This window comes from Marmota marmota, unplaced genomic scaffold, assembly GCF_001458135.2.
Source record: "Marmota marmota marmota unplaced genomic scaffold, marMar, whole genome shotgun sequence".
Taxonomy (NCBI): Eukaryota; Metazoa; Chordata; class Mammalia; order Rodentia; family Sciuridae; genus Marmota; species Marmota marmota.
In genome coordinates this window covers 8205150-8257530 of record NW_025999900.1, presented here as the reverse complement: position 1 = coordinate 8257530, position 52381 = coordinate 8205150, and the positions used below count along the sequence as shown (strand labels likewise).

Genomic DNA, 52381 nt, shown 5'->3' with positions numbered 1-52381 from the left:
ACTAACAAAAGAAGTTGTTGATCGTCCAAACTGAAAATACAAATAAATAAATTCTCTCTCTCTCTCTCTCTCTCTCTCTCTCTCTCTCTCTCTCTCCCTCTCCCTCTCCTCTCTCTTAAAAAAAAAAAATTGATGTAGCCAATATGGAAAGCAGTATGGAGATTCCTTGGAGAGCTGGGAATGGAACCACCATTTGACTCAGCTATCCTGCTCCTTGGTCTATACCCAAAAGACTTAAAAACAGCAAACTACAGGGACACAGCCACATCAATGTTTATAGCAGCACAATTCACAATAGCTAAACTGTGGAGCCAACCTAGATGCCCTTTAGTGGATGAATGGATTAAAAAAAATGTGGCATATATACACAATAGAAGCACTGTACACGAAGCACTGTGGTGATCAGCAATAAAAGAGAATAAAATCATGGCATTTGCAGGTAAATGGATGGAGTTGGAGAAGATAATGCTAAGTGAAGTTAGCCAATCCCCAAAAAAAAACAAATGCCAAATGTTTTTTCTGATATAAGGAGGCTGATTCATAGTGGGTAGGGAGGGGGAGCATGGGAGGAATAGATGAATTCTAGATAGGGAAGAGGGGTGAGAGGGAAAGGAAGGGGGCAGGGGGTTAGCAAGGATGGTGGAATGAGATGAACATCATTATCCAAAGTACATGTATGAAGACACAAATTGGTGTGAATATACTTTGTATACAACCAGAGATATGAAAAAATGTGCTCTATATGTGTAATATGAATTGTAATGCATTCTGCTGTCATATATAACAAATTAGAATAAAATTTTTTTTTTAAAAAATGCACTGAGCTCTTTGGTGTATACCAAGTGCAGTACTAGGTGCTTAGATAATGTCTTTGTCTTCGTGCAGTTTTCAATCCAATGGGAGTACAGGCAATTAGGGACTTCCCAAGAAAGTCCTCACCCATTGGCTAGGAATGGGGATGGAGGCGCTCGAAGAAGCACCTGGCACAAGAATTACATCACTTGTCCATATCTAGGCTCCATCACTGCCAGGATTTCTCTGTCTGCAAAGTTAACAAGCTGAGCACACTCGGGGGTTCCACAAAGCATCCTCCAGCCCCCACCTTGGATGTGAGATAGGAATTGGGGATACAGAAGAAGAAAGACTGTATCTCAGAAGTGCTCACAAACTTTTAGAATGCAGGAAGCATCAGTGAACTTTTAAAAAGCAAAACAAGGGGCTGGGATTGTGGCTTAGTGGTGCAGCGCTTGCCTAGCACATGTGAGGCACTGATTTCGATCCTTAGCACCACATAAAAGTAAATAAATAAAGGTTAAAAAAAAAAAAAAAAAAATGCTTTACCTTTAAAAAAAAACAAAAAAAAAAAAACAAGCTTTAGTGAGATCCCAGCTCAGGTCCCCAGCCTGCACCCTTGGCCCACGCCCTTGACTGCAAAACAGTAACATGAGGACAATGCGCAGGCTCAGGGAAACTGGCACGAAATTGTGTAACTCCACCCGATTCCTCCTCTAGCCCAGCCACTAGTAACCATGCCACTATAAATATCAACACCCACACCCGGGGGCTGCTGTCTCCCCCCCACCCCAGATGGCCTGTGTGCGCCCTTGAATGTGTCTCTGCTTTCCTAAATGAACCTTTTGTCTCTGACTGGTAGGTACTGTCACACAAGCCAAGAACTCCACTTGTCCTGAGTCAAAGTCCCCTCTCTGGGAACTTCTTGGGCCTCCATTGACAGACAAAACCACAAATCTGAACAAACAGGTTCTGAGAACAGAAAACCTCAATCCCAAAAGGCTCTTTGGAAAAAACCAGCTCTGGCCAGGATGCAGGCCATACGGACAAACAGCCCCCAGGGTCAGGCTGTTCCAGGGTCCCAACGTCCTGAGCCCCAGAGAAGATGCACAACGCCTGATACACCAGCAGCAATCGCCTCTGCCCCTGTGTCTTGGAACATGGTGTCCTTGGGCCTGCTGTCCTCTGTGTCCCAATTTCCTGCCCTGTGACTCTGGGCCTCTTTCTACCTGACAATGGTACAGCCAGCACTGGCTCACCCTACCTTCCAGGCTTCTGAGAATCAGCCGGGCAAGATGTTAGGATGTAGTGGGTGTGCAAAGGGGCTTTGCAGTGAGACTGAGAGGTCCTGGGGGGCCGGGTGTTCTCAGTTGCACATGGATATAACAGAACAAAAGTTTCAGAGTTGGTAGGAACTCAGGAGGCCTCAAACTCAGAACCAAGATATCAAATGCAACAAAGGGTAGGAAAGTGTGATCTCTGGGTAGACTTCACAATTTTAAATCCTGGCTCTATCTCCTAATAGCTGTGTGATCTTGAACAAGTCCATTAACCTCTCTGGGCTTCAAATTCCTAGTTTGTCAAGGGGGATGATATTGAAAACACCTATCAGATAGAGTTGCAGTAAGGATTAAAGTTAAAATGTGTAAGTCTCAGTGACTGGTTAATAAGTGACAGAGCTGGCTCTGAATCAGGTCACTGGATGAAAGATCCACAGAAGGACTTTGCCATGTAACTTAGGGCAAATGTACACCTCTCCTGCAGGCTGGGTGGTACGGCACTGATTCCTTGATTAATGGATCTTCTGGGGCAGAAACTCTTCTAGAATGAACTCAGCCATACGTAGCTGATGTTAGGAAAGAGACTCATAAATCACACAAAGCAAGGTTGGCATGTGGCAGCTGGCTCAGCAGCAGCCCTCGGCCCAGCCTTATGCCCACCCGCCCTCTGCCCCAAGGGACCCATTGCTGCCCAGAGCTCTGCAGCAGGCAGCCTACTTAGCAAGGCAGCAGGACATGGCTCCTGTACCTGCGTTGACTCATGGCACTCACTCAGGGCACCAGAGCCCATCACAGTGACCAAACCAGTGGCTCTCAAACCTGAGCATGCATCAGAATCCCTTGGGTGCTTGCTAAACACGGACACTGGGCCCTGGTCCCAGACCTTCTGAGTCAGTAGGTCTGTGTGAGGCCTGAGTTTGCATTTCTAGTTGGTTCTCAGGTGATGCTCAAGAGGCTGGTCCACAGAACCACATTGAGAACTACTGACACACTTCTAAGGGGTGACGGGTGAGGAGTTGCATCTGAGCTGTTTATCCTTGGGCAAATTTCTTTCTCCTGACTGAGCCCCCCCACTCCCTCCTCTGTGAGGTGTGTGAGTCTGAGCCTCCCTCAGGGGCGTGTAGCAGGACTAGGCATCTTCACAGCCCCCAGCATCACCAGCACATTATTATTGAGGACTCGGAGACCACCACTAAGAAGGAAGGGGGGACACTGTGAAAACACCAAACTAAGAGAAGAAGGGAAAAAATGGAACAAATATCCATGGAGGGCTTTCTCTAGGCAATGTTGTTTTTTTGTTTTGTTTTGTTGCTGTGCTGGGAATAGAACCCAGGGCCTCATGCATGCCAGGCAATCACCCTGATCACTGAGCTACACCTCCAGAACCAAAATGAATGCAGCTTGAACGCTTTATCTTTACATTCACTTATGTGGCACTGGGGAGGTACAAAGTTGGAGCAGGCCTGGTTCCTGGCAGCAAGGAGCCGAGACTGACAGAGAAGCGAAGCCAGGAGCGCACCAGGAAAGGGGTGACAGAGGCCGGAGAGGGATAATCAGAACACTCAAGAAACAAGCTGGGGAGATTCTTTTAAGGCAGGGGGCGTTTCTTTACAGAAGCAGCCTTTGGAAAAAATGGGCAACATTTGACCCATGGAGATAACAAGGCAGAGGGCAGAGGGACAACACAAAGAAACAGAAGCAGAAAACAGGGTGCAGGTGATGTGGCTGAGTGAGGAAGAGGGTGGGAGCCGAGTCTCAGATGCAGGACACCTTGACCGTGTCCGTGATGTGCCTCTACAGGTGGGGGAGTCTGTATGGCCTGGGTGGCCCACTCTGCTTCCCAGGGCCTACCCACCTTCCCTGCACCCATCAGGATGGAGGTCAGCCCAAGCTCCTACCTGACAGCCCCAGGGCCTAGGCCACCCAGCACACCCAGGAGAAAGCCCCAGTGCCACTCTACTGTCCCCACTGCTTACTGTGATCTGATTAACCTGAACAACTCTCTACTAGTCCCCTTCCCTGGAGACCAAGGCTCTGGAAAGCAGAGTCAGCCTGGGACAAGGGCAGCCCCTGCCCTGGTGAGCAGTGAAACCCATACCCTGCAGCTGCGGGAGACGTCCACCCACACATGGAGAGCAGCTCGCCTCCTGCCGGCTGGGAGCTACCCCGACCCTCACAGCCAGGAGAGGGAGAGGCCAGACCAAGGCTCTTTTGGGGTGTCCCCGTAGCACCCACCTCCAGAGCCTCTTCCTTCCTGGTTCTGGGCCCAGAACTCACACATGCTGCCAGCGCTGATTTCCCGTCTGCTGAGGATTCCCCAGAAGTGGGGACTTCTCCACCACTGCTTGGCTTGAGCCTTTGACTTCTGGCCCTGGTCCCTACGCTCTTCCAGCGCCTGGGGAAGCACAGCGAGTACAGAGGCAGCCTTCCTTCCCCTTGTGGCTTCTCTGCAGGAGGCTCCCTCCAGAACCCCACCCACCCAGCCCAACTCTGCCCTGTATGGCTGCCCCTCCAGATGCAGAAGGTTGAAGACCTAAATGTGCGTACGCATCACCTGGGCCACTTGTTCCAATTACAGGAATACAGAGCATCAGGCTGGGTCGAGCCCAGGGACATACCTGTTCACTAGCCCCTCAGAGGACTCTGAGCAGGTTGCCTCCACAGTAACCTGCAAGAGATTTATTGGAAAGACCTATTGTCACAAGACAGCCTTGGTTTTCAGGTGGCTTAAGGAGGATCAGAGACAATCTAAGAGCAAGGAGAAAACTAGTCTTTCCCAGGCCCTTCCTGATCGTTTGTATTAATTTTCTCCAGACAAGGATCACTGAATTTCCCAGGACTTCTGGGCTCACCCACCCCTCCCCACAGGAAGAAAACTGAGCCCTGGAAAAATAGTCAGTAGCTCAAGCAGCATGTCTGTTTGGCTTCTATAACTTCCTTCCAGAATTCTTCTGTTTACAGACTGGTCTACATCACCACAGTGCTTCGTGTACAGGGTGGAAAGCTCAGGACACCCAGCAAGCTGCCTGCTGAACTGTCAGCCTGGCGAGGGTGACCAGTTGACTTTATCTGACCTTACCCAGCCCAAGGCAAAAGTCTCCTGGGATGTCATTGCGAGCTGTCCTGGAAACATCATCTTCTGAGGGACCCCCAGGCCCCTTCTGGGGGTCCCCTAGATCCTGCCTTATCTTGTTGCTTTTACCATGTGGGATTACAGTTGCCTAATTTCTAGGTTCTAAATGAGTATTTGTCCACCTCCCTGCTCGAAATCAGCTCTTGAGGGCTGGGCCCATTTCTGTCCGGTTATATATGTGTCATCACCCCAGCAACGGCTGGTATGGAGCAGGCATTTAGCAGGCTTGTTAATAATAGTAATAGCATGCATTTAGTAAGCATTTAGATGGGGTCAGATGCTTCCCAGTCATTAAATAAATCAGTCTTCACAAAAATCCTCTAGTGCTAGGAGTAGCCCCATTTTACAGGTCAGGAAATCAAGGATGAGAGATCAAATTATTGCAGATCACACAGCTACTGAGTTGCAGAGCAGGGATGGAACCAGATGATGGGGTCTGTAGAGTCCACACCCCTAGTCCACTCTTCCCCCCACTTCCCAAGTTAAAAGAGCAGGCGAGGGCTGTCCTCCAGATGGCTCTGGAGCCTCCGTCAACCTCTGCTGCTCAGGCAGCCTGGCCAGGAGAAAGCAGGCCTTTCCTCTGCTCATCTCCAGTTTTCTGCTACGTGCCTGGCAGTGAGGACCTCTTACCACAAGAGACACTGCCTGGGTCCCCTCCCTTCTTCTGGAGGAACACTGACTCAGACCAGCACCGGGGACAAATACCAGACACACTGAGAACATTCTCAGAATGAGCATGTGGACATTATGAACTTCAGTCTTTCCAGCTTTCCTTCCCCATTCCCTAGTGGGAGAGGACCACACCCCATCCAGTGCAGCAAAAGACCTTCCTCACAAGCCTTGGGGTGCCAGACCCCCTGGAGGACAGGGATGTTGGCTGGGTTATTTCTACCAACTGCAAACCAGGAAAGCCCTACTGAGAGGCTGGGGGAAGAGTCTTTGTGAAAACCTAAGCCCAGGGGCCAAGAGTGCAGCTCAATGGAGGAGCACTTGCCTAGTATATGTGAGGCCCTGGGTTCCATCCCCAGAACTACAAAAACAAAACCAAACCAAAGCCAAGACCCAAAGGCCCAGAACCCAGGAACTGCTCCCTACTGGACAAGCTGGAGTTTGGGCCTGGGACAGACATCCCTCCTGCCGCCCCAGCCCTCCTGTTCTGGGAAGACTCTTAACCAGTTATTATTAATGGCCAGCCGGAGGGCTTTCATGGATTCCTCTAGAGGCTGGCTAAAGGTTGACAGCCTCCATTTCCAGGAAGAAAAAGAGGTGGGAGGGAAAAGTGGGTCTCTGGAGAGGCAGACCGACTCAGGAGAAGCCAGCACCAGAGCCCCTCAAGGCTGGGAGCGACAATGGATGAGAGTAGAGAGCTGACCCACCCTGCCAGGAGGTGACCTAAGAGGGTGCTGGGCAACCAGTGGAACAAATAGAAGGAAGGATGGATGGAGATCGCAGCCAGGAGCTTCTGCTGTGACATGTCTCCTAAGTCCAGACCAAACTGGATGCTGTAGCCAAGTTGCACACACTGCGGCCAGCCGGAGCTTTGCTCCAGGCCCCTCGGGTCCATGGGTCAGAAGTTCTGGGGACTCCTCATCAGCAGTCCTGAGGTAAGTGGGGGCAGGGGAGGAAATGGCCAGGTCCAGGGGAGTTAGTGGTGCCTGGTCTGCCCACAGCAGTTCACATGTGCACTGAAGCAGCGTTTATTTTTACCTAGGTCGACTCAGCTTCTGATCAGACATGGTGGGGGTTTCCAATTGGTTTCCATGGAGACGTTATGCAGAACATCTGCTACCTGATCAAGCAAGCCTAGGCTGGCATGACTCTTTCTAGAATCATTGTACCATTTTTTACCCAGGAATAATGTCCTGCCTGAGTGACTTCTTGTGTGGTAGAGGAGGGGAAGGGCAGCTCGGAGGGGCCATAGCTGGCTCCCAAGAAAGCAGAGAAGGTCTGCTAAAGTGAGCGTGGTGGTAGGGCCACTTACATTTGGAGAAGCCCTTGGCTTTCCATTTCCAAGTCCCATAGTGTCCCACAGTGAAGTAATAGAAGCCTGGGCTGAGCCAGTCCCTGGGATCGGGTCCCAGGCCTGCCCCAGGAGCAGGGCACCTGTTGGCTCTCCTGAGAGAGGCTGGCTTAGCTGCAGGAGAGGGTTAGACTGGAGCATGTTTGGTTTCACTCTGGCCCCGACGTTCCCCGAGCAGGGGAAGGGGGCGCTGCGTCAGAGAGGAAGGCACAAGCGCACATGAACATGTAAGAAGTGGTTTTATTCCAGGTGTGTGTTTCATAAAGACAATGTCCTCAAGGACAGCTAGTGGCACATGCTTTGGTCAAGAAGAGGAAAAGCAAAAACAGAATGGGCCAAGTCCCCACCCAGGACAGCTGAGAAGTCCAGAGCCTGACTGACCATGGAAACGAGGGCGAGACCCTCTCAAAGGCTCTCTGAGCAGCAGTCCTTACATTCAAGAGCTCATGCTCCCGGTCCCCAAGGGCCACGCCTGAACATGGCCTAGGCTCTAGGGAGAGGACCCCACCCCAACCCTGGTTCTATCCTAGCCCACAGCAGGAGCTTCCTGGATGAACAGGGGATCTGAAGCCAGGCTCACAAATGGCGGTGGATGAAACTCCACATCAGAGAATGGGAGAAGTGTGGCCAAAGGACCCGCACACTGTGAGTCCAGGGGTGCACTTATACCTGCTGAGAGTGCTGGCGAGAGCCAGGAGGCAAGAGGACACTGCTGGAGAACCCTCCAGAGTGGGTGCTGGCGACCATGAACACTTGGCTTCCAACCCCAAGGGCCACGTGGAGGGAACAGGGTGATGGCAGTTTGGGTGCAGCAGGGAGGGAGGTTGGGAGAGGAGGGCTGCAGGTCAAATAGCTCCAATCCAGAGCAGAGGCCTAGACCCTTTGAGATCAGGGACCTCTTTAAGAAGCCAGGGAAATCCTCTTTTCCTGGGTCATTCTCCCCAGGAAGATGCGCACACACACACATACACACACACACATACACACACACACACACACACACACAAACACACACCATTTGGGGGACAATTTCTGGAAATTCCTAGACCTTCTGTAATGCATGAACTCTCTAGAGTGTGGCTCTCTTCTATGAAAGACTGGGTGCTCCTGAGGTAGGAGCTGTTTGCTTTGGGAGGGAGACCCCAGGGGTCCTGGTACCAACAGATTATACTGCCCAAGCCAGTGGTTGGGGTCAGGTGCTTGAGGGAACAACAGGAAGAATCCCAAGACAAGGCCACAGGGGAACTGGGAATTCTCCACAGCCAGCCTCCTGGCCGAGTGCAATGGCTGACCTTTCAAGGGAATCCCTCCTGTAAGTAGAAGGAACTGAGAGTGCAGTTTAGCCAGGTGACTAGCCCCTCGGGACCCAGGGGGTGTTCATACTCCGAAAGGAAGTCACATTCTTATCGGCCACCCTGACCCATGACGCAGTATTTACAGAGACAAAGACCTTGAGAAAGCAGGGTTCAAAACCACAAACGAGGGTGGGGTTGCTCAAGGGTGCATGACATCTGCCCATTTCCCCACTGGGCCCAGGCGGGGGTACAGGGCACCAGCTGGTCATGATGGCCCAAGAGAGAGGTCTCAGCCTGACACGTGGCCAAACAGAAGTGGAGTCTGTTTAATAAGCTGCACCCCAAGTCTGCCCTTAAAGATCCCTCTGCAGCCTCCTGCTAGATCAGCATTAAGGCTGGAGGCACGTGTGCGGCTCAGGCCTGGGGACTGGTGAAGGTGGGCAGGACGGCACCTGGGAAAGAGACGTTGGTCTTTTGTCGTTTTGCTGCTCCTCCATCCATGTTCTCCTGCGAAGTCTCCGCCCTTTGCTCCCAGGATCCCATGTCTCCCACACCCAACCCCTGGGTCTGGCATTTCTCAGGGCCCCGAACTTCTCAGCTCCTTCCAGTTCTCTACCTGCCCCTACAGGTGGCCTCTCCTCTCTGTCCCTCTCTGCCCAGCCTTAAGCCTCTCTATAGGCTGCCCACTTTCTCCTCTCAGGCTGTCCCCACTAGCAGGCCCCATGTCCCCATTGGGTCCCTCTGAGGGCCTCTGTCCTTCGCACCCCCAGGCAACAGGGGGATCTTCCACACACCACTGTTTGAGCCCCATGTAGGGCCAAAGGAGAGGACGAAAGGCCAGGGACACTTGCCAAGTCCCTAGCCAGCAACAGTCTGGCACCCTGACCATCTCCTCTCCCAGGGCAAGGCCAGGGAGGCATAAAGGACACTGGGTGTGCCCCTGTGCGCCCTCCCTGGAACAAGCTTTGGAGTAATGTGTGTCATGGCAGGGTGTTTGCTGATGACTCCGGCAGAGATGTGAGGAGATGGAAACGGCCCGCTTGACACTCCCACCCCAACCCCCTTCCAGTCCCAAAGTCTCATGCAAAAGGTACAAGAGGCCCTGGGGCTACTGTCATGTGTGTGGCAGCAGCTGCCACTGCTGGGCCTGGGCATCAGCCTGGCACTTGCTGGTCACCAACTGGGCAGGCTTCGTCTCCAGGCAGAGGCCGCTGACTGAATGCTGGATGAAAGATCCTTTTCTCCTCCATTTCTGGGAGAGAGAGAGAGACGAGAAGGAGGGACACAAGAAAGCAATGATTAGAAATAATAATAATGTACCTTCACCTCCCTCATCCCCCCATTTAAAACAGACTGCATGTCCCTTGTGTCAGTGGCTGCCCATCCTGCCAAGCTCACAGTCCTGGCGGCAGGGCTGTCCTCTGGCTGCACGGACCCTACTTAGTGCCACCTCAGCATCCAGTCCTCCCTGTTGTAGCTGCTGCCTCTCCCTCTTTCTCCCCCTCTAGACTGTGTGTGCCTTGGGAGTCAAGTCCTTAACTACTGAGCCACATCCCCAGCTGCTGTCTGGACCAGGGAGACAGTGCAGATGCCCACGGGCTGAGTCCAGCTCAGAGATGTATTTTGTTTGGACAGTACAGCGTTCATTTGAAATTTTGTACTACATACAAATCTGCACGTTGAGCTTCTATCTGGACACTGGGCCCAGTTTCTTAAATGGCATCAGTTGGCGGGCTGAGGACTTGCCTTCTCTCTGCTCCCAATGGGGCTTTTGTTCTCCAGTTTGTCATAGTCTCTGCCTGGTCCTCTAGGGACCTGGGCTTCCTCAGGATTCAAGTTTGTGAGTCTTGGCCTAGGTGAATTTCCTATTTCTGTGAATAAGATTTCTTCTTCCTGCAGCCTGAATTCTGACCCAGCCTATAACCATGAGGCTGATGACTGGACGCCATCTTTACAGGCATGGCACATTGAGCAGGACGACAGGGGTACTTGAGGTCCCCTATTGCACTTATTGGTGACTTCCTCTCCAAGCTGTGATAAGCAGGGAAGAATTTTTGCTGAAGAGCATTTTAGAAAGGCCTAGATAAAGCATGGAGTGTTGTCTGGAACATGGAGAAGAGGGGGTGAGAGACCCAGATTTCAAGGATCAGGGAAGACAGAATAGTGAGACAGGTATATTTTTGGTTTCTCTCCTGTTTCCCTCCCATGCAACTATCTCTCCTCTTCTTTTTTTTTTTTTTTTTTTTTTTTTTTTTTTTNTGCTAAGTCGCTGAAGCTGGCTTTGAACTCATGATCCTCCTGCCCCAGTCTCCAAGCCACTGGGATTACAAGCATGGGCCACTGCACCCAGCTCTCCCCTCTTATATCCACCTAGTCCTTGAGAAGAGGTGGGAAGGCTCAAGACCACAGTTCTGAGGGAGTGGGTCCATGTTTTCACAGAGCAGCTAGGAGGAGAAGGATCCTCTGCACCCAGCCATGGAGCCAGAGCTGGAGCTGGAAGGGGACGTGGGGTGAGTAAGGTGAAAGGCGGGGGCTGCAGAGCCTGGGTTTCCCTTGGGAACGTCAGGCTGTGAGGGGCCAGATTGAGAGCCAACCTCTCTGGGTCTAAGTGGCCCCAGCTTCAAGCCTAAAGGTCAAAGGCCGGTGGAAGCAGCCTGTGGCCCCCTGCGGTTCACAGCATGCTATTGCTTCAGAGTCTCTGAGTTCCTCACATTCAACTCACAGCAGCCAGACCTCTCTCAATGTCCATCTGGGGGCAGTGTGGCCATCCTCTCCCCAGGAGGTCTCACTGGCCATACCTCGGGGTGGCAGGGCTGTCCTCTGGCTGCACGGACCCTACTTAGTGCCACCTCAGCATCCAGACCTCCCTATTGTAGCTGCTGCCTCCTCCTCTTTCTCCCCCTCCAGACTGTGTGTGCCTTGGGAGTCAAGTCCACGCCCCTTCCATCCCCGTGGCCGGCATGATCTGTACATTCCCTGGCGCAAATTAAGCACCCAGTGCAGCTTTGTGATAAATGAATGAATCACCCAGTCATCAGGAGGGGCTCCCCAACTGGCAGGACTCTTCACTTCCCACCTGCTACCAGGTAGTTTCAGGACCTCCTGGCCACTCAATTCTGGGACTGGCCAGAGAAACAGTATCAAGTCACAGCATTTAATCTGCATAGTCTCTGTGCAGTTCCTTCCAGGGCAGGCAGAGAAGGTAGCCCCTCATTCTGTAAGTGAGGAGCCAGTCTCAGGGAGATATGAGGAGTGTGGAAGCTGGGACTGCTGACGCCATCGACCCCGTCTAATGCATAGGAACATGGCTGGTATCTTATAGCCATCCAACTGGCCAAAAGGGGACAAAGGAGAAAAGGCCAGATTCCAGAGGCTTTGGCAGTGGGAGAGCTGCTTATGCTGTCCTCCTGGAAGGGGTGGGGCATAGGCATCCAGAGTGCTTGGATACCTGGCAGGACTCACAGGAGCAGAATGAATGGGCCCAGGAGAATCCTCTAAGCCCTGCCGGCTGGGTCAGCACAAAGGAGAAAACAATGCCTCAGCCCCAGAGAAGTATCTGAGTGCAGGCTGCCAGACACTTATCAGGTCTGTCCTCAACAATGAGAGGGTGGGCGTGGCTCAGGCTTTCCCTTCATGGAGGTCCCGACTCCAGGTGAAGGGCAGACTGTGCACCAGCTCTGCTGCTGGGCTGGGCAGAGGATGAGCAGCTCAGGATAGAAAGGATAAGCTGCATCCCTCAGTCAGAAAGCATTCAGAAGCCTGGCCCCGTAGGTTAGTGCGCATCTAAGATCATAGCCACTTGGGAGGCTGAGATATCACAAGTTGGAGGCCAGCCTCAGCATTTTAGTGAGGTTCTAAGCAACTTAGTGAGACCCAGTCTCAAAAATAAATAAAAAGAGCTGGCCATGTAGCTCGATGATAAACTGTCCCTGGGCTCGATTCCCAGGACCAAAAGGGGAAAAAAGTAGTTCAGCATTAGGGCTGGGGTTGGGGCTCAGTGGTTACGCGCTTGCCTAGCATGCAGGAGGCACTGGGTTCCATTCTCAGCACCACATACAAATAAATAAAATAAAGGTCCATCACCAACTAAAAAAAAATATATATATATATATATGTATATATATATAAACTGTTTAGCAGGTCACAGAGCTGAGACCACCCCCCCCACACACACACACACCCAGACTGGAGGGAGAGGACCCAGCTGCTTTTCCAGAATGGAATAGCAGACTCCCAGTCGTCCCTGACCAGCTGACCCTGGTAAGAAGAAGAGGGGTGGGTGGAGAAGCCTGCAGGCAGAAGGAGAAAGCCAGCCCTCCACCCTCGCCTGTACTCAGGTGGCCAGCCCAGGGAGCATGCCAGGAGGGTGGCGGGAAGCACTGCAGTAGCCTCAGGTCTTGAGTCCCCTCCCCGGGGAGGAGGCAGCACCTCCAGGCAGGAAGAGAACAGCATAGTAGGGAGCTCGGCTGGCTCGAGAAACCTGGCCTCCACTTCTCCTCAGTCACTGCTCTGTGCCCTGAGCAAGTGACTTCAGCACTCCAAGCTATCAGTTTCTCCCTGGATAGGTAGGCCAGCCTCCTCTCAGGACTCAAGGAGATAGTATGGGTGAGAGTGGACCATGGGAGGCTGGTCAGGTCTCAGTTTCCCCAGTCAGCAATCAAGAAATACTTACTGGGCACCTACTATGTGCTGGCTTAAGACTATTGGCTTAGGAGTCACACTGGCCAAGGTTTAAGTCCTAGGCTTCTCAGATGTGGGATCTGACTGCCTGTAATCAGCAAGCCTTGCTTTACTACCTATCAAATGAGGCAGTACTGGAAGCACCTCACTAGATAGCTTGGAAGATCAGATGTGGTGATCTATGTAAAACTCCTAACACAGGCTGGCAGTGAGAGCTGACATCTGTGCTGTGTGGTTGTCAGGGACCAGGGATACAGTATGAACAAGACAAACTTCCTGCCCTCAGACCTGCAGGACTAACATTAACCAAATACCTAAAGAAGCATTTCCTCAAGGAACCACCATTCGACCCAGCTATCCCACTCCTTGGTTTATACTCAAAGGACTTAAAATCAGCAGATTACAGCTACCTCAGGTTTATAGCAGCTCAACTCATGATTGGAACCAACCTAGGTGCCCTTCAATAGATGAATGGACAAGAAAAACGTGGTATATATACACAATGGAATATTACTCAGCCATAAATAAGAATGAAATTATGGCATTTCCTGGTAAATGAATGGAGCCAGAGAATGTCATGCTAAGTGAAATAAGCCAATCCCAAAGAACCAAAGGCCCAAAGTTTTCTCTGATATGTGAATGCTAACTCACAATAAGGGTGAGGGAGCCAGGAGCTAGGGAAGAATAGAGTTACTTTAGGTAGAGGGGAGTGAAGGGAGGGGAGGGGTATGGGAATAGGAAGAATAGTAGAATGAATCAGACATTATAACCCTATGTGCATGATCAATGTGATTCTATATCATGTACAACCAGAAAAATGACAAGTCACACTCCATTTATATATGATGCATCATAATGCATTCTACTGTCATTTATAATTAATTAAAAGAAATAAAATATTTTTTTAAAAAAGGAAGCTTTTTGGGGGGCTGGGATTGTGGCTCAGAAGAAGAGCCCTTGCCTCGCATGCATGAGGCACTGGGTTCGATCCTCAGCACCACATAAAAATAAAATAAAGATATTGTGTCCACTATAACTAAAAAATAAATATTAAAAAAAGAAGCTTTTCCTCATAGGCAACCAGTTGACTTGGTTCCTACGGATCCTCACTCTGGAGGCGTCTCTGAGACTACAGACTTCTGCCAAGGTCTGCCACACACAATGCACATCCCCCTGGGGCTGCTGGCCATCTGTGCCCAGGAGTGGAGACTTACCTGCTTGCTTTCTCTTGAATTGCACACCTGCAGTATGACTGGGGACCCAGGAGAGGACATTAAGGTGGAGGTGGCAGCCAGACACTTCCCCTGCTGCTGGATGAGATGGTCACTGAATAGCCATGCCTGTAAGACAAGGGAAGGACAGTTCTAGATGGCCATATGGGCAGACAGGTGATAAAGCAAATATTTTTGTGGAATATTTTTACAAATGATTGTAGAAGCTGGAAGTGGGTGTATGGGTATTTATGGTACAATTCTTGGCATTTTTCTGTATGTTTGAAATTTTTCATAATCAAATACTGAGGTGAGGAAGCTCAGCTGGAGCTGGCCAGAGAGAAACCAAGGAAATACCAAGGGACCCTGGGGATGGGGGATAGTAGGACATGGAGCCAGGCAACCAGGGAGCTGGTCCACGCTGGGGTCTCCATGACCTGCTCTAGTGTTGATGTGGATGTGACACTCATGTTCACTCGTGTGCTCAGTTCTGGGGCCTGCTGCTCATCACATAGCTGTGACCCAGGAGAGAAGGGGCCTCTCATAGCCTTTCTCCCCCTGCAAGTGTGTGGTACACAGAGGGCTGAGAAGACGCATCAGGAGCACCATGAAGTCCCTGGGAAGGAGGGTATGTGGAGGGTGTAGCTAGACAGGATGAGAATGGGTTCAGGGAAGTTGACCCTACTGATGGTCAATGCCCCTGGCTCCTGTCCCACTCCCAGATGTGACCCCGAGGCCCTTCCCAGCTTACCTGGGCTGGTGGGGGATTCTTGGCAGACCCTCTGCAGATCCCCATTCCAAGCAAGAAGTCCCCAGCTGTGTTCTGGCCCTGGGATTCTAAGCAATTAACCCCCTGCTTAATAATGCCAGGAAGTACTTCCTTCACCGGGACACTGAGGAAAAAGACAGCGGTCAGCCTGGTCCTCTGCCCTCCCCAGCCTACCTATGCCCTCTGGCAGAGGGCAGTGCCCAGGCACAAGGCCACTGTGACCTTCAGTCCTGGCCAGCAGTGGGGGGGAGGGAGAGGGTGAGCATCAGTCCCAGTGTTTCCCAGGATTCCCTGAAGGACAGGTCTGAGAAGAGGACCCTGGCAGGAGAGAACTCAGACTGGAACACAGGACCTGGAAAGAGGGAGAGGCTGGGGCCTAAATGTGGGACTAACAACCATCTCAAAATGATAAGGAAAGGGTGATTTTGAAGAGGCAAACTTAAAACACACAGATATGAAAGTGTGTTTAATCTCACTAAGGATTAAAGAAATACATAATAGATGGTCACCATTATGTTCTCCATATAGACTTATAAATGCACATTCAGGCATATATATTTAATGACAATGCCCAATGTTGGCAAGAGGATGTGAGATTGACTCTTCTCATACCCCACCAGTGAGCGCATGTTGGGAGGGTAGTGAGGTATTATGATTCAAAGCCCTTAAAAATGTGCACACCTCTGACCTAACAATGTCACTTCAAGGAATTTATCCTAGGGAAATAATCAAAGATGTGTTAAAAGATATTCATCTCAGAATGATTGATGCTGAGAACACTGGAAATTCCTAGTTGTCCAACAATAGGGGCTGGGCTAAATAAATTCTGATTTATCCACAGGTTAGAAAATCCTGCAGCCATTATAAATGACTTTGTGAAAGACTACCTGGTAATCTGCAAAAAATATTCATAGCATACTGTCAAGTTAAACAAGCATATTGCAAAATATTACATTATTAAAACTTTTTAAACATTTTTTTTAGTTGTAGATAGACAACACAATGCCTTTAATTAATTAATTTATTTTTATGTGGTGCTGAGGATCGAACCCAGGGCCTCACAAGTGCTAGGCAAGCGCTCTACCACTGAGCCACAACCCCAGCCCCTATTAAAACATTTTATATGCCCAGGAAATGCTTAAACACACACACTGACACTCTTTGGGTAATGAACTAGAAGGCTGCTGGCCCCAGCTGGCGTGGTCTTATACATTTAAGTTTAGAAGTTTCTTGGATTATGGACCCTCCAGGGGGTGATAAGGAACTGGGAGGTTAGAATCTGACCTTTGTCTACTCTTATCTGTCTCCTGGTATCTTTGTCATAGAAAACATGTGCCTGGGGTGGGGATAGCCTAACATTTCCAGCATTCTTTGATGTGGACACCTTCCAGGATCTTGACCAAACCAGGGCTTTCTCAGGCTGGCCAGAAGCCTATGGAACCACAGGACCTGGCTCCCAAGGGGTCCCTGACACGTCCTCTCCCTCCCGCTGCAGCAGCAAGCCTGCCTCCAGACCCTCCTTGAGAGGCTGGGCAGCTCTAGAGCAGCCGTGGCAAACTGCTGGCCTCCAAGCAGAATCTGGCTCTTAGGAATGTTTGTCTGACCTGTTCAGGGTGGTTGTTATTTGGTTTTCATTAGTTGGCAATAATTTTTTAACTTAACATAACAGAAAAATCTGAATTTGTGCTCTCTTGAAAAAAAAAACAGAAAGATCAAGCCTCAACACGCTCACATTCCAACATGACACTAATCCACCGTCTGTGTAGTAGCTGTCCCTGCTGGGCCGGGCCTTTGCATCCCAGTCTGCCACAGTCCTCACCATTCCCCATTCCTCATCCCACCCACCTGACTTAGTTACATCACCTGTCTGACCATCGTAAGCATCTGAGTTGGTAACCCTCGCTAGGTACAAGGGCTTGGGGGACAAGAGATCCACCCTCTCTGCCTTGTCCAGTGACAATGTGTTAGATTTCCCTCTCTCCAGAGACCAGAGGCCTGCTGAAGCCTCTGTGAGAACTGTGTGGAGGACGGGGTCTGGAAAGGCTGTGAAGGCTCCAGGGCTTGCTCCTGACCCTCCTGTGCTCTGCTTCTCCCCACGTGCTGCTGCTGAGGGAGGTGTGACGGCTCATCAGCATGTAGGGGGCGGCGGGGTGGGGCAGGAAGAGTGGCTTCCCATTCACACTAGCGAAGAAACCCTGAGCTGGACAGCAAGCTCAAGAGCAGATGCAGCTCCTGATGTCACTCTGTGGCAGTGGTCCTGGGGCAGAGGGGATGGCAGTGATCACCACCTCCCCAGCTGCCTTCCAGAGGACTGAGCTGCCGGGTTTGTTGGTGGCCCTCTTAAGTCTACACCCGATTCCCTTCTACGGATCTGCTCCAAGCAGGACTGCCATTAGACCTTAAGATGCCTTAGAAGTAAGACATCTGTCCCCACTATGTTTTCCATATAGACTTGCATATATATATATATATATATATATATATATATATATATATATACACTTAATGACAATGTCCAATAGAAGAAGATATCTCTTTATAGAAGTAAGATATCTGCTTCTCAAGATGCTACACTTCTACCCAAAAGAAAATTGTCATAAGGGCTGAGGTTGTGGCTCAGGGGTAGAGTGCTCGTCCAGTATGTGTGGGCCCTGGGTTCAATCCTCAGCACCACATAAAAAATAAATGAATAAAAGTATTATGTCCAACTACAACTAAAAAATATTTTAAAAAAAGAAAATTGTCATAATACACTGGTTTGATTAGAAGAATATTTTCTGCCATCTGCTTGGAATTATAATGAGCACTCAATGTCTACTCTGTGACCAGCACTCTCACAAATGCATAGCTCAGCCGGGTACAATGGCACACATCTGCAATCACAGAGACTTGGGAGGCTGAGGCAGGAGGATCTCGAGTTCAAGGACTGCCTCAGAAACTTAGTGAGGCCCTGAGCAACTCAGTGAGACCCTGTCTCTAATAAAATATCAAAAAGGCTGTGGCTCAGTGGTAGAGTGCTTGCCTAACATGTGTGAAGCACTGGGTTCGATTTTCAGCACCGCATATAAATAAATAAATAAATAAACAAACAAATAAATAAATAAATCAAGGTCCATCAACAACTGAAAAATATATATTTAAAAAATATATATTAAATATATAAAAAGGGCTGGGGATGTGGCTCAGTAGTTAAGCACCCAAAAAAATAAAAATGAAAATCAAACAAACAAATGCGAGGCTCACACAATCATTCTTGACAGTCCTGATAAAGGCAATAAATTATTGGCTGTGGCTTCCGAGGCCAACTGCAGAGGTCGGGACTGGATGGGGACGGAGCTGTGGCGGAAGTGCTGCAGGCTTAGGAGAATGAAAGCCTTCTCCTCCAGCCTCCTCAGTCTTCCTGTGACTATCTGAGCAACTTGGCCAGCTATTAGCCTCTTGGTTTTGGAGGGAAGCTGGCATTGCTGGGGCTGATACATCTCCTTTCAAACCGACAACTGATCCACTCCTGGCCTCTCCCTTGGAACTGGGGGTGAGCAACCCAGATAGCAATGAATGACAAAAGCAGCGGAGGCCCTCATGCTCCTCAGTCAACACAGCTGGTGTACTCTCCGCTCTCGACTTGGGATCCACCCAGGATCTGATAGGGCGCTGCTTCCTCGGGGGGCCTTGGGGATGCCACTGTGGGTGGGTGTGAGGTGTGGAGAGGGAGGACACTTCCAGTTCTCCCGCGCCCTCCCACAGGCTTCCCAGTCCTGCCCCTGGGGCTGGGGTCTGTGGGCTCCCTCCACCTGCTGTACAAACCCTGACAGGATGTAAAGAAATGTGTCACAGAAGAGACACATTCCATGTGAATGAGCATAGTCCCCTTAAAAGGAGTCACTTCAGGAAGTTGTTCACTTCTTATATTTTTATAAATTAATATTCTTTCCTACACAGCAATTGTCCAGGGAGCTGGGATTATCCAAGCCACCAACTTTCTTTCAAGGGTGCTGCTGTTGCTCAAACTGCTGGAATTTCTTGGAAATTGTCTGAAGAATCACTTTAGTCTTATTACTTTTGAGGCACGCTGTATTTGGGACCTGGGATTGTGTTATCTGGGTTAATCATCTAGCTTATTCCCTGGGTGTGGCTATGGCCTAACTGTGCCTACTTTCTAGGCATCAACTGTACCCTCCAAGGACAAAGATTTGCCTCTTTCGAGGACACTCAGGCTCTGAGAGGTGGAGTGTTCCAGAGAGCCACGGCAGCATCCTTGGGAGAGAGCTGGCAGTAGAGGGACAAGCTGTGGAGGGAGACTGTAACTTAGACATTATGGAGGCACACTGATCCTGCGATTTATTTAGTAAAAAATGGTTATCAAGCGCCTATGTTGTGACAGGCACTATTCTAGGTGCTGGAGGCAGAGCAGTGGCCCAAACAGATCCAAACCTCTGCCCTCCTGGAGTGTACAGCAAGTTGACAACAGAATTAACTGGCCAGATATACTCTAGATGCCAATAAGGGCTATGGAGGGAAATCCAGCAGAGAATGCGAGAGGGCAGGCTGCTGCCAGTTTACAACATTCAGAGAAAATGTCCCGGAGAAGGGGACATTCGAGTCAAGAGCTGAAAAAGGTGAGAAAATGAGTCACTCAGATGGACCAAGACACTGAGAAGGATTTGGAAATAGGAAAAAGGGGGTCCCCAGCGGTCACAGCTGCAATCCTGTTGAGAGTGCACATAGGTTCCCAGGTGAGCACAACCCCAGGACATTCACATTTTGCTATCTCATATGCTGGAAGAAACATTTGTCTACTTTTTTTTCCCCACAGTCTTGGTGATCAGATTCTTGGATGCATAATATTTGTTTAAATCAACGGGATTCACTGAGCCCAGCTCCTCCTGAGAATTGTTTCTCCTTGTGCCACAGCAGCAGAGAAGCCTGCAGAGTGACCGTCAACAGCCTTCTGCTGTGGCTGTTGTATTTCCTCAGGATAAATTCCCACAAGGAGGAGGATAGGGTCAAAGGTGCCGAGGGTTTCTGCAGCCTTGACTGCATAATGCAGTGCTGGGACAATATCCATTTTTAGATCGAAGACACAGTCTGTTAAAAATTCGGTTCCTATCTATCACACCTAATAGATAACTCCTGGCGATGCCCTATCAGTTTCGCCAGGGCCTTGTCCCAAAGATAAACACTGGCAGCCAGAAGGAGCCAGACCAGGTAGGGAGATCCCCCTGGGCAGCACAGGCCCATGTGCAAGGTGAGGGCTGCACTCACGTGAGCTCGGGGTAGACGTTCTCCAAGTACCAGCGGAAGGACTTGCAGTCCATCTTCTTCCTCTGCTCGATCCGAGTGGCCACACTGTGCGGGAGACAAGGAACCGGGCAAGGTCCCTGTGTGGGGAGGAGGCCTAGGAAGGATGGCAGAAGTCCCTTCCAGGCCCCCGAGGTTGGTCCCCTCTTCCTGCCTACTAAGGCATCAAGGGTGAAAGCCATGGAAACCTGCCCAGTCCAGCTGTGGACACTTGCCTCCTGTCATCCCCTGACCTGGAAGGTCTCCTGTGTCTCTCTCTTTCCTATCTCAAATCCTGCTTGGAGAGCACCTTTCTGGACAAGCCCAGCTCACAGGTGACCACACTTTGCCCCAGGGTACTCACTCCTGAGACCTCAGTTAGCACACCTCAAACTGGCTTATTTTTGCAGAGACTTTGTGAACTAGAAGCTGTCCTCTCCTGCTTTTCAGTTGAGGAGAAACTCTCAATGACAAGAAGAGCAGACTTTCTACATCTTTCAGGAGTCAGAACCATCCGGTGGGTCCCTGAAACACTTCAGTTCAGCTTCCTCACCTGCCTCAGTCACACCGACCACAATGGCCACCAGCTGAGGACCCTCAGCGCCACCTAGCCCAGCCTCAGTTTCTTCTACAGTAAACTGGGGACATGATTACTCACCTTGGGAGGTTTTTGTGATAAGAAAATTAATTTAAAGGGACATGAAGCCCAGGATCGTCCTCAGTAGATGATAGTTTCCCATTAAAAATACATAGTGACATAACTCTTTTTAAATGATAGATATAAATAAATAGAGGGAAGATGATTCATCCATGATTGATCATTAACAATGTCTTCAAACTTCTCTGACCACAACTTTAAGGAGGAGATAAATATACATCTTACATCGTGATGTAGTGTACCCCGAGTACACCCACAGGCACACACGCAGGTGTGCACACACACACAACAGAAATGAGTTTTATAAAACAATACTTACCCTTAATTGCAATCAACTCTGATTTTCTATTCTGGTCTCAACTAATCTAATCTGTGGTGCTTTTCTCTTTCTCTCTTTTTTAATGCTGGTCACGACTCCCCAAATTGATTTCGCAACCCATCTGCATTTTGAAAATGTTTCACTCGACTGTAGTCATAACAGTCCACGACAGGAAAACAGACTGACAGATCACAATCTGAACGGGGGAGGAGACAAACCTGAAATGCCTTCCACAGACAGGCCCTCCCTAAGAGGCCCCTCTTCCTGCACGCAGCTCAGCCCGTGGATGGCACTGCCTTCACAGCAAGCCTTTTCTCACGTCCCCAGCCCACCCCATGAGGCGCATGCTCTTCAAGGACCAGGGTCTTATCCCTGCATCGTGTACCCTCCCTGGGCCCAGAGGAGCCCAATCAGGGCCCGGTTGCCAGGGAGATCATGAGTGGCTCCCTGGCTGCACACCACTTCCTGCTGCAGGGGCCATGTTCACATGGGTGGAGGGGGACAAGTGGCAGGGAGGCTTGTTGGAGGGGCCCACCTGCCGAAGGCTTTCCCGATGGCCGAGGGCCGGGCCTCATAGTAGTACTGCTTGTATTCATCCATCCACACCTCTGCTGTGCGCTTGGTGTTCCTAAAAGAGGAAAGAGCAAGTTCACCAGAGAGACAACAGGGGAGGGTTAGGATCAAGATGAGCTCTATATGATTTTTTTTGTTGTTGTTGTTAATTAAAAACATATTTGCTGGGCGCAGTAGCATACGCCTGTAATTCCAGCAGCCCGGGAGGCTGAGGCAGGAAGATCGTGAGTTCAAAGCCAGCCTCAGTAAAAGCAAGGCACTAAGCAACTCAGTGAGACCCTGGCTCTAAATAAAATACAAAATAGGGCTGGGGATGTGGCTCAGTGGTCCAGTGGCCCTGAGTTCAATCCCCGGTACAAAAAAAGGAAAGAACACGTATTAAAAAAGTTGAGCTCTGTGAGTACAGTCTCATTGGAGGGCAATCTGTCGATATCCATTAGCTTTGACAAGGAAGACTGGGTTAGTATGTGCTGACATGGAAGGACATTATGACACAGTGTTGGATGGCAGAGAAGCCACTGAAGGATCACATGGCATACCCGATCCACACAGACACAAATGTAACTGTGGTGGGTGTGTCTCTCTATATAATAAATCGTATATGTGAAAATGTATTTAAAGGTCTGAAATGACAGACCAGCAATCTATTAACAGTAGTTAGTTCTTGTTAAGGGTCTGGAATGAAAGACTATGTACTAGTAATGGTAGTTATTTCCGAATAGACAATCAGGATGCATGGAGAAAGAATGGGTAAAGAGGATTTTTGCTTTTTTCTCTGTAATGACATAAAAAAATATATAATATCAATGTACATAGTATGCATATTGGTACTGCTTGAGTTTTTACAGTAAACATGCATGACTTTTATGATTATAAAAACAATAAAAATGGGGTAGAGGAAGCCAAACAAAACTCTAGGTCACTCATTTTGCTAGACTTGGGTAGTTGCTTCTCTAAGCCATGCATAAATAAGCATGGCTGTAGAAGGTGGAGACTCATCCTTAGGAGGAGGGGATGCTCATGACTTCCCCACCATCCCCTGGCCACCCCTATCAGGACAGTGGGTCTTGGGGTGGGCTTCTAGGACTTTGCCCCCTCTCCTAAGACCAAGTGCACCCCGTGGCTGGGGACAGGGAAGGACAGATGCTTGCATGAATTACAATCTGGGATACTGGCATCCAGAACCATGTGTACCTGGGGTTCAGTGAATGGAGGACAGTAGTTATTTGGTCATTTGGCCAGTTTTCCAAGACTGTCATGGACAAAAGGAGTCAAGACCAGAGAAAACTGGTGGTAACACTCCCAACTTCATCCTGGAATCCCAGAATGTCAGACCTGGGAAGGGCAAATGGGAAAACTGAGGGCAGAGAAGGAGGATGGCAGCCCAAAGCCACCTGGTGAGTAACCATCAGGCTGGGTCTGGAGCTGTGGTGTCCTGCTGGTACTCCAGGGCTCTTTCCGCTGTCACCTACCTGATGTAGGTGAGGGCATTGCCCTCAGGGAAGTTGTAGGGGTGCCGCTTCCTGAAGACGTGGCCCACCCGGCTGCAGGGGACGATCTCCAAACTCCCACCGCACATCCACACCCTGAAGGAGAGCTCTGCAGGAGACAGCAGCCATGAGGAGGCAAGACACTGGATGAGGGTGAGAGGGGCTGGCTGTCTCATTGTCTTGCTTGCTTTTGGGGCCTGAGGATGGAACCCAGGGCCTTGCGCACACTAGGCAAGGGCTCTCCCACAGAGCTGCCCCCCCAGCCCTCCTTCTCTTTGTTGTATCCCTGGAGGTACCTGCCGGGGTTGAGCTCATGGGCCTGATTAAAGGGGTATCCCCTTCCTTGCACACGCTTACCCATGCCCGTACACAAATGCCCTATGGCTGAGCCCCAGGGAGCAGTGGGAACGGTTTTAAAGGGACACCAAGACCATGAGTGGAGGGGAAACTGCACCAAAGATTTCCCGCCTGGATCCAGAGGCCCTGGCCAGACACAAGCTCTGGGCACCTGTGAGCCGGAAAGCCAACCGCCAACCAAACCGCAGGCTGCTCCTTGGCATTTCTCTGGTTGGTGCCAGTCCTGCCCTCCAGCCCCAGATGGTATCCAGGCCCTCTTGAGACTCACTTCCTTCTGAGGGTGGTAGTGAAGCCCAAAGAGCTTTGCAGAAAACTTTGCAACATCAGGAGATGCAAGAAGTCACCACTGTGCTTCCCATAAGACCAGATGTCACGGTCTGGCCTCTTTGTTCTCCACTTGACAATCCCCTTTTATAGCAAGAACCCTCCTGGGCAGCTCACCGAGCCTCTCAATCTGTTCTTTCTTTTTCATTTTAATTTTTTTTTAGTCATAGATGGACACAATGCCTTTATTTTATACATTCATTTATTTATTTATTTAATATATTTATTTATATGTGGTGCTGAGGATCAAACCCAGTGCCTCACGCGTGCTAGGCAAGCGCTCTACCACTGAGCCACAACCCCAGCCCCTCTCAATCTCCTGAATTCCTCCTTTCCTTCATATTAACCCTAGAGTGAGACAGCATGTGGCACTAAAACACCTTTTTTCCTGCCCCAGGAAGTCCATAATTAAATAAAAAATAAAAAAGCTGGTCCTCTCAGGAGTTCTAGCCTTGATCCCTCTTCCTACTCCCCAGTTGGCCCTAAGGACTCTTGTGGTCCCTGGGTGGAGGCTGTCACCTGGCACACCTGGATGGGGGCCCTCCCAGTGATGAGCAGAGTGGAAATGGAGGAAGCAGCACTAATGCCCCCTTCTGTCCAGACTGTGCGCATCAGGCAGCGTTCAGATGTGGCCTGGGGCCAGGATGGCCATTTGGCTTACCTGGATCCATACAAGGTGGGTCATGTTAATGAGCTTCCCTAGAAACTGAGGTTATAGAACTAGGGACAGAACTGGGGGACAGAGGACCTATACTCTGGTTCCATTTCTGCCAGACCAACTTTGTTATATAGTTAAGTTACTTACTTCATCCTGCTCAGCCCATGCCACCCAAACTATTGTTAATTACTGCTACTATTATCAACAGTGGCAATGACGAGAGCAGTAACCACCATCCATTTACTGAGAGCATTTACCATGTACCATGCTCTTGACATTCAAAATCTAATTCTTACTGCAGTCATGTGAAGTCAGATTATTATCATTCATACCATTTTGGGGTGATTTTTTAATTTATTTGGTTTTTTTTTAATAATTATTTTTAGTTGTCAATGGACCTTTTTTATTTATTTGGTTATATGCGGGACTGAGAACTGAACCCAGTGCCTCACACATGCTAGGCAAGCACTCTACCACTGAGCCACAACCCCAGCCTTATCCGTTTGTTTTTGAGTTGGGGTCTTTCTATGTTGCCCATGCGGGTCTTGAACTCCTGAGCTCAAGCCATCCTCCCGTTTCAACAGCCTGAGTATCTGGGACTACAGGTATTGATCACTGCACCCAGCTATGCGTTATTTTGTTTTGTTTTGAGATAGGGTCTTACTTAGTTGCCAAGGCCGGCCTCCCTAGTAGCTGGGATTACAGGTGTGGTCCACCACAATTGGCTTAACTATATGTTTTTAAAATAAGGACCGTGAAGGTCAACGATGTTAAATGACCTCTCCAAAGTCATCCAACTACTCACTTACAGAATTGCAACACAAAATTCACACTTTTAGGATCAGATTCTTTAGTTCATTAGGCAACTTTTTATTAAAAACCTATTACACGTCATACTATTCTAGATTCCTTTATACTCTAGTAGGGGGAGACAGAAATTCAGTAAAATAAGTGAACAAGAAAGAGCATAGTACATGTAGCATATCAGATGGTGGCCACGGGGAAGAGTTAAGCAGGGTAGGGGCTAAGGAAGGGTAGTGGGTTGGGGGGATATATTTTTAATTAGGTGGATCAGGGAACTTCTCACTGAAAGGGGGACATCTGGGACAAGACCCAAAACAGGAGGGCAAGTGATTCATGTGACTTTATTGGAAATATCAGGGGTCCTGGGCACCCCAGGAGCCAAATAAACACTAGGTTTGACATTAAAGACGGATGGGCTTGTTTTCCCTCAACTGTTAGGGAAAGAACTTTCTAGGCAGAGGGACCAGCAAGGGGTATACCCAGAGGTAAGAGCTGTGAGTTGCAGGGGCAGCCGTGCACAGTAGGAGGCCCCGAGAAGTGGGAGATGAGGTTGAGCTCATGTGCTGTGGTTTAGGGGAAAGGCTGATGGTGCAGGGCCTGGTCTCCATGGTTCTTTGAGTGACATGGAGCCCTTGCAGGGTTTGAGCAGAGGAGGAACACAATCCAGCTGTTTTAAAAAGATTCCTGAGCCAGGCATGGTGGTGTACTCCTGCAATCCCAGCGGCTCAGGAGGCTGAGGCAGGAGGATCAGAAGTTCAAAGCCAGCCTCAACAAAAGCGAGGTCCTAAACAACTCTGAGAGACCCTGTCTCTAAATAAAATACAAAACAGGGCTGGGGATATGGCTCAGTGGCCAAGTGCTCCTAAGTTCAATCCCTGGTACCCCCCAAATAAATTAATAAAATAAAAGGATTCCTAAGTCTGGGGGTGCGACTCAATGTAGAACGCTTGCCTAGCATGCACAAGTTCCTGGGGTCAATCCTTAGTACCACCAATAATGATAATAATAATAATAAGTAATCAAATAAAAATAAAATTATCCCTAAGAAGAATCCCAAAGTTTTCACACCTGCCATCCCCACTCAAGGTGGCCTCTGGACTCCTGAGTTTGAATGTCCCAGGGGACATAGGAACACGTCTTAGTTTGGGCATCTTCCTTCCTTCAACAGAGGAATGAAATGAAAAGCTCCCACCCACCAGAGACGCGAGTCTCATGCCTCAAAACTAGTCCCACAGCCGACTGGCTGGGCACTGCAGCTCACCTAGACATTTCTTTGAATGCACAGACGTTTCTTTGAATTTCTTGTAAGAAACAAACCCTCGGCAGAACCACTCAGCAGTGTTCCTTTCAAGTTCCCCAAACTCGGAGCCCTCGCCTCAGGTAGAGTCTGGAGTTGGCTATTTGATCATTCACTTGTCTCTGTCAGTCCCCGGTGAAAGAAAGAAAGGACGGAAGGAAGAAAGAATGGGAGGGAGACAGGCAGGCCCACCTCCGGATGCAGACAGGCTGTTTCTTTTCCAGTTTTCTGAGTCTTTTTGCAAAACTGGCTTTGCCCACACTGCCTTCAGGCTGAGTCCCAGGACACAGAGGAGGTCACTGGGGCTCAAAACACATGAAAGGGGGTCAGGATGGAAGAGTCACTACACCCCAGCTGCCAGAATTTACTCTTCCAAATGCTTGCCTGGCAGCGTTTTCCAGTAGTAAGTTACAAAGTGGAGAAAACCGACAACCATTTCCACCAGGGTGGTTTGAGCAGGACTGTTTACAGCCCACTGTTCCTGGGTTTCCCAGGCAGGGAGAAGAGCCCTGCTCCTAACCTCTCGGAGACACTTTGACTTTGATAGCATTTCCCTGACACAGTGGCTCTGCTAGGAGAGCTGCATACACCTGTCAGACATGCCATTTCCTGATTGAGACACAGTGCCACCTGTTTCCCCACCTGTCAAATGGGTGGGACACCTCCCGTCCTTCTCGTTGGTCCAGAAACCAGGTCAGGATGAAAAAGGAGACAGTAGGAAAGGACTGTGAGGGTAGGAATGGGCCTTGCTTCTGGAGACCTGCCAGATGGTCTGCCCTTTTCCATCCTGTGTGGGCTGCCCTGCTGGGCTTCCTTTAGGAGATGGCAGAGGGGTGAGGAGGGTTTATCCCTATGCCCTCCCCCGGGCACCACACCCATGAGGGGGCTCCTTCTCCATCTTTCCTACCTATCCATGATTATAGCTCTCTGCAGTCATGGTACCACCCAGAACTACACTGACCCAGTCCGTGTAACGTGGCCACACTGTAAATAGGTCCTTTCCTAAAAACCCATGTAGGGGTGCCATCTGGACCCTGCCTGGACTTACTCAATCTGACCTCCATTTCATTGCACCCTGGGGGAGAGGGCCCTTTCCTTCCCATTTTGCAAACAAAGAAACTGAGGTTCAAAAAGTTGACTAACTAACCGAGGACACGCAGCCCACACAGGCTGGAGTTGGAGTCTGGGCTCCGACAGGTGACAGGTGACCACTCCGGGGTGCTCTGCAGCCCCAACACCCAGCTGAGAAGCCAGCGTTGAGGGGGCAGCAGATCCAGCTCCCTACTGTCTCCTTCCCTGCTGCTTCTGGGAGGACTAGGCAGCTTCCTGATCCTTCTGGGTCTCAAGGGTTCCTACCCAAGAATACACAGCATTATGGCCTCCAGCACTGTGGTCTGCATTTCAATTCCTCCTCCATTTATTATCATTGCAATCTCTGCAGGGCAGAGGCTTGGGGGGACTTTCCCTGGCCTAGGGTCAAAGAGCAGGTGGGAGGGCCATCATCACATGTAACCACCCACTGGCTGCACACCTCCCAAGCCCTTCTGGTAGGGAAGCAGCTGTGGTCTGTGTTCAGTCACTATGTCCCTCCACACACACTTAACCATGTGGCCGCAGGCTCTCCCTGAATACCTAAATCTCTTGACTAGCTGTGGATAAATTGCTTTACCTCTTTCTGCCTCAGTTTTTTGATTCGTAAAATGGAGATCATGGTACTTTCCCCAGATCCTTGTGAGAATTAAATTACTTAATATGGGTCAAGTCCTTACGATGTGCTTGTCAGGGTTATTAATATTGCTGTTGTTTTTATTGTTATTATTTTTCAACTTACCGAAATTCTCTCCCCCCCAGATGTCCATTTGGGCATCATATTTTCCCAAGTGGTTAAACCAAGACTTGTCAATCACAAAGATTCCTCCAGCTATGACAGGTGTCCTGGGGGCAAAGAGAGAGAAGAGGCAACTGTGAGCTGCAGAAGCCAGGAGCCCTTTAAAATAGCCCCAGGACCCAAGGCCACTTGACCCAAGTCCCTGCCTGCACAGTCACTGTGGCAGGATGTCTGACTGGCTCTCTGGCCCCTCCTCTCAGTCCCTGCAGGGCTCAAGCACCCAGAAGAGAGCTGGCACCAAGACTGTGCACCTTCAGGAGCCCTGGTGACCGGTCTGTCCTCCCAAGTACCTCCCAGTTCCCAGACCCCTGGCCCAGGGAGAAAGGGGACTCCTCAGAGTTCATGGCAGCCCTGACCTTATGGGTCTGGTGGGGTCTGTCCGGGTCATCTTCTGCTCCAGAGGGATCTGCTCCCACTTGAAATGCAGGCTCCAGTCGAATCCTAAGGGACAGAGCAGGGTGAGGACAGGCTTAGGGCAGAGCTAACCTGCTTACCCCCTCACTCTGCCACCCCCCAGAGTCTCCCTTGATCAGAGCCCAGTGGTAGAGGCTCTTCATGCAGTCACTCCCTCATTCAGAAGGTGACAAGCCCCTGACTTCCTGGGGTTTACAATCTGCTGATCAGACAGACACCCCAAAGGTAAATAGATAAGGGTTCTGTACACCAGTCGGGGTGAAAAGTACTTCAAAAAGAAAATAAAGGCCAAGCACCATGGAGCACGCCTCTAATCCCAGCGACTCACGAGGCTGAGGCAGGATCACAAGTTCAAGTCCAGCCTCAGCAATGTAATGAGACCCTATTTCAGACTTTTTAAAAAAATAAATCAAAAGGGCTGGGGATATGGATCAGTGGTAAAGCATAAAGCACCCCTGGGTTCAATGCCCAGTACCTCAACCCCCAAAACAAAGGTAGCCAGCAAAGGTTCTCTGAAGAGGAACCTGAATGAAGGATGGATCCATGAAGATATCCTGGAAGAGGGAATTCCAGCCAGGGCAGCAGCAAGCGCCAGGGCACTGGGGTGATTTTCCAAAGGGGAGATGTCTGGCCCCTCAGAACCCCACCAGCCCCAAGATCTAGCTAATGGTTAAAACCATTATTTGGAGTACTGGCCCCACAGAAGAAATCCACTATGGCCCCCAGCTCTTCTCTAGACCAGTGGTGGTCAGGAACTTTCTGCAGTGGTATACTTGTTTTATATCAGCACGAATGTGGTAGCCAGGACCTCATGTGGCTGTTGAGCACTTGAAATGTGGCTGCAACAACTGATAAACTGAATCATCAGTTTAAGTCTTAGTTTATTTTAATTAATTTAAACTTTAACAGCTAAATGGGGCTATTATCTATTATATGGGACAGTATAGTGCCAGTCTAGACCAGAGTGTTCCAAAAGAAATATACTGCAAGCCACAAACCTAAGCCACAGACATAATTTAAAATGTTCTAGGAACCATATCAAAATGTAAGAACATATGAAGTTAATTTGAATAAAATAGTCATAATGCAATAAATCCAAACTAATATCATTGCAACCTATAAAAAATAAAAAATACTAATGACATATTTTACATTCTTTCATACTATGTCTTGGAAACTCCAACTGCCGCAGTCTGTTTTTTTTGTTTTGTTTTTTTTTTTTTTTGCTTATAGCACATCTCAGTTCCAACTCATCAGTTTTCAAAATGAGCCACTTTTCAAGAGCTCAATAGCCAAATGTGGCCGACAGCCACTGTATCACACAGCCAGGCCTTGGCCACCTCTGGGGTGTACGTGTCAGGAATTCATGCAAGGCTTAGAGCTCCCCCTCCCTTACCCTAGAGACAGCTGTCCCATAGTGGCCTTCTGCCAGGACCTGTGGCCATGGTCTCTGGGCTGGCAGCATTTGGAAAGGATGTGTCAGTGCTTGGGGAGGGGAGATGAGTGACTAGCCCGGCTCTGTCACTGATTGTTCCAGAAACTTGCAACTGCCAGCTCAGGCCCTTTGCCCTTGTACCCAGGGCTCCATCCAAACCCTCTTGATTTTATCTTTGCAAGGAAGGGTTGGGGTGGTGCAAGACTCTGGCATGGCTGGGAAGAGCTCCAACCCAGGACTCTGTCTGCCCTCACCTGCCTCTTTTCAGACCTCGAGCCCCTTCCCTGGGGGCAGGACCCACCTCCACGAAGATCAGCAGATGCTGCCAGGTAGGCAAAATTATCCAGACTGATGACATCAATGATGGGACTCACTACACGGGTGTGGTCCTAGGAAGGGGGTGTGAGATGGTGTGAGATCCTCTGCAAAAAGGGGGGGAAAAAAAAAAAGGCCCAGGCCCCTGCTCTGGGAAGAAGGTCTCCTTGGACATGGGGTAGTCAGCCCAGACCCATCCCAGAACCCTGACAGGCTCCTAGGAGCTGTGTACATCTTCACACCAGGCTCCTAGAAGGTCCCTCCTGGGTCCCTAGGGCACCATTCTCCCCGGCCTCTTCCTGTCCCATCATTTCAAGGCTGCTGGGATCTCGCCTCCCTGACTGCTACCAGCTGAAAGATTTCTTCCTCTTTTAAGCTGCTCTCACCATCAGTGTGAGACAGTGTCCCAACTCCTGGGACAGTGACTCAGATGCTGTGTGAGCTGGCCCTCCTGTTACTGGTTGAGCAGGACTTTTGTTTACTGCTACCTACCGCCGGACATGTTCTGGGTGAGTCTTCCCAGTTGGACCACCAGCAACTTGAGGGCAGGGGTCCTGGGATCCCCAGGTAAGTGGGGACAGGTGTCACTCCTCTCAGGCCACATCCAGTACAAGGTAAGGCTGGCCACTCCCTGCACCCCCCAGAATCCAAGTCCAACTGCAAAACACCCGTGAGTACTGTGGGCTTTGCTGTTTTGTGGGAGAGGTGGATTACGTCGTAAACCTCAGGCAAAGCTCTCAACACTTTCTCTTAAACCACATTCAAAACTTAGTCACACTTTGCAGCCCCCTTTGTGTCTTGCTCTCCAGGGGCGCCACAGAGCAGCACCTCTTTTCCCCCTCTTCTCTTTACCTACTCTGCTTTCACCCTCAGATCTCTCTTGTCCCTAACTTGGGCTCCAGCCCCACGCCTCAGTTCCCATGCCCTCAGGATAATGAAAACCTAGGGAGGGGGCTGATCAGGGGAGATTGTCCCATTGCCTATCTGTGCTGAGGGGTGAAAAGTGCTGTAAAAAGAAAATAAAGACCAGGCTTTGTGGAGCACACCTGTCATCCCAGCGACTCAGGAGGCTGAGACAGGAGGATTGCAAGTTCAAGGCCAGCCTCAGTGATTTAGTGAGACCCTGTTTCAACATTTAAAAACGAAGTCAGCCTCACTGCTTCCTACTCATAGACATCTCTGTGCAGAGACAGAATTCACATGCCCTAATCTCACAGTTTGAAAGTGTCCAGTTCAGTGGTCTTTAGTATGTCCAACCATCACCACCGGCTAGTTCCAGCACATTTCATCACCCCAACAGGAAACGTTAATCTACTTTTTATTTCTATGAATGTGCTTATTCTAGACAGTTCCTATAAATGGAATCATACAATTTGCGTGCTTTCGTGACAAGCTTTCACTTCACACAAGGTTTTCAAAGTTCATTCATGTTGTACCACACAGATGCACTGCATGTGTTTTTCCGGCTGGATGATATTCTATCACAGACACACCACATTTTATGTGTCTAGTATTCAGATGATAGGGTTCTCTATCTTTTGGCCATTCTGAATACCGTCACTCTGAACACTTGTGTGTAAGTTTTTATGTGGATGTAGTTTTTGTTTCCATGTGGAACTGCTAGGAATTCTATTTAAATTTTGGGGGGAACTGCCGGACTGTTTTCTAAAGTGGCTGCATTATTGTACCTTCCTGCCAACAATATCTGAGGGCTCCCTTTATCCATGTCCTTGCCTGCCCTTGCTAGTGTCCCTCTTTTTGATTGTAGCCATCCTAGTAGCTATGAAGTGGGATCTCGTTATGGCTTAGACTTGTATTTCCTGAATGACTAATAAAGTTGAACATCTTTTCATGGGCTCATTGTGTATCTTCCTTGAAGAAATGTCTATTCAAATACGTTGCCCATTTTTTTTTTTAAATTGGGCTATTTGTCCTCTTATAGTTGAATTGTAACTGCCTTATCCTTCTTCGCCATCTGTCCAAATCCTCCCACTCTGGAGAACAGCAAGCACATGGAAGGAGCCCCCACCCTCCCCTCCCGTTGAGAGCTCAGCCTCTCCTGCCTCCTTCCAGGGCTTCCCAACCTGACCACGAGCTCCCCCTCTCTCAGGAGAAGAGTAACACCATTCACAGAGGGACCTTCCTCGCTCACCCAGGCTTCCATCCAATGTGGTTCTCGCGACAGCCCATGGGACAGACATGACAGTCACCCTTGCTTTCAGATGAGAAAGCCCGATGCTGTGAAGTCTCTCAGAGGGGAAGCAGATCTATGAGGCTTCCCACAATGCCTGCCCGACATCACAGACGGTTCCCTCCGTCCCAAAGGACACTCAGCTGCCCCGGAAACACACAGCTCACCTCCTTCACCCGCTGCAGCATGGGCTGCAGCCACTCCGTGTTCACTTCGCAGTGGCTATCCAGAAAGGTGAGGATGGCAGCTGCGGCCACATCTGCCCCTCGAACTCGGGATCGGATCAGCCCTGCAAAGGGAGAGGACAGCAGCGCTTGACACCAGAACTGAGCCAATGTGCTGCCCAGGGCCCTCGGCCCCTATGGGCATAGGCTCTCTGAGGTATTGCCAGTGGCCTTCCTTCTGCACATCTGTTTGCTTCCTCCTTACCCTTTCTTCCTCTCTTCCATCCATCACCTGTCATTGTTCAAGGTCACTCCCTGAGCACCTTCCATACACCAGACAATGCCGTTAGGTTAGAGTGTAATGAGTGGAAAATACGATAAAGTGTGGGTTGAGACTGAGGGGGAACTAGAGCACAAAGCCTCTTCCACCTGGGGACATCTGGGCAGGCCTCTCCAGGCACACCACCAAGTGTGACATGGAGAGAATCTTCTAGATTGTAACAGGCTTGAGTTTGTGTGCCAACCCCTTCACTCACTTTGAGCATGTTATTTAGCCTCTCTGAGTCTCAGTTTTCTTATCTATGAGATTCAGAAAGATACACTGACTCCTGCCTGTCAGGAGGAACCAAGATGACAAGGGGAGAGCCCAGCGCCTGGGGGACCTACGCATGTTAGGTTCCGCTGTTCCATCCCCATCCCATGACAGTCTCACCAATGGCTCACTGACTGGCAAAGAATGGCCTTGCTTCTGGCAGCTTCCTGCTCAGGGCTGAGGACCTGTCTGGTCAGGAGAGAGGAAGTCCAGTTGGTCCTGCCCTTGCCACAGTAGCCATCCATGTCCTGTGAGCTGTGAGAAAGAAGGGCCTCACTCTAAGACCTCTGAATACAATCACTTTTTGGAGAGATGTCCCTGGCCACACCTCTCTCCAGCCTCTATCTATCAAACCAGCCATCCATCTTTCCAAAAGCCTATTAGTAGGCTAAGGCAAGAGAAATGCAAGTTCATGTTTGAGGGCAGCTTCAGCAACTAAGCAAAACAAAATAAAAAGGGCCGGGGATGTAGCTCAGAGGAGAACCCTCTTGGGTTCAATCCCCACAAATGGAAAAAAATAATCTGCAGCCTCCACAGGCTGATGGCCTCTACAATGCAGTGGTTTGGGAAACATTTCTCTTTGGTTACTTCTATGACAGTTTGAAGTCCTCCCTCATCAATATCCCCATGGCCCCTTGGCCTGACGGGTCTTAAGTTACCCATCACATTCCCCTCTCACTCTCAAATCATCAGTGGCTCCCAACAATAGGCTCCTTCCCTTCCCAACTCTAAATGCTCTCTTATGGCTTCCAAGGCTTTTTTTGTTGTTGTTATTGTTTGTTTATTTGTTTTTGGTACCAGGTATTAAACCCAGGGGTGCTTAACCACTGAGCCACATCCCCAGCCCTTTTAAAAAATATTTTATTTAGAGACAGGGTCTCACTGAGTTGCGTAGGGCCTCACTAAGTTGCTGAGGCTGGCCTTGAACTCACGATCCTCTTGTCTCAGTCTCCTGAGCCACAGGGATTACAGGCGTGGGCCACGATGCCTGGCCCAACATTTTTGACATCAAAATTCACTGTTCTTTCCCCACTATGGACCAGGACTGGATTCTCACAGGAAGGAGAATCCAGGAAGCAGGGGGAGAGGACAAGAAGCTGGCCTTTGGGTAGACTCCTGGGGTTAGAATCCTGGATCCTCCATTCATCACCCTGGACAAATTACAGAACCACCTGAAACCTCAGCTTCCCTGTCTAAAACATGGGGACAACAGGGCATTATGAGGATGGGATGCTGACAGCATAGGCTCCGTGAAGGCCTGGCATGGGTGAGCACCACACACGTATGCATCCCGTGCCTGCACCACTCCCAAGCCAGGCATGCCCTCCTCTGCTCCCTTCCTGGGTCTCACAGGCCCAACACCCTCCTCAGGCCACCCCTGCACAGAAGCCTCTTGCTTTCCCACCTCCACATTATCCGACTATAACCAGCCTGTGTGGTGGTGATTTCTGACTCTTGGCCACACACTAACCCCTCGAAGGGCCTGGACCATGCTTTGTACTTCTCATGTGTCCCCTGAGGGCTGAGCACGATGCTATGCTGTCACTGGTGTTCCCCAACACCTCTGGATTCAAGGTGAGTTCACAGCTACTTTATCCTCCCTTCAGTTTTCTCAAAGCCCCTTCCATTCCATCCTTACAGCCTCCTTCCAAGGCAGAAAGAGCGCCATCACTGCCCTGCTTCTCAGAAGGAACAATGGAAGCATCCAGAAGGATGGCAAGGTGCCTAGGTTGTGCTGTGACAGGGCTGACTGGCGATAGAAGGAGGGTCCTCTGCAGACCCTGGTCCCAGCTGTCAGGAAGGGAGCAGGACCACACTGGCTTGGATGACATGGTACCCAGAGGGAGCTCACCAAGTCAGGTCCATGGTGGGACCTGAGGTCCAAGCACTCACCTTCCCGCCGGTCGTTTCGCAGGCACTTGACCTTGGGGATCCTAGTCAGCAGCACGCAATCTTCAGCTGAGGTGGAGGGAAGGAAGGCAGGTTCATTCAGATATGGGCATCAGACCACAGTGGTTAGGCTGCCCTGGGGGCCATCCCATTCCAGTTGGGGAAAGGGGTGGGATAGGGAACGATGGAGGGCCATGGTCATCACTACTGGCCAAAGGACTGTCCTGTCCCTAGACCCAGACAGGAATGCCTGAACCTATGACATCAGTTCAACCCCACCCCAGGGAGTGCCAGAGAGCACCAGCAATGGGCAATGGCCCAGCTCTCAAATCTACTCTTTTTTGCAGTACTGGGATTTGAACCCAGGAGGTTTTGTAGTTGTTGTTGTTGTTATTGTTTTTACCACTGATCTACATCTCTAGCTTTTTTTTTTTTTTTTGGTGCTTGGGATTTGAACGCAGGGCCTCATGCATGCCAGGCAAGCACTTTACCACTGAACCACATCCCCAGTCCCAGCCTTTTCATTTTGAAGCAGGGTCTTGCTAATTTGCAAAGGCTGTCCTTGAATTTGCAATCCTCCTGCCTCAGCCTCCTGAGTGACTGGGATTACAGTTGTGTGCCACCATGCCTGTCCTTGGCCCAATTCTCATAGACCTAGAAAGAAGGGGCACTCTTCTGCATGTTGGCTTAGAATTATGAAGAATGCTATTTATATTGTTTCCATTGTTTGAAACATGTCATGTCACTGGGGTCCCATCCAAAGCAGCAACACTTTCCCCCTCTTTTGGCACCAGGGCTGGGAGGGCTCCTAGAAAGACCAAGGATCTCAGGTGTTGGCAAAGAGATCAGTGTGCCAGGCCAGGCCAGGCCTAAGAGAGCTTGCCTGGGCATCCTGGGGGAACGGGAGGGGTGGGGTGTGGATGGGTGCAGACAGGAAGGTGTATACTCACGGTCTGAACTGAAGTCATCCACTAAGATGATCTCCTGGATCAAGTTGGCAGGAGTTCGGTTCAGGACACTGGAGCAGCAATGGGGACAGAGACAGAGTCTGAATTTGGGGCGACCTCCTATTTATACCTCCCAATGCATGGGGTTCTCCCACCACCCAGCTCTAGGACCTGCACATCGGTCATGGGCAACTGCTTGCTAACTCCCTGGGCTCCTGGAAGAGCTCTCTGAGCTTTTCTAAGGACCTGGTTGGCACTATTGCCTGGGCCCTCAGGGAACTGCTCTCGTCTGGGGGACTGCATTCATGGGGTCGTCAGGGCAGGAGCTACTTGAGCTGCCTGAGGCTCACCAAACCACCCTGGGAGCCCAGCTGGATGGAGCTGCCTGTTTGGAAGGCTGGCAAGACTCCTGCTGGCCCCAAGGTCATTCTCAAGGAGCTCCTGCACCCCTGCCCTTCCTCTGTCCCTCTTCTGCCCCCCTTGTCTGGGAAGGGACACCCAAGTTTCTTTAATCCATGGAATACCACTGAGCACTCCTTTCTGAATCCCATTCTTGTCTAAGTTCATTGAGGAAATGGGTCGAGAGCAGATTGAACTTGACGGTAAGACCAGGTTTAGGAGGACAGAGGGACACCTTTCTCTGATTCACCAACAGGGACCTATGGGGCTTGCCCCCCCACACACCTCTGGAGGCCTCTGTTCATCCCTGCCTCCCTCTGCTCCCACCCCCTGCATTTCTGCCCTCACCCTGGACACCTGACCTTGTCTTCGACTCCTTGTTAGACTCCTGGGATCTCTCTGACCCCCGTACACACTAGCCCCAGCTTCCTGGAAGGACAGGATTCATCCTCCCAGTGCTCACTGGTCTTCACATGGTCTGATCTCAATCTCAACGTCCTGCCCGGCCAGAGGCACCGCAGACCCCCGAGGCTTTGTGGGAACAGCACCAATGAAATGCAGGCGGTGGCTGGCCTTACCTCTTCACCGTGCGCAGGAGTGTGGAGCGGGCCTCATTGTGAAAGGTGATGATGATGCTCGTGGCTGGCAGGTCTAAGGAGTAGGACACCGAGGGGCAACTGAAAATGGAGCAGGGAGGTCAGAGGCCAGCCATGGGGACATCCTCAGGCAGCCTCCATGTTTCTCTTTGTCCACTCTGTGCCCCTTACAATACTTCTGTGAGGCAGGGAAGGCAAGCCGGAAGCCAGGACACAGGCTCCCTGCCCATCCAGGCCATGCTCTAGCCCACACTGGCCCAACCCCCAGATGCCACCTAGCCTGGGGTCCTAGGAGGGAAGCAGCAAGTTGGGGGCATCTCCAGGCCTGGAAGCTCCTAACCAAAGCCTGTTGGGAGGACTCCCTGCTGTTCAGGCCCCCCCACACACACACACACATTAGGCCCCAGGGCACTGCCTAGAGTCAAACAAAAAAACTGTCCCTGCAGATGGGGCAGTCTGGTGACACAACATAGGGGTACAGGATAAAATGGAAAACCACCTCCCTTTTGTCTTCTGGTCCCCTGCGGCTTCTTCCTTCCCACCTCAGGACATGTGGGAGGATCTGGGGAGGAATCACTCCCACCTGCCTAATGAGCATCCCTGTTCTGCCTGCGCACAGCACTGTGGGAGACACCAGGCAGGGGGCAGGCACCAGTGGCTCCAGGGGAAACCAGCCTCAGAGAGGACAAGAGCATCTCTGGCCACCCTGCTTCTACCCAGCTCTGCCATCCACAGACACACATTTTTGGACCACTGGCTCCCCGTCCTCAGGAAGGGGAGTTAGAAATCACCCTTCCTGCCAGCCTTCCCCCCTGGTGTTTATGCAGGCTCCTGGGCAGGCGGGAAGGCGACTGCCACCGCGGGTTTTCATAAGCGATCTTTATTACAATCGCTGTCTGACTATTCCAGCAGTGACTATTTTTTCATTACAGAATTCATCCCACGGATAGCAGCTTCCAGCCTGAATTCCCAGGCCCATTTCCTGCCCTGCAGAGCAGCCGGTCAGCCAGGCAGGAGTCCCACTAGCCTGGGTACCCATGGGAAAAATCCTTCAAGGCTCTAAAATAATTCTCCTTGAGAAAGATGTGAGGCAGCCATGGGGGAGGGACTTTCTCTCTGTCCCTGAGAAGTCATGCTTCCCAAGTGCTTGCTCCCAAATGCCTGCAGACTGGGGGACAGGAGTGGACATGGCTAGCTGAGAAGGGGCATGAGGGCACCCAGCCTCCTGGCACTGACTTCCAGGGCCCCATTCTCTGTCCTTGTTCCCTGGTCATTAGGTGCCTCGGAAGGAGGAAATCTGGTAGCAATGCCTTTCTCTCCCTGAAGGGGGCACACCTACCCACATTCTATCTGGAGGGTGGACTTGAACTCCCACCACCCCTTGTATTCCTCTGAGATGTAGATCAGTGAGGATGGTACCCAGCTCCAGGGAGCCAGGACTAGCCAGATGGTTTGTCCCCTGTCCCTGCTTTGTCTGGCTGGTGGGATTTTCTCTGGAATCCTAGTGGATCTGTCTTGTGACAGTTTGGAGTCCAGTGGAAGCTGCCCCACAGCACAGGGGCTCCATCACGGGAGGCACAGTCCAGCCTCTGCTCACTCTATACACACACACACACACACACTTGCACACATGTGCATATGCACACATATACACCCTGATCCACCTCAGCTTTCAGAGAGGCCCTGGGGCAGCATATGGCACCTCACCAGTTCACCACTGCCTTGGATGTAAAGAGTCTTATTTTACAATGTTCATAGCCTTAATAAAGCCAATTCCTCGTTTTGTTTTGTTTTTTTTTTTTTTTTTTGGTCAAGACTGGTGATTGAACCCAGGAGCGGTTTACCACTGAGCTACATATCCAGTCCTTTTAAAATATAATTTATTTTGAAACAGTATCTCACTAAGTTGATAAGGCTGGCCTCAAACCTGCAATCCTCTTGCCTCAGCCTCCCAACTCACTGGGATTACAGGCATGAGTTATCTTGCCTAGCAGGCAATTCTTCCAATTTCTCAGTTAACATCTGAGAAGGTTGAGGGTGTGAATGAGCAAAGAGGGTATGCAGAGATGATTCAGGCCAGCCCTCAAGTCACAGATTTGGGACAGCAGATCCTCCCAGCTGTAGGGACTAGGTCAGCCATGGCTAGGGCTCCTATAAAAGACCAAGAGGAGCTTCTTGCTAACCTCATCTGCAGTGCAGGTAGTCAGGAGGGAGGACTGCCCCAGGGATGACTGAGATAGGACTCCTGAGGCCTGGATTTGGCCATCAGACCTGAGTGGGGGACCTTGCCTAGTAGCAGGATTATTGACTTATTTGGTAGCATGAGGGGAAGCTGACAGTGCTGGGGTGACAGGACAGGAGGGCCAGGGCCCCTCAGCCCTGCATTCATCTCACCGTGCACAGGCTGGAGAGCCTCCAGACCTCAGGCATGCCTCCAAGAGTGACCAGGAAGGTTCGAGAACCAGTCCCCCTGCACCGTCATCTCTCACGCGTCCTTTGTGTTATGGAGTAGCTATTTCCAGAGTCACTCTCATCTACCCTCAAACTGGGGCCAGACAGAGGCCCATCCCATCTCTGGGTACAGAGCTGGGTCCAATGCAGCTCCTGTTTGTCACTCAAAGCTGTGGGTGGGTGGTGGATCAGCAACAGTAACCTGGTGGCTCTGTCAAATGTCTGCATGGAGCACAGAGAAGGGCCTGGAATTAGCTGGAGTTGGTGAGGAACCTTCCCAGAGGAGAGGACCTTGAGCCAAGACTTGAAGGATCTAGGTGGGGTGGGGGAGAGGAAGCCTCATGGTGAAAATGGGGAAGGGAGGAAAGAGGAGCATAGGATTTCAGGAACACTGAGTGCTGGGTGAGAGGGTGACTGGGAAGCGCTTCTGGCTGTTGCTGAGGAGGTGGGGCAGGCGGGCAGGAGGAAGAGAAGGGCTGTGGGGGGCACGGTCAGAGCACTCCGCTGTTTGCATGGAGCAGGGCTGGAGGCCCCATTTCAGCTGCCTGCTCACCTGTCTCCCAAGCCTCCCTGTGGTCCCCTGGCATGTCACTCTAGCTGGAATGCCAGATGAGATGCTGAGGGGCCTCCCTGGTCCCAGCTGGGGGGTTTCCATGACCTTCACTGACTCCGAGTAGGCCAACAGAATATGGGAGGCAGCAATGTAGCTGGGGTGTGGGTTTTTCAGTGTCTAAATCACTAGACTGAGACTGAGGGAATCTTCCTCATTTCTTAAGTGTACATAAATGAAAAAAAAAAGAAAAAAAGCTGAACAATATTGGTCCTTTCTCAGCCTTTCTTTTTGGTCCACACAATGGAGGCCATACCTGTAATGGCGAGTGTCCCTGATGGGCCTGTCTGGGCTCAGCTTGTCACTCTCCAGCTGGTTGAAGGCGTGCTGCCTGTAGGGGTCCTCTCCGGCCTTCAGCTGCTTGGCTGACAAGTATGCCTTCTCATCAAAGCCTTTTGAGGGTGTTCCTGTCACCTGAGACGAAGGTCAGCATCAGAGGGGGTACAGGCAGGAGAGTTCCACCATGTGCTGGGTGCTTAGTATATTGTCCAGGTGTTAGATAACTGCTTTACCTTATTTGTACCCTGGCTCTCCCCGATTGTACAGATGAGGAAACTGAGGCCAAAGAGACTTTTTTAAAAAGTGCCCCAGATAAGAGCTACTGAGTCATTGGTCTGGATTCAAACAGGTCATTCTGAATTTAAAACTCACACTCTCAACCAAAGCTTTCTGGAGAGGATAGGTCTTGGAGGACACCAGCCTCCCAAAACAAGGTATCCTAAGAGTATTAGAAATCAGAGTAGAGATTGCCAAGCACATTTCAGATTGACCCTCTCCTGGGATTAAGGTGGGCCTTCAAACTCCAGGACTTGGACACCTTACTGGGCTCGGCACAGAGGAGGTGCTCCATCCTTCAAACTCCAGGACTTGGACAAGCTGCTGCAGACGGAACTGCCCATAAAGACAAGCAAGCACCCACAGGCTAATGCCAGAGCCACCAGAACTCAACGGACGACGCAGCTGCTCTGGGACTTTTGCTAGCTACTGAAGTCGTTCCACATCAGATCCACTGGGTCACTGGCAGTAAGTGCTGGGGAATGATGGATGACAGATGCCACAGCCCAGCTTCTCCCTCCTTAGCCACACCCTGCTCTGTGCTTCCAGAGTCCCCAGTGAGAGACACTGGGGAAAGACACACAGAGATGAATGGCTGGATGAATGCATCCTGACACCTTACTACTGGAACCAAACTTCTGGCCAGATATTCCCCATGAAACCTCACCAACTGTGAGTGCATTCCAACTCCACCTCTTCTTCCCAATCAGCAGCCCTGGGCAGGAGCTCTGGGCCCCTGAGGAAGCCAAAAGAACAGTTAGAATCTTCCATTCACAGAACCCTAGCCTAAAGGAATGGTCCAGCAAGGCGGCTGGACCTGTTGCAGATGGGACCCCTGAGTGGAGAGATTCCCTTTTAGAAGGAGGCAGCTCAGAGTCCTCATGTCCCTCTAGAGTCTCACCCCCACCCTAGCAATTTTCTTGGCCAGGAAATGCTAAAGGTCTGGGGAGCTCCAACCTCCTAAACTGGGGCCCTCTGCAGGTTTGTCGTTGTTTTAAAAAATATTTTTATTTATATTTTTTAGTTGTAACTGGACACACTGCCTTTATTTTATTTATTTATTTTTATGTGGTGCTGAGGATCGAACCCAGTGTCTCACACGTGCTAGGTGAGTGCTCTACCGCTGAGCCACAACCCCAGCCCTGGGGATGTCATTTTTTTCAGTTGGCCTCCTGTTAGGACAGCCTATAGGGAGCTTTCTGAGAGGAGATCTTGTGTCCCATGGGCCTGGCCCCATGCTAGCCACAAACGCTCATGGTGTGTGTGTTCAGAGGGTGACACAGATGCAGATGTCATCCTGTAATATTCTGAGTTGGTGTCATGCCAGGAACTGAGCAGATGGGGCAGAGCTCCACCCCCCACCCCCACCCCCCGCCCCGGGGTCTCAAAATCCATTTCAGGAAAGACAGAAGGGAGGGAGGGAGAGAGGGAGAGGAATGTTCTGGCTTGAGCCCTGGATTGCTAGAAGAATCCAAGCTGTCCAACTCAGTGAGAAAGGAGGGTGTTCCTTTGTGTCCCTCCCACCTGGGACAATAATGGCACTAGTGCTGTCCCTACCCTTCCTCCCAAATCTGGGTCAGGAGAATGGAAAGAAGCTTCCATCTAATGGCTGAGGAGCTAAAATTAAAGAAAAATAGCAGAGGGGTGAGTTTTTTAGCTCTGAAAGGGAGCATATATCTCTTCATTATCTTACAAGTCGATTGTGGGAAATAACCATGTTTATTTATTTAGGACTTACGGCCACTCTGTGGGTTCAGAAAACCTCTGAATCCTCATCCCATACTCACTACTGCCCAATGAACATTGGTGGAGAGTCACCCATCCCCCAGGCGTGGGCACCCTCCTGCACGCATTCATTTGGATCACCTGAGTATTCATTCATTCATTCATTCATTCATTCATTCAGGAATGATGAGTTCACTCCCTCTGTCACTCATTCATTCAGCAAAGCTCTGTAAAGCACCACCTATGCGCCAGAAAGTGGGAGGAAGACTTCTAGGTCTGTCCCCTGCCTGCCCCCCTCACACACCTCGCTTACAACTTCCTTGGGCCACAGAGAATGTTGTGGAAGAACGTCTGCTCAGGCTCCGGCTCTCTAGAGAAGGCCCTGTCTAATGGAGTTAGACAACCTCACAGGTGCCATCAGGAAAAGTCTGTGGCTCCATCTCGCAGCCCCAGATCCCTGGAGTGGCCTCCTCCAGGTGGACCAGGTCTGTGGCGAGGCACTTCCGCTGTGAGACAACTTATAAAGGACGGTGCCATGGAAACACCAGGCCCACTGCCTTCTAGAGGTCCCAGCTCTTCTTCCATGGTGACCCAGCAACCGCTTGAATTTGGAGCTAAAATATCAGTTGGCCCTGAGTCAGCAAAGAGAAGGATAGACTGAGGATGGGTGGGATGTGGCTCGTGGAAATGCCATGCAGGACTCTCACTTCCTCCCTCCTCAGCCCCTCCCCAGCCTTGTCCAATCATCACCCAGGGCCCTTGACCTCTGATGTCTAAGTGCCAGTTCACATACCTGGACCCTAACTCAGGCTCCCTCAGGTGGTTGAACTGCTTTTGCTTTCAATCCCCTTCTTTGATCTTTTAGGACTTGAGTGTCCCATGGAAGCTTCTAACTCAGTATCTCAAAGTCCCCACTTATCCCCAGGCAGCTGCTTCTGTAGTCTTGGTTACAGAGACAGCACAAATCAAGGTCATCCTTGATGTCCTCTCCATGATCTGCAGCCTGACTCAGGCCTCTGCCCTGGGTATTAGCAGGTGGTAGGTATTCCATGGATATATCACTATCATTAACCAACAAATATTTATTGGAAATCCACTATGTGCAGGCATTGTGCCAGAGGCTGGAATACAGAAATAAAAAGCAGGGTGGCCCCTGGAAGAGGAGCCTAGGAATCTGGCCCATCCATGCCAAGCATGGCCATAGAGGGTCAGGAAGAAATCCCCACCTCAAGCTTAGAGCACAGGAGCTACAGATTTGACCCCAGAACCTCACCTCACCCCTCACCCCACCCCTGCCAGCAGGGGTAGTGACCTGTGAATGCTGTTTTCCTTCTGCCCCCTTCTAAAAGGGAATGGAGAGCTACTATCTCATATTTCCATTCATGTTGCCAAACATGGTGGGGGTGAGGGAGTAAATGTGTCATCTGGCCCTGGGGTGCAGGACCATTAGGAGCCATAGCTGGACCAGGTAGAGACTGGAGATGCTGGGCGTGGAGTCCTTTCTGGAGTGGCTGAGATACTGTGGCTGTTGGTGGAATCCCATGTCAGGCTGGGGCATCTGAGACATGCGCTGACAGTGCTCTCTCCTCTTACTTTTGCTCTATAGAAGGTGAGTTGTTCATCTGTGAGTCCCTAGCACCTGGTACATAGTAGGTAACTTAGCAGGTGCTTCCTGAACAAAGGAATGACTGGATGAATAAATGAATGAATATCTAAATATCCCTGCTCCCAAATTACTATATCAGAAAGAAACCAACAGCAAACAAACGAGATCCTCCAAAACATCGCATGCCCTTCAGTGACCTCGCCTCAGAGAATACCAACCCTGGACTCACAGCGGCCTGTGTGACAGGGTGTCCTGTCACTGTGCAGGAGTCAGCTCCACCGTTCTCTTTCTTGCTCTGCTCTAGCCACACGGGTCTCCTTACTGTTCTTTGAGCCTTCCAGGTACCCACTCCATAGCCCTCTGGTTCTTTCTGCCTTCCTTCTGGAAGGTTCTTCTCCCAGATGTCTGCATGGTTTACTTTCTTCACCTCCTGCAATGCCCTGCTTCAAACACTGCCTTCTCTGTGAGCCTCCCCAACCACTTGAGCTCCACCCGATCTCTGCCTCCACTGCTTCATTTTTCCTTATGGTACTTGTCTTCATCTGATATGCTGTTTGTATTTTACTTATTCATTTATATATTCATTTTTTAAATTGAGTTTTTAAAAATAAATGACAGCGGAGTGCATTACAATTCTTATTACACATATACAGCACAATTTTTCATATCTCTGGTTGTATATAAAGTATGTTCACACCAATTCGTGTCTTCATACATGTACTTTGGTTGCTGCAAGAGTATACGTGTCACCAGAATAGGGACTGTCTGCTTTTATAATACTGGATTCCAAAGCCCATGACAATGTCTGGGTGACCACAGATCCTTGAAGACAATGGCAAGTGAACGACTGAGTGATGAGTGATTGTGACCCTGCCCCACCCCCCCACATCTGACCAAATACAACTCTGGTGGCTCAAGCAGGTGACAGGGTAGGTTTTGCCTGCCTTAGGGAACTTCCTCTCCACTCACATGCTCCTGGCAAAGCTGTCATTTACTGCCCCCGATCCATCAACACCCCAAGCACTCCCACAGGAGTGAGCACCAGACTGGGGCCAGACAATCTTATCACTGGGACTCTAGACACAGCCATTGGCTCAGGAATGATCATTAGATTCAATCTGGGCCAATCAAAATCTTCCCTGAGGCTTTTCTATATGATGAGCTCTTTTCATCAACTCTGCTGAGCTTGGGAAATGAGAATCTTCTTGTCCTTCACATGGAGAAATCTTGTCTGGAGAATGAAATCAAGAAGAAACAATGAGAACCAAGAATTGGAAAGAGTGAGCTCTGATAATATTGTATAGGTCCTTAGAGTCGAGTTCTCTCTCTCTCTCAGCCTCTCCATCTCCCCAACTATCCACCTACCTATTTAAATCAATTTTTCCTCCTTTTTCTCTTTCTCCCTCCCTCCCTCTGTTTTTTTCTCCTTATAAAATTAGTTTGAATTGGATGTTCTGCTCCAGTAACCAAAAGCTCAGAGATATTAGTTCTGTAGTCTTTTTAACAAATAGAAAACCATTCTCCAAAAGTGAAATCACAAAACTCAGCAAATGAGCACTGATGGCAATGACAATGACCCAGTATAGGTAGAGCCATCCACTCTCAGCTGTCTGGCTGGTCTCTGGATTTGGCCCACATTGGAGTCCAGGGCAGGGTGGGACATTCCCAGTGTTCCCTGTAGGCAGGGCTGTGTTCAGGCCTTGGGGTGGGGGTTCCATCTGGACCCTGCTGAAGAGCTCCCGTGTTGCCATGGTGAGGAGTGAGAGCTGGGAGCTGGTGAGTGACAGCCCTATGAGCCTCCCACATCCTTCCAGCCCCCTACAGAGAGTTCTTGGCTGAAGTTTAGGCTGTGACTCCCTCCCCAGGCTTTGTCCTTTAAGGGAGTGCCAAATCCAGCACTTCCACATCCAATAAGGTCAATCACATCTGAAATTGTTTAAGTTGAAATAATGACTGTGCTCTATAAAATGGGAAGAATTACTTCTCATCTTGGAGAGGTTTTTTTTTTCTTTTTTTTTTTTTCCAGTCTATCATTTTGATTAAACTTTTGAGACTAGCTTCAGTTTTGTTTTTTTTTTTTTTTCCCTGCTAGATTTGCTTATTGCTTCTTGGCCTGCTAAATTTAGGAAACAAATAGCAAAAGGGGAAGGTTTAAAACAAGAAAGGAAAATATTTTCCATGTCGTTTTCGTCAAGAACAGTTCAGCCCCAATTCCCAAGCCTTGTAAACTTTCTCTTAAAACATACACATACTGCTAAATTTTAGATTTAAACAACTCCAACTCCTTTTAAATAATTGCTGCCCAATTTCCTTTTACTGCCAGTAAAACAGGTACCTGCTGGGTTTGCCTTTCACTAAATTTCAATGAAACTGCAAATAAAAAGGCTTTGGTCCTACTTTATGGATGGCTCCTGACTTTTTTCCTGAACCTGCTATAAACCAAAAACACCTGGTGGACGAAATGTGCTTCCCAGCCACTCCTCCCTCCCCTGGGAGCAAAATCTCATCTGATGCTATGTCCCAAGCTGAAAGCCTGCCATTCATTACAAGAACTTGGAAGCTGAGCACATGATTCAAGTTCTCTGAGCTCAAGGTCTCAGGCTCTCCCAAATGAAAAGCCAGGTCCCCAGGGCCTTCCTGGGACCTACCAGTGCTCTCATCCAACTAACAAGATGTTGTGGTAGCAAAGAGCCAAGATCTTCAGGTTGGACATAGGTTGAGTAGGGTGTCAAGGGTCTTTGAGGGGCCTGCCCTACATGTGTTCCCGTATTCCATTCTCCATTGCCTCAGAAGCAGCAATTATAATAGCAATAAATCTGGGCTCTGAAATCTGATGGCCTTGGTGTGGAATGCCAGTTCTTACCACTCTCTGACCTTGGGGTTATTTGCCCTTTCTGATATAGATAGAATATATATATATATCTCACTTGGCACGGGCCTGACACATACACTGTAATCTTTATTATTAATTGTTATTGCCTTGCCTGTGTTTTTATCAATGGTTCTTAGCCTGGGCTGCACCTTCGAAGTACCTGGAAAGATTTTTAAAATTCTGATGTTCAGGCCATACTGTAGACCAATTCAATCAGAGTCCCTGGGGAAGGCAGGGAGATAAGCATCAGGGGTTCTGAACAGTCTCCAGGTAATTCCAGTGTGATACCACGGCCAAGAGCAGATGCATGATGGAGCTGTTGGAATCACAGAATCTTAAAGGGACCTCCAAGGCTATCTCCTCAGACCCTCCTTTCTAGCGAGCCACTCCATGAGTTTGGTTTTTGGCCTCTGTTTGTTCTGTTCTGGGGCTTCAACATCAGCAGAACCAACTGCAACTCAGCTTGAGCCTAGTTACTATGGAAACCCTCTGTCTTGCAGCACTTCTGTCCCATAGGCCTGGGAGGCTCCAGTTCAATTGCATATCAAGGGGTTGCTTGGGGACACCACCAAGTGCCTCCAGTTAGGTTTCCCACCAAATGATAATATCACTCCTCCAGGGGTGGCTCTATACAACTAGTGGTCTCACCTAGAAAGGGTTCTTGAGGTCTTATAAGTACTGGTAGTACTAGTGGTCTCACCAAGATAATTGGGGGAGACCCATTGCCCATTTCTTTAGGAATCCAACCCAACCAGCGTCCTCTATCCAAGGCTGGGTCAAGGCATCAAGCCCCTATTCTGGACAGTCTCTACTTAGATCCAACAGGTCCAAGGGGCTTCCCAGGTCTCTGTTTCTCACCGTGGCCTAGCCCATTCTGCTGGGAATGGAGGAATTCTGAGGAGTTCCCAGAAATCTTTTGCAAGAGCTCATTTTCCACCTGCATATCAGTTTTTCAGCTTGGGTAGGGCATGTCCAGATCTGTGAAGGATACCAGAGTCCCAGCTTATCTTCAAGCTACTGTGGCTGAAGTCCAGGGGAAGAGGCAAATTGGGGCCATACTGACTGTTCATTGAGGGTCTACTGCACACTAGGTGCTATGATAGGTGCTTATTTCCCTTTCCAAATACTATAAAATAGGTGTTCTTAATCATACTTTATGGAAGAGAAAACTGAGGCCCAAAGATGTGTAGTAACATGCCCAAGGTCACACAGCAACTGAGTGACTGGGCTGGAACTGCAATGGAGGCTGTCTGGCCACAGAGCCTAGCACAAAGCCTTCTCTGTGCCTTCAGACTGCAGCCCGGCCCAAGTGTGCCTGGTACTCCTTTCCAATTCTGAGTTCCTTAGCTTTACGACAGGCCAGCTTCTGGTGCCCAGTGCCAACCCAAGCCCTGACAAGTGAGGTTGGAGGCCGGCTCCCTCCTTGGCTCAGGGATCAGAGATCAGTTCATGGCTCCGATGAGCTCTTGCTCAATGCTGTCACCTCTTGGCCTGCACACAGGCTTGGAAACACGGTTCTGCTTAAGTGGCTCAAAAGAACATGGGAAAAAGGAAAAATACAAGAGTTTGTGTTACTCAAACCAAACCGGTACGCAACCAGACTTTGCTGGATCAGCCTGGGCCCTCCTGGTTCTTCACAACTAGGGACACCTTCAGGGTCCTTAATGGCCCTCACCACAGGTACATCAAAGAAGGGGCAAGGCCAATTCCTGTTTAGGGTCTTTTTCTGCCCAGTCATAATGATTCCCCAAATATCGGGGCCGCGCTCTATGAGAGAGGAGGTGAGAAGAAAGAACTGCTGAGACAGGGCAACCTCGGGGCTCCCCAGACCTCAACAAATATCCCTTTATCCAATGTTTGGTGCAGGTCAGCGAAGGCCAAGGTCCGCATGCTATCATTGCACATTGGGTATCTCACTGTCAGAAGCTATTGAACTTGGACTTGCCAGGCATTATCTGGAAAAATAAATACAACAATGGGTCATGTAATACACGGAACATGCAGCATGACTGCTGCAAGGTTGGTGACAGGTTAGGACCAGCTAAGCAAGGTTCAGATTCAACCCCCTAAAACTCAGCAAGGCCCTGGTCACCAGCCAGTCATCTCAACTTATAACCTTTTTCATACAAAGAGCTAAATCAGAAGAGAGGCTGATGTGGCATAGTATAGACATCGTGGGGCAAATCCAGAAATACACTGCCTGTGGTTTGTGACTAATCATTAAACGGTGAGGTTATACTTCTCCAAAAATGTCCACCCAAAGGAAAGAGTATAACAGAAGCAGACTTTTTAAAAAAATTTTTTAGTTGTCAATGAACCTTTATTTTATTTATTTTTATGTGGTGCTGAGAATTGAACCCAGTGCCTCACACATGCCAGGCAAGCACTCCACCACTGAGCCACAACCCAGCCCCAAAAGCAGACTTTTTGTTTGTTTTAAATATTTTCTTTAGTGGTAGATGGACACAATACATTTATTTATTTGTTTATTTTTATTTGATGCTAAGGATTGAACCCAGTGACTCACACATGCTAGGTAAGTGCTCTACCACTGAGCCACCAACCCCAGCCCAAAAGCAGACTTTTTGAATCAGATGAAGCATCAAGAGAAAAGGGAGAGGGGAAGAACTTGGGGAAAAGCAGCTCCCCTTGTGGGATTCCCTTTGGGTGTCTGCTTGGTCTGTGGCCTAAATTTATGTTGAAACTCAGTCCCCTTTGCGGTGGTATTACAAGATGAGGCCTTTGGGGAAGTGATGAAGCCCTGTGAATGGATTAATGTCCTTATAAAAGAAACTTCAGAAAGAGTTTGCCCCTTTTTGCCCCTCCACCTCCAGCCATGTGGGGGACAGGGCACTCATGCTCTGGCAGGGGCAGCAACAGGCACCATCTTGGAAGCAGAGAGAGCTGCTCTCATGACATACCAAACCTGCCAGTGCCTTGATCTTGGACTTCCCAGCCTTCAGAGTTGTGGGAATTAGCTTCTATTGTTTATCAGCTACTCGGTCTAGGCTATTCTGTTTTAGCAGCCACAGACAGACTAAGACAGGGGCCACTGCTAGTGCAGGTACGACCCGTCCCTTCAAGAGGACCATGCTCCTGGACTGGCCCCTCCCCATCCCTGTAGCCCAGCATTTTATCTAGTTTCAATATACAAAGTGGCCGTAAAATCTGGGAATAGGGATAATACACACATATTTTAACTCTTTTGATTATGTTTGGGACATACTAAACGTGCAGTTTTATTCCATGAGAGATCAAAGGCATAAATGTTCACGGGTGCACCCATGCAGGAATGGATGAACATACAGCGCTCTTTGCCGTTTTGCACAGGCACTGAAGCAAACATTGTTCGTGAGCAACAACACATGCCACGTATTGTAACATAATCTAAATAAAGTGCTTTTTATATGTGTTTATCCCTGTTTTCCTTGAGGGCCACCCACCCTGTAGTTAAACAGATCTGGAAAGGGAAGACTTGGCTTCTTCTTAAAAAAGACTCAGGGATGCAAAGATGTAGATTCTCTTTGACATAATATACAAATTCGATGCAATCCCGATCGAATGACAGCTATGTGGGAGGGGAGGTTCAGCTGGAAGAGTTTAACCATGAGAGAACAATCAGTGGAAATCTGAAAGCAATTAAAGATTGGGAAATAGACCTGCCAGATATTAAGGCGTAATATAATATTACAGATTTTATATAGCAGAATTTCTATGGCAGATACAAGACCAAATAAATCAATGGGAGAAAATAGGTCAGAAACAGACCCAAATACATATGGACATTTGATGCCAAATGAGCTATAGCTGCATTTCAAATGGCCCTGCGGAGGGAGGGGGGCGGTGCTACTCAGTGACTGATGTTGGGAAAAGTGACTGGACAATGTGGAATGAACAAGGCTGAACTCACTTCTTAAAGCAGAATCGATTCCAGGTGGTTCAAAAATTTAAATTTGAAAAAGGAAACAAGAAGTACAAGGAAAAATTCATTTTTGTTTTTGTTTTCCAGTCTTGGACATAAAGACCAAATGCCATAAAAGAAACACTATATAAGAGCTGACACTTTTGCTGGGAACGGTGCTGAGGGCCATTGCTAAGTAAGAATGACGCATGGCATGACCCAGGTCATTTGCAGTGACATTGCATGTAAGGTGACCTTGCTCAAGGACCAGGGCGGATCCGGGTTTAGGGCGGATCGGGTTTAGGGCGTTCCCGGTTTAGGACAATCGGGGTTTAGGGCGGTTCCAGGTTTAAGGTGTACCCTGCTGGGAATAGGGTGTATCCTGCTGCCTCAGGCGCGCCTGCTCCCTGAGTTCCCGTTGAGTTCTCGCGGGATTCAGAGAGTATTTGGGATTTCGCCCAGAACGTGAATTGGGCGGAGAACGTGGATCCCCCCAGAACGTGTGTAGAGTGCCGGTGTGAGTTTGGGAATAAAGAATTGCTGTTTGAATCTACAAAGCTGTGAGTGGCCCGTGATTTTGTGCCCAGCCAGACTGCAGCATTTGGTGGCCTGTACGCGGAACGTCTGAAACTTGGAGGTAAGTGAAATTGCTCGCCCCTGAGGGAAGGCGAGAGAATGAGTGACCATTTCAAAAAACAATGTGTTCTTGTTCTGATTTATTTTGTTTTTGTTTCAAGCTGCCTATCCCTAGAAATTTCTCAGGCAAACTGGGAAAAATGGTTGGCTAAAGGTTTGAAGTTTGTCGGCCCTGAGGAAGAGAAAATTGATACAACGATTTTTTATTCCGTTTTTGTTTCATTCAGTTTCGGTTTTGTTTTGTGTTATCTTATTGG

General features: G+C 49.7%; 1 protein-coding gene across 1 annotated transcript; it reads right to left on the bottom strand.

The window, feature by feature from the left end:
* Positions 1-7447: 7447 nt before the first annotated feature.
* On the bottom strand, positions 7448-41249 carry Galnt16 (polypeptide N-acetylgalactosaminyltransferase 16; the record flags this gene model as incomplete). The annotated part of the gene is made up of 14 exons (XM_015487166.2): positions 7448-9772; positions 14415-14540; positions 15163-15304; positions 20443-20526; positions 21970-22062; positions 23480-23606; positions 28769-28872; positions 29182-29266; positions 30976-31063; positions 33348-33469; positions 35830-35895; positions 36777-36844; positions 37751-37849; positions 41086-41249. Coding segments are annotated over 14 exons (1506 nt in total), but the record flags the coding sequence as incomplete, so codon positions are not given.
* Positions 41250-52381: the final 11132 nt, after the last annotated feature.